Source organism: Gossypium hirsutum, chromosome D08 (genome assembly GCF_007990345.1).
Source record: "Gossypium hirsutum isolate 1008001.06 chromosome D08, Gossypium_hirsutum_v2.1, whole genome shotgun sequence".
Lineage (NCBI taxonomy): Eukaryota > Viridiplantae > Streptophyta > Magnoliopsida > Malvales > Malvaceae > Gossypium > Gossypium hirsutum.
Window position 1 is genome coordinate 44,371,557 of NC_053444.1, and position 72,089 is coordinate 44,443,645.

At 33.6% G+C, this 72,089-nt stretch overlaps 4 protein-coding genes across 18 annotated transcripts; 3 read left to right on the forward strand and 1 right to left on the reverse strand.

The window, feature by feature from the left end:
- The first annotated feature begins 11,854 nt into the window (after positions 1–11,854).
- LOC107891976 (conserved oligomeric Golgi complex subunit 3) lies at positions 11,855–17,719 on the forward strand. 14 transcript variants are annotated; one of them, XR_005917265.1, is made up of 11 exons: positions 12,437–12,555; positions 12,831–13,054; positions 13,288–13,371; positions 13,475–13,517; positions 13,622–13,656; positions 13,833–13,894; positions 13,975–14,018; positions 14,259–14,318; positions 14,435–14,554; positions 14,940–15,173; positions 17,480–17,719. XR_005917265.1 is itself a non-coding variant. In XM_041099265.1 (8 exons), exons 3-7 carry the CDS (start codon positions 12,905–12,907, stop codon positions 14,011–14,013), a joined length of 378 nt encoding a protein of 125 aa, XP_040955199.1. In that variant the 5' UTR covers positions 11,855–12,346; positions 12,437–12,555; positions 12,831–12,904; the 3' UTR covers positions 14,014–14,018; positions 14,259–14,319. The 14 variants fall into 14 exon arrangements, 1 of the variants encoding a protein (XP_040955199.1); XR_005917263.1 differs by having other exon boundaries at positions 13,288–13,517; positions 13,622–13,712; XR_005917264.1 differs by having other exon boundaries at positions 13,288–13,517.
- Positions 17,720–23,749: 6,030 nt separating this feature from the next.
- On the forward strand, positions 23,750–27,014 carry LOC107947688 (uncharacterized). Of its 2 annotated transcripts, XM_016882266.2 has the most exons (5): positions 23,750–24,164; positions 24,607–24,759; positions 25,339–25,410; positions 25,887–26,384; positions 26,683–27,014. In XM_016882266.2, the coding sequence occupies exons 1-5, from the start codon at positions 24,033–24,035 to the stop codon at positions 26,692–26,694; spliced, it is 867 nt and encodes a 288-aa protein (XP_016737755.2). In that variant the 5' UTR covers positions 23,750–24,032; the 3' UTR covers positions 26,695–27,014. The 2 variants fall into 2 exon arrangements, with proteins under 2 accessions (XP_016737755.2, XP_016737753.2); XM_016882264.2 differs by having other exon boundaries at positions 23,828–24,164; positions 25,887–27,014.
- Positions 27,015–28,072: 1,058 nt separating this feature from the next.
- Positions 28,073–30,314, reverse strand: LOC107947675 (reticulon-like protein B3). The gene is made up of 5 exons (XM_016882256.2): positions 29,864–30,314; positions 29,164–29,344; positions 28,932–29,073; positions 28,657–28,726; positions 28,073–28,568 (listed from the first exon to the last, which is right to left on the reverse strand). The coding sequence occupies exons 1-5, from the start codon at positions 30,054–30,056 to the stop codon at positions 28,387–28,389; spliced, it is 768 nt and encodes a 255-aa protein (XP_016737745.2). The 5' UTR covers positions 30,057–30,314; the 3' UTR covers positions 28,073–28,386.
- An 8,985-nt stretch (positions 30,315–39,299) lies between these two features.
- Positions 39,300–40,472, forward strand: LOC121220338 (uncharacterized). Its single transcript, XM_041100026.1, has 2 exons — positions 39,300–39,407; positions 39,462–40,472. The coding sequence occupies exons 1-2, from the start codon at positions 39,300–39,302 to the stop codon at positions 40,470–40,472; spliced, it is 1,119 nt and encodes a 372-aa protein (XP_040955960.1).
- The last annotated feature ends 31,617 nt before the right edge of the window (positions 40,473–72,089 follow it).

Sequence of the window (72,089 nt, forward strand, 5' to 3'; positions counted from 1 at the left end):
ATTGATCAAGAGGAATTCATTTAGCATCATATCATTAAATATATTAAAATTATTTAAAACCAACCCATCTTATGAATTTTGTCCTTAAATCGAGCCTTCGATGCCCCAAAAATAGTTTAGAAGCAATTCAGGACTAATTTGAAACAAATCAAAAAAATTTAGGAAAGCGTGACAATTTACAAAAACAAAGGACACACAGCCATGTGGAATGTCCCAGGCCGTGTAACTTTCAAAATAAGGACACATGTTTGTGTCTCAGCACGTGTAACTCACTGAGTTGGGTCACATGGCTATGTCCCAAGTCGTGTGCCAGACCGTATAACACTCTGACTTGTGACACACGGCCGTGTCGCATGCCGTGTGCTAGGCCGTGTAACATACTGATTTGAAATACACGACCGTGTCTCTGACCGTGCGTGGCATACGGCTAAGTGACACGAGCATGTCTCAAGTCGTGTGCACCTAAATGAACCTTAAATGACAAGTTTACTATTCCAAACTTTCTTAGACACTAAGTAAACCATTTACCAACCAATAGACCTATCCAAATGACATTAAGCAAGCTCAAATCATAATATTTTCTATCATCTTAAGTGCCTAACCAATGTATCCTCATTGGTAACACAAATATACACCTAATCAACAATATAAACCATCATCTAAAACATGCAAATTCACACAACTTAACTTCTAACCAATATGCCTATCATAGGCACCTCAAATCTTAACAAGTCAATTAAACCTCTTAGTCATACATATTCCACAAGTTTATTCAAAAACATATTCCATCATTCAAATTCCATAGCAAGGCATTAACTAAACTTTTGTCAAGCAACATCAAAATCATGTATAGGTGTTCATGATACCGATTTGCAATTAGGTTCACTATTTACATTACACATACCCAAAACAAAAGGAAGATCACAACAAGCCTATTACATGCCATATAATCCAAAATAAACATTCCAAAAACTACCGAAAATAGGTGGATAATGAGTGATGATCCGTCCGTCCAACCTTCAAAGGTATCTACAAGAATAGAAATTAACACAAGTAAGCTCATTGAAGCTTAGTAAGTTCGATATACAGAAACAATAAATTTTATCGAAGTAAAAACAACATTTCAACCAAAAATAACTTAACTACAATTTTTTCCTGTCATCCAAAATATCAACCCGGTGAATTGCATAATTCAATTCAAATCTCAATCAAAGTTCTCCGAGAATAATATACATATCCACAATATAATCAATTCTAGATATCAATTACATATCATGCCATTCAAAGTCATTATTTAACTATAATACAATAATTTACGATCTGATGAACGATTTACAAATACAAGCACAGTAATCCATCCGAAAATACGCCAAATGCTCATAAGAGTTAATCCAACCAATACACACCAATTGCTTTGAAGAGCTAATCCAACCAAAAACACACCAATTGCTCTAAAGAGCTAGTCCAACCGAAAACACACCAAAACAGGGAGTATAACACGAGAGTTCACAACAAATGCTGAACCTCGTCCTACTCGAGAAAAATGCATGTATAACACCACACCAACCTCCACTCCAATCGCCATATACACATCGTCATTCAATTGTACTCTATCACGCATTCATCTGATCCAATATTGAAATTCAATGACATTTTTCAAACAATTTTAATTTAACAATAAAACAATTAATATCCATTATATCATATTATATCATCAAACAATTCATATATATATATTAAATTATAAACTATACGAACTTACCTAGACTAAGTTGTAAAAGTTACAGAAGTTTAGGGACTATTCCTCTAATTTACCTTTTCCACGTAAATCAACAGGGTCTTGATCTTAATGCAAAATTCCTAATTATTAGCTTACATTTCATATTCCAATTTAAGTTACATTTTATACCCATATTTTTTTTTGAAATCACACAATTACCTCTAACTTTTAAAATTTTTCAATTTAGTCCCTTAACCCCAAAAAAATTAATTATTTTCCTCAAAATTAGAATATATTAAAATATTCTAGGCCCTAAAATAGTCCACAAAACACCTCCTATTCACCAATAAACCATGTGATTTTAATATTTTAACAATTTAATCCTTTAATAAAAAACTAACTAAAATCATTTTACAAAACAACCAAAAATTATATTCAAAGCTTCAAACACATTATTATCATCACAAACAACCAATATTCATCAATGGTAACTTCCAAAATTTTTAACAGATTCAAAAATAAAGGAACGGGTTAGCTAGACCTAGTTGCAACGATCTCAAAAACATAAAAATTACAAGAAACGGGTATCAATTTCACTTACATGCATCCACCTAAAGCCACAAAAACTTTAAGCTTTTGAAAATGGAGGTTTCAACCATCCAAGAAGAAAAATGTTGGTCAATTTCATTATGTTTTAAGTAAAATTTTAACTTGTTTACAAATTTGCTATTAAACATATTTTATTTTATCATTTTCATTCAAGTTGTCGTCCAACCATATTAATTAGGGATAAACTACCATATAGGTTCTTCCTCATTTAGTTATTAAGCTATCTAATCATCTAAATGAAATAATTACTAAGTTTTGCACATTTTACAATTTAGTCCTTTTTTTTAATTAGCTATCTAAACGTTAAAATTTCTTAACCAAATTTTAATACGACCTGAATGACTCCATAAATATTCTATAAATAATATTTTTAGGTCAACACGATGGAAATTTGTGGCCCCAAAACCACTGTTCCGTCACCATTGAAGAACAGGTTGTTATAATGCTTTTTCATGTGTTTGTCCATATGATCAATCGATTGCCTACTCCAGATTTCCAAGATCGGTCCTCATATTTGGTTCTTCATGGCATTCCTCCAGATTATGATCGTCTTCGTGTTTTTGGGTGTTGTTATTCGTATCTTCATTCATTCAATCGACATAAGTTGGAGTTTTGGTCTCAACCTTACACTTTTCTTAGTTATAGCCTACAACACAGGGGTTATCAATGTCTTGCTCCAAATGGTCAGGTGTTTGTTTCCCGTCACGTAGTGTTTGATGAGGACTAATTCTTGTTTGAAACGTCATCAAGTGCTCACTATGTGTCCCTGCACTTAGACCGTACCAACATATTCGTTCCTGCCCTTCGTTCCTGTTCAACGCACAAATTATCTAATGTCATAGTTGTTTCTCCCTCGATATCTAAGAGGTTCACTTTTTTTGCCTACAAGTGTTCTGATCTCTTTTATTTCTCATCGTGCTCCTTCTTCGGGGTGTTTGCTTACATCTAAATTTCATGACCTAAATCCGGTTGAAAGTAGTGGTAGTGTTTGTTTTTATAGTGGCTCTACTGCTCCATTTCCTACACTAAAAGTTCTGGTTCTTCTTGATGATGTTCTTCCACCGGTTAGTCCTCATTCTACCAATACTTATTTTATGGTTAACTGGTCGAAAGTTGGTATTTTTAAACCAAAAGTCCTGACGATTGAACTTGTCGAATGAGAACCCTGCAACATTGAAGAAGCTTTTGCTAGTGTTAAGTAGAAGACGACTGCTTAAGAGGAGTATGATGTTTTACTTCGTAACAACACATGGTATTTGGTTCTCTTACCTCCAGGTCAGAAAATGATTGGTTACAAGTGGATTTTCAAGATAAAACGGAATCCTGATGGTACAATGGCTTGTTGAAAAGGGAAATTGGTTGGAAAAGGATGTTCTCAGGTTCCTAGGTGTGATTTTCGTGAAACGTTCAGTCTGGTGGTCAAACCTTCTACAATTCGTACAATTCTTCTTGTTATTATCACTAAATGTTTCCAATTGTGACAGGTACATGTCAATAATGCATTCTTTAATAATGATTTAACTAAGGAAGTGTACATACAATAGTCTCTTGGTTATGTCCAAACAGATTAAAATTGGCAACCACTTGTATGTCGATTAAATAAAGCCTTGTATGGTTTACGACAAGCTCCAAGAGCCTCGTTTGATAAGTTGAAGGCATTTATCGTTTCCATTGGTTTTGAGCTTTCCAAATCCAATGCCTCCTTATTTGTTCCCATTACCAATATGTTTTGTATGTGTTGGTTTACGTGGGGTGACATAATTATTACCAGTGACTCAAGTACAAAGATTGAAACATTTGTCAACCAATTGTACACTGAGTTTTCACTCAAGGATATGGGGTTCCTTCACTATTTCGTAGCCATTAAGGTAAATTCACTCAAGTATGGTGGTCTCCATATTTTTCAATAGAAATATGTTCTTAATTTATTGGAACGATGTCTATGTACAAAGCTAAAAGAGTACCTACACCCATGATTAATTCTTGTCAATTGTCAAAGCTTATGAGTGAACCACTTTTCGATCCACATGAGTATCATAGCATTGTTTGAGCATTAAAATATGTGGTTCTTACTTCACCTGACATTGCTTATGTAATTAATATTATATGTCAGTTTATGCACGCCTTGACTAATGTTCACTTTGTTGTAGTCAAGCGGGTTTTGCGTTATCTATATGACACTATTAACTATGGGTTACAGATTCAATCATCTGAACGACCATCTCTAGTTGGGTATGTTGGAGCAAATTAGGGTCTTAATTTTAACGACCGTCACTCAGCCACTGGGTATTGTATGTATTTTGGTGGGAATCCGGTCTCTTGATATTCCAAGAAACAATAAGTTGTCTCTTGTTCAACAACTGAAGTAGAATATCGAAGTATAACAGCTATTGCAGTGAGTCCTTGTTGGTTGAAATTCATGTAGCCCTAAATGACAAAACCACTATTTGTGTGATAATTCTAGTGTGATTATCGTTGCTGCCAACCTGGTTCTCCACTCAAAGTTCAAACATGTTGAACTTGACTTTTTCTTTGTTTGTAAGAAAATTGCGGATAGAAAGTTGATTGTGGGTGAAACTCCAACATATGATCAAGTGGCCAACGTTCTTACCAAACCTTTATCATTGTTCCATTTTTTTCAGTTAAGGGACAAACTCTGGGTCACAAAAGTTGTAGATGATGAGTGAATATTAAAGTTAGTTGAACATAATTAGTTAGATTGTTGAGGATTTTGTTATGTTGTTAGCAGCAGTTTATCAATTGTTTAGTTGTGTATAAATTCATTCATTTGTATCAAAAGTAACCAAACTATTTATGGTAAACATGGTTTGCAGCACTAGAATCGAGATACCAAGTAGTAGTCTCAATAGAAGCAAATGAGACTAAAATTGTTAGGCCAGAGGAAGTAAGGGACAACCTAAGAAGGGGAACTAAAAATGAGCCATAGGAGCTAAGCAGGGGCAGGCCTACACAACGTGCTCCATCAAGAGGACCAGAGAATACAGGTCCGTATGATACTGGCCCATATGCTGGTTAGAAGGAGACTTAATTTGCTTGGACCAGGGGTTTGGACTAAAACATCGGGCCAGTTAGAAAAACTGGTGGGCCAGAGAAACCCAATCGTGGTTGTGACCCAACATAAAAAGAGAAAAATTTTGAAATAGGGTTATAGCCTCCCATCGAAACCCTATCTGCCACCAAAAAACCTTTAAACGACCTATCAAATCGATAGTAGCATCGTTGGGCAACATGCCCTATCCAGCCACACAATTGACACTGCGGATGGCCACAACTACTCCAACCGCGACTATAGTAAGAACCAAGACCACCACGATGTGAAAAACTAGTCGTACGAGAATCAGCCACGGCGACATTTTGTTTAGTAGAAGACAACGTGAACTGAGCAGGAGGTTGTTGAACCAAATTCATCTGAATAGAAACCTCGGAGGTGAACTATTTCTGTCTAGTTTCACACTCAAAAAGCATGTTGACAAGTCAATCCAAACGAAATAGCTCAGACGCAAATGAGACACAGTTAGAACAGACTCAAATTCCACCGAAAGGCCAGCAAGAATGATATCTATCTGTTTATCATCGGAGACAGTATGGACAGAGGCATTGAGCAAATCACAAATACCTTTGATTTTAGTTAGATATTCCTTCACCTAAAGATGACCTTTTTTTAGAGAATGCAAGGTATGCTTGAGCCAGGAAACCTTGGCACTAGAAGTAGTGACAAACAGGAAGCATGCCTTACTCCAAACGGCGTGAGTGGTGTTCGCACCTGTAAAACATAACAACACATCGCTACTGATAGTTGATAAGAGCCAAGAAGCCAAGAGTTTGTCTTGTTGACAATAAGAGGTGAAATCAGGTTAAGAAATTAACTTCCCTTCTTGATCCAGCACAAACTGAGGAGAAACAGTGAAGGTTCCAGTGACATAGTCAGTGAGCTCATATCCATCGATGATGTGCATAACTTGCTACTGCCATTGGACAAATGTGTCCTATTAAAGCTTGATCGTGTCATGCCAGGGAAAGAATGCACAACTCGGTAAGTACCATCTCCATCAGAAAAACATGGCGACGATGATCTGTTGACACGAGCTGAATTCTAGTGAGATACACCTTCATTCGTGGAGGTTTCGAGATGAACTATAGTCATTGAGCACAACAGAAAATAACCCAAAAAATAGCTCTGATACCATGAAAGAATCTTACAAACAAACACAATAAAATAATATACTCTGATTTCTTAATAACAAACTAAGAAAATAGCTTGAGATTTCTTTTGAATGAGATAAAACCAAGAAAATCGAGTATGAACATCCACAAACAAAACATAATACTACCAATTGGACTCAAAATTAATATGGTAATATTATTTAAATTTTGATTATTACATTATTATATCTTATTCTTTTATTTTAGAATTTTTTTATTATGGTATTTTTTACTCAAAAGGTAATTTCGAAAGGTATATAGTATATTTCAATAATATTCTAGGATTATTTTTTTATAATTCTATTTGAATACTTTTTAAAACATAAATTAATTATTATTTGCATATTATTTTTGAAAATTACACTGTCATACATTATACTTAATTTTAAATTATATGAAAATATTAATATATCTATTATAATGGATTAATTTTTTTAAAAACTAAATGAAGCTTTATTGCATTTTGGATATTAATTAAGTTTAAAATATTTTCCTTGCTAAATTTAATATTGATACTCATTTAAGATATTTTTATATAAAGAAATATGAAAATTTGAAAATTTTATATTAAAGTAGATTTATTTAACTATGACAACAAAGATTATTTGTCAATTATGTCTTTATATTACTTTAATATATATATTAGATATACTAGTTTTTTTACCTATGCAATGCACAAGTTAGTTTGATTTATTAACCTTATAAATGTTGGAAAAAGTGTAAATTTTTGAAAACTTTGAAGCATATTTTTTATTAGTAAAAGTAGAGAGTTGAATCATAAAATTATAGTTTTATATTCTATTCCATGAGACCTTTACAACGGTATATCATATGCTCAAAACAGTTGAGTGATGAATGAGAAATTGATGCTCAAAGTAAGCTACTTATGAAAATTTGTTGAGGAAAAGAAAAGCTTAGATCCCACATTGGTTAATACCAAGTGTGAGATATGTATATATATGGGATCCACTTGAAAGATTATTGAATGACTAAGTTTGAAACCCTGCCTCGCGCGCAAGGGGTGCAAATCCAAACCCATCGAGGTTGGGATGCATTCGCACGATGTGGGTGACTCAAAATGTTCGGACTGGTTGGGCTTAAGAAGGGCCTACAGATATTTTAAGCCCAAGAATAAATTTATTTTTCTCAACAAATATTATACAGAATCTGTTTTAAAAGGACATATATCTTGATTTGATTTGATTTGGTTCCAATCAATTTGATTTTATTTTATTCAAATTGATTTAAAGGCTCATTTAATATAGATTTTCATCTTTATTCATGGAAATTTCCAAAATTCCACCATATTGAATGCCTATAAAAGCCTAAAAAATTCTATAGAATTTGTAGACACACACATTGAATTTATTTTGCTCTCGAAAATTCTTCTCTTTTTCTCTCTATATTTTCATACGTTTCTATGATAGAAGAAGGCAAGGTTTGTTTGTTGATCACTACAGAGGTGTTACTGCTTCAATCATCTTGTTGTTGTATCCTGGGAGACAGTCGACCAACGTTTCTCCAAGTACCATAGGAGCGGCCGAATCTGACTTAAGGAAACTGTAAAACAGGCCCCAACATCTAGTAAAACTTGATTCTCTTATTCGATTTTTTATTTTCATAATCTTATTTATTTAATTGGTTTTTCTATATGATATTTTAAATATAAATATTTATTTAATTTGTTTTATTTAAATCTGGTTTTTTTACATAAATATAAATATTTATTTATATTTATATTTGTTCACTAATGTGTTTTGTCAAATAATAAGTAATTTAAAACATTTTCATAATCATTTTAAAAATTCAAAAACAATTTAAATGTATTTACAATTTATTTTTCATGTAAATATGAGTTGAATGTCTTTAACACAATGGATTCAAAAAAATTTATTTTCACCAAAGTTTTTTTAATTCTTTTTTAATTGCGAATTTTTGTAAAAGTTAAAGTTTTACTTAAAATTTTAAAAAGAAAATAAGAAATAAGTTGTTTTTAGTTAATACTTATTTTAGTAAGTAAAATTTTAAAAACTTCAACAATATATTTGTGTTAAAGAGTAAATATGGTATTATAATTGTGAAAGAAGTGTATATATTGAAAAAAAATCCTTTAAAATTTAAAGGGGGTTAATATTATTATTTTACATTTAAATAATAATAATTTAATATTACTTTTTAAAAATTTATGATGGTATTATTAACTATAATGTTGGAGTGCTATTAGGAAAATATAATATCACTACACCAAAACAGGCTTTTAGCGGCGTTTGGATAAAAAACGCCGCTAATGATCGATCATTAGCGGCGCATTACGGAAAACGCCACTAAAAGTAAGCATTAGCGGCGTTTTTGAGAAAGCGCCGCAAAAAACCTAAGCCCAACGACGTCGTTTCTCGAGCTTTCGAGGATTTAGAGGAGTTTATAAGAAAGCGTCGCTAATGCTCAGGGCTTTAGCGGCGTTTTTAGGAAGCGCCGCAAAAAAACCTAAGCCCAACGACGCCATTTTCTGAGCTTTCGGGGATTTAGCGGCGTTTTTAAGAAAGTGCCGCTAATGCTCAGGGTTTTAGCGGCATTTTTGGGAAAGCGCCGCAAAAAAACCTAAGCCCAACGACGCCCTTTTTTAAGCTTTCGGGGATTTAGCGGCGTTTTTGATAAAGCGCCGCAAAAAAACCTAAGCCCAACGACGCCGTTTTCTGAGCTTTCAGGGATTTAGCGGCGTTTTTGGTAAAGCGCCGCTAATGCCCAGGGCTTTAGCGGAGTTTTTGGAAAAGCGCCGCAAAAAAAAACCTAAGCCCAACGACACCGTTTTCTGAGCTTTCAGGGATTTAGCGGCGTTTTTGGTAAAGCGCTGCTAATGCCCAGGGCTTTAGCGGCGTTTTTTGAAAAGCGCCGCTAAAAATATTTTATCTTAATTGGTTTATTCATATTAAATAAAATTCAATTTATTTCTAATTGAATATTTAAAATCTTCAGAAAAAAATTATAACACGTAGAAATAATTTGAAATAAAACACATGGAAAATTTAAAATATTATTATTTAAAATAATTGTAAAAGAGATAATAATAAAATTGTTTAGGGTTTTTGGTTTAGGGTATATGATTTATTTAAGATTTAAGGCCGGTTTAGGAGTTCATATTTTAAGGTTTAGGGAGTATGGGTTTAGGGATTATGGATTAGGGGTTGGGATTTAAGGTTTAGGGGTTAGAGGGTTAGGGGTTTATGGATTAAAAGTTAGGGATTCAGGGGTCGAGTTAGAGTTTTGGGTTTAGATTAATTATTTTTTAATTTATATTTTAAATATGTTCTTATATAATTGTAAAAGAGATAATAATAAATTCGTTAGGGTTTTTAGTTTAGGGTATATGATTAATTTAAGATTTAAAGCCGATTTAGGAGTTCATATTTTAAGGTTTAAGGAGTATGGATTTAGGGGTTATAATTAGGGATTATGTTTTAAGGGTTGAGATTTAAGATTTAGGGGTTAGGGGTTTAGGGGTTAGATGTTAGGGGTTAAGAGTTAGGGATTTAAGGTTTAGGGATTCAGGGGTCGAGTTAAGGTTTTGAGTTCAGATTAATTATTTTTTAATTTATATTTTAAATATGTTCTTATATAATTGTAAAATAGATAATAATAATAATAATAATAATAATAAATCAAATATATTGAAATTATGAGTATAGTTTAAATTATTTAAGAGATATATAATAGATAGATTTTATATGTATTGAATGGTTAATTTAGAGGGTTTAAGGTTAAGGTTTACTTGAGATTTGTTAAATGATAAAATTTTGATACAATTAATTAATGCTTTTATATTTAAAAAAATGTAATCTAAACCATTTGATATATTTAAATTAGTTTAAATAGAATTAATAAATAAGTTAAAAAAGTATTAGATTGATATGGATATTTATGTATAATTATTTATTTTGGAGAGGACCAAATTATAAGAAAAAATACAAAAATAAAAATGAAATAAAAATGATATGGATATATAGGTAATTATTTAATTTAGATCATTCTAACTTAATAATTAATTACAACCATTTTATCATTTGTTTTCTTATTAAAATATACAATATTTATTTTGAGAGTACTTTTTATTTTATTTTATAAAAATCAATTTATAAAAAATAAAATAAAAAATTTTTAGCATAGCAAAACGGTGTCATTTTGTTCAAAATGAAAAAATTTTGCGGCGGTTTATAAGAAGCGCCGCTAAAGGTAACCAATAGCGGCGTTTTCTATAAAAACGCCGCAAAAAATAAATCAATTTATAAAAAAATAAAAAATTTTAGAATAGCAAAACGGCGTCGTTTGGTTCAAAATGAAAAAATTTTGCGGCGCTTTACAAGAAGCGCCGCTAAAGGTAACCAATAACGGCGTTTTCTATAAAAACGCCGCAAAAAATAAATCAATTTATAAAAAAATTAAAAAAAATTTAGAATAGCAAAACGGCGTCGTTTTGTTCAAAATGAAAAAATTTTGCGGCGCTTTATAAGAAGCGCCGCTAAAGGTAAGCAATAGCGGCGTTTTCTATAAAAACGCCGCAAAAAATAAATCAATTTATAAAAAAAATAAAAAATTTCTAGAATAGCAAAATGGCGTCGTTTTGTTCAAAATGAAAAAATTTTGCGGCGCTTTATAAGAAGCGCCGCTAAAGGTAAGCAATAGCGGCGTTTTCTATAAAAACGCCGCAAAAAATAAATCAATTTATAAAAAAATAAAAAAAAATTAGAATAGCAAAACGGCGTCGTTTTGTTCAAAATGAAAAAATTTTGCGGCACTTTATAAGAAGCACCGCTAAAGGTAAGCAATAGCGTCGTTTTCTATAAAAACGCCACAAAAAATAAATCAATTTATAAAAAATAAAAAAATTTTAGAATAGCAAAACGGCATCATTTTGTTCAAAATGAAAAAATTTTGCGGCGCTTTATAAGAAGCGCCGCTAAAGGTAACCAATAGCGGCGTTTTTATAGAAAAACGCCGCAAAAAATAAATCAATTTATAAAAAAATAAAAAATTTTAGAATAGCAAAACAGCGTCGTTTGGTTCAAAATGAAAAAATTTTGCGGCGCTTTACAAGAAGCGCCGCTAAAGGTAACCAATAACGGCGTTTTTATAAAAAAATAAAAAAAATTTAGAATAGCAAAACGGCGTCGTTTTGTTCAAAATGAAAAAAATTTGCGGCACTTTATAACAAGCGCCGCTAAAGGTAACCAATAGCGACTTTCCGCAAAAAAATAAATCAATTTATAAAAAATTTCCCAAAATTTTTACGCATTTTTATCCCAAAATTTCCCCCTGAAACCCCTAAAATTTCCCCCCTAAAATTGGTATCCTCAAAACACCTGAGTGTTTCTCTCTTCCACCACCGTCTTCATCACCATCTTCCCCTCTCTCCCTCTTTTTGCATACATCTCAGAAGAGCTCATAGTTTAACTGTTTCTCATATTTTTTTATCCCAATATTTCAAATGAAATATTCTTTTTCCCCCCTTCTTTTTTTGATTCCCCCCATCCCCAGAAATCTCCCTAAATCGATTCCCCAGAAATCGATTCCCCAGTAATACTTAGCCTTTTTATTTTGTTCCCTTGGTGATGGAGTTTGCATTTTATTGTTTATTAACCTGATAGGATTTGCTTTTTCTGCAATTGCTACTGGATTTTCCAGGCATATGTGCAGATATAGCAGTGTCAAAGCATGAATACTGGTCGGCATTGGCTCCTCTTCCATTTGAAGTTGTTGTCTCAGCTGGACAAAAGGCTAAAGAGGAGGCCTGGGATAAAGGCTAGTTCATTTTCTGACTACATCCCGTTTAATCCCTCTTTCTTTTTAATATATATTATTTTGACCTATTAAATTTTAGAACTGTTACAGGTGGTGGACATTTAGACCGGAGTAAAATTGTCCGGGATCTTAATGATCTGACTGGAGAAGGAAATATTGAGAGTATGCTTTCAGTTGAAATGGGCCTTAGGGAATTAGCATCTTTGAAGGTTGATTTTTTTAAGCAAAATTAAATATTAATTTGGTATACTTTTCCTGGATGTTCTACATCCCTTTTTATAAATTTGTGTGCCACCTCTATGATGGTTTATGCCTTGCGCATTAACTTCTAAAAATTTTAGTAGCAGTAATACTTCTTTCCCTCCATTCTGTATTTATATGAATTTCTATTTTATTATTACTTATGTGTTTCATCTGCACTTTTTGGAGTACCACTTCGTTTTTCTTTTTTCTTTTTTAATTTCACGCTCAATACTGCTTTCAGGTTGAGGATGCTGTTGTACAGGCATAGGCGACTTGGTTAACGTTGTATAAGCAAATGTTGATTTTCTTTGTGAAATGGTTGATATCCTCAAAGTTGAAGTCTTGGGAGAACAGCTCAGTAGAAAGAGTGAGTCATTGGCAGGGTTACGCCCATCATTAGAAAGAATTTTGGCAGACATTCATGAACGCTTGACTTTTCGTGCTCGAACATATATCCGTGATGAGGTTTGTTATTGCTTATGTGTGCTTTCATGTATATGTTTGTGACTTTATTCTCTGTTTTTGAAAGAACAAATTATTTTAGTTGTCAATCTTTTGAGATTTAAAAATAAAATTGCATACAGTTGCACTTCATGTTTACCATGTTGGGAGAAACTGTATTGTGCTTTCTGAATGTGCCTGTCTGAGTTAATACCACACATCCCAACACTGAACATATTGTCTTCTTGAATACTCAGATTGCAAATTATATCCCGATTAACGAAGACTTGAATTATCCTGCAAAACTGGAGCATTCTGCAGACGTGGTGTCAGAAACAGCTGTAAGTGTTCTTAACAATTCTTGTTCTTAACAATTCTTTGCTTCTCTTATAGATTGGATTATCCTACAAAACTGGAGCATTCTGCATTTGTCATTGGTTGCAGACAATGGAAAGCTACTTTCCTGCAAGTCAATTCAGACCCTCATGTAAATGCTCTTTATTACCATTATTTATAGAACCTAACTTGATTTCTACAATTTGTATTGAGTTATTCTCCTCCTCTTGTGCTTATAAATTGTAACTGTTATAGGCTTGGTTAACGTATTTCTGGAGAAGAGCCAAAGTGTATGGCGTGGAAGATGATATGGCGTTTTCTTTTTGTTTTGTTCTACAATTTTCAAGTTATTCTTGGGTCTCATAGTTTTCTACTTTTACTCTTTTACTAAGATTAAATGCCATCAGGATTATTGTTTCCTCTAATAGATCTAGCATATCGATTTGATTAAGCTTCTTTGTTTCAGCGCTTGAGAAGCTGTTAAAAGATCATGCTGGAAAATATGCGACTGGAGATGAAGTTTCTATGGTTGGTTTCATTCTCTCCTGTTTATACACGCCTTTGAATTAATGTGGTTTGATTTTATTTTATTTTTATTTTTTTTGAAGGGGTGCTTCCTGCAGCAATATGTGATTAAGAAAATGTAAATCAGGTATCATCTAGATGCCATTCTGCCCCTGAACTATATATGCCTTTGGATTTTAGATGAATTAATGAGTTAGCCATAGATCTAAGTTCTGTTTGACTTAGCTAATATCATCTACTGTTGCTTGTTATCAAACCCTTTTAGAAGTTCACTCCTAATGTACTATAGAATAAGAAATATCTGAAACTATTTATTTTGAAATGTTCTGAATAATACATAAATATGGTCTGTTGACTTTGTTTGCAGGCAGATCTGTTTCTAGCACCACAAATTCTGGCTGGGATTGAACGATTCAATGTTGACATGGTAATCTGCTTATTCCATTAACTACTAGTTTCTGCATCCAATTGATATTTGTTCACTTTTAACTCATTTATGTCTGCTGGCATGAAAATGGGAATTTTCCTTGTCTTAAATGGAAGGAAACAAGAAGAGCCTGGTTGATGCTATTGAAAAAGGGATTGATCTATGCAAACAAATACTAGAACTGTATAATGATTATTACCATGGCAGACTGATGAAGTTAGTGGTAATTGGTGGTGGTAAGTTACTTTGTTGTGATTCTCTAGATTTGTGGCCATTGTTTACTCTCTCTTTCTAGTCTCTGAGGGCAACAGTGCTTTTAACTTGGATGGCATTTATTTTCACTGCCTCTTTTTTCCTCCATTTCTGTCCAAAATTTTGTTTTATTTTTCATATCCATTTTACCTTGTTTAGACAGCTGATTTTTTAACTAATTTTTTTAAGTTTATAACTTTTCCATGAAAAGCTTAAACATACTTAAGCATTTTATTCTAATTTTTTGAAGGAATTTCAGTGCTTATTGTACATATGTCAGTTGGAAGAAAATTATGGTGTAATTGTTATCTAAATTATTTGTTTACATCTTTAATAGCATAATCATGATAATACTTCTTGATGGTGCAGAGTCTTTGGATGTACTTTAGCACTGGGTTGTTGAATTATTTTCTAACGTCAGACAAGGTTCTCAAGGAAAGCCAGAGTTTAAGGTGGAAGGTCCTGTCTGGAGAGCTGGTAAACTTTACAGGTTAGAGGCAGTTAAGGATGTCCATATCCTTGAATTAAGGTGGGCACTGCCTTGTCTTTTGCAAGCGTATCTGCAGAAACCAGAAGATTATCTGGCTCATCTTCTTGGCCATGGTATGTAATTCTGTGTTATCCTAATGCTTAAGTAGTACGTTGCTCATGGAAATAATAATAACAAAGAAAAGGATGCATGTGCAAATATGAAGAAAATGTGAACTGTCCAGTTTTGATGCCTTAAAAGTAATAAGTTATTCTTGATTTGCCTGTAAATGTGGATGTTATTTTTCATTTGCTTCAATTTCTATGCTTGCTTATATGCATATATGCATGTCCATCGTCAGTCTGTGTTCCTTTTAATCATTGATGGATTCAGGGTCGATGTTTCTTATTTTGGCTTTTTCAAGTTTTCATCCATTGATTGATGTTTGTAAGCAAGTATTTCTTGGTTTTAGTTGTTGCACTTAATTTCTTATTTCATATCTTAAGTTACTGGCTTTATTCACAAATATTTGTTTGGCAAGTGGTGAAGTTTTATGACTTTGTTTCTTGTTTTTTAAATAAATATACTTATGGGACACCCATGTCACACATACTTTTTGTTCAACTTAATAATCATGTATGAAAGCTTATCTTTTGATGTTTAATTCATCTTTTTGTGTGCAATGTTGCATGTCATGACATTGAAGTCGATGTTGGAGTGTTCAAGAGTAGCAAGTTATGTTACTACATCTTATAGAATTGTTTGGTTTTTTTTCTTTTTCTTTTGAAATTAGAGTTTCTGCAGTAATTTATTCTTTTATAATAAATATTCTCTAAAAAGGTAAATGGATAGTCATAAAAACTGTTTTATTCTTATTAGCAAGAAGTGAACTCCCGACCTAATGATTAAGATATTGTTTGGTTTTTTATCATAAAAATTTTGCTCTCAATTCAATAGATGGAATACATGTGGACATCGGACGGTTTGGATTAAGTTGCTTCAATTTTTTGTATTATTTTAAATATATTAAGTGAGTTATATTTAAGTATTTTAATACATGTAAATGAGTTATATTTAAGTATTTTAATACATGGTTTGGGAAATTATGAATATGATTGAGCTACTTTTTGTTTATATTTATAATTTTATTATTTAAAAAATTTAAATTTAAATTAAAATTAAGTATTAAAAAGTCGAATTTGAGATTGGGAATTGAACTTCAGCTAATTACAATTAGCTATGAGTTTAATGAAGTAAACTTGAGAAATTTTAACTTTTATTTTGATTTAAAATTAGAATTTAAAAATAAAATTCAAAATTACAATTTTGCATTGAGCTTGAGTCATGTAATGTCAGCCTTTCATTTCCCGCCTTAGTTACGACCCAGCAACAAAGTTTTTTTTAGAAAATAAGGCAATGTTTTGATAAATTGGAAAAATGAAGTTTTGGTATGCTATGGTCTGCATTAGTTTCCTTTTGCTTATTTGGACTTTGAATGTACATTTCTGGTAACTTTTGTTTATGATTTATCAGGATAAGAAAAGAATATTTTGTTTCTTCCTTTTACTGTTTTATGTTTATGGTAGATGTAATGGGACTTGCGAGTGCATGATGTTAAAATTTAGTCACAGATTGACAATTATACTAACATCAATTGAATTAAAATTTAGTCGGCATATATGAATAAAAAAGTTTGACTTGCGAGTGCATGATGTTAAAATTTTTTGATAAATGATCATTTATTTTGCCAAGAAAATTGGTCAGAAGTGAGCGTTTTGATTTTTAAATCTTTTTTAGCGTTTTGAATTTTAGGAATTATATATATATAAACAGATAATATTACAGTTGCCCAATGACTCAGAAGTGAGCGATGAACTATGGGATGAGGTGATAGAGTTAATGAAATTTCGGGTGGTGGACAAGGTTCCGTTAATTCGTATGCTTGCAGTCCGGGCACTTTCACGATTTGTAAATGATTCTGAAAATAGCGACATTCTTGATTTATTTCTCGAAGTCCTTCCATTGGAACAGAACTCGGTCAGTGTGTAAACTTATATATTGCTTCTGTTGTCTCGATGAGTTGCGTGATTTGTTATTGTTCCTATTCTCTTGGCTCCAATTTTTTTGGTTGAAAACTTGATGTCTAAGTGTATGCTTGAGTTGGCAATCAATTCTGTGAAATAGTTTCTAGTTAAGGTGGCATAGAAGCATATAGTCCAAGCATAATCTGTTCTTACAATTTATGATTGTTTTTTGGTTTCTCCTCTCCACAAATTGTCTAATGTATTTGGCAGAATGAGATACATGCATTTCTCTATGTGGATTGGTAACCTATATCTTTGATTTGAGGCATAGTTTGATGACAGCATAACTTATTGCTGAAGTTATACAGCCATGTTGTTTGCATGCTGATGACCAGTTTTGACGTTTAATATTTCAGAATTGAGATGGATTTCCAGCTTGGAGGATGTATAGAGCCTGGAGAAGTTTATGATAAATAATGTGCTTGTTGTTGCACTTATATTAAATATTGTACCCTTTTTTGCGAAATTGTTGTATTTTGAAATATCTTTAAGATTAAGGAACTATACTAAATGCGGTCACAAAACTTATGTAATTCTAATATAGAATGTAAACAATTTTCTTATGTAATTCTAATATAGAATGTATCTTGTTTTAATTTTCTTAATTTAAATTCATTAATTTTTATATTTAGCTTTAAGTTAAAATTTTAATAGAAATTTCAAAAATAAAATTTATTTAATTAAATTTTTTTAAAGTCATGTTTTTAGCGGCATTTGTGAAAAAGCGTCGCCAAAGGTCATTAGTGGCATTTTTGGTAGAAGCGCCGCAAAAGGTCATGATCTTTTAGCGGCGTTTGTAATAAATGCGTCGCTAAAGGTCTTGACCTATAGCGGCTTTTGTAAGAAAAGCGCCACTAAAGGTCTTGGCCTTTTGCGGCGTTTGTGGGAAATGCGCCGCTAAAGGTCATGGTCTTTAACGGCCTTTTCTAAAAGCGCCGCTAAAAGTCATGACCTTTAGCGACGTTTGTTTCTAAAAACGCCGCAAAAGTTAGCGACGTTGTCAACAGCGGCGTTTTCTGTGGCGCTTGCAAAAAAAACGCCGCTAAAAACCTATTTTGGTGTAGTGTATTATAAAGGTAATTATTCTGTACATCTTAAATGGAGTAAAAGAAATTTCACAAGCAAGTTTAAGATGATGTCAAGTGTCATTTTTCATTATTTAACTATTATCTTATTATACTCTAAAAACAAATGACATCAACCCGTTATCCATATTATAATTAGAGACTATTGTTATACAATAATATGATTTTCACATTGTAATGGTTACACAAAAAAATAATACAAATAATTAAGATACACAGAGGAAAAAGAAGAAGTTACATTAATAGTTGATATTTTAAATATGACTTATTTAACTTATTATTTATAATTTTCTTAACCAAATTAATGTATAATTAATTTGTGACATCAATTCAATTACACAGTTACATAATATTTTGAATTATTATTACTCCAATGCCCTAAATCTTTAAATCGAAAAATGTGTATCCTCTATAATATTAATAGGCGCTCCCCTTATTATTTTTGACATCATAGAATTTAAATTAGCAAATCACAAGAGAATAGTGTAAAAAATGTCTTCTCTGTGAAAACGCTGGTATTGTGGATTCTTCTGTGAAAGGATTAATCCTTAAAAAGGTTTGATTCAGAGATAAAGATGATAATACGGATAGTAATATGTTGATCGACATGTCTACAACAAACAATCTCTTAGAGAGACGAGCTTGTAGGTCACTCATCCAAGATTGTTAGCAATGGCTTAGAGGAAAAAGAAGATTTTAATATTCTAGAAGGGGACATACAGAAGTCCTTTGTAAATGGAGTTCCATCTATTAATTTTTCAGATAAGGTCCACCAAATTCTCATCCTAGGTATGGATAATACAGTGATTTTAAAACTTTTAGGTCATAATATTGGTTTTTCAATTTTGCAGAATAAAGTTCATAGCCTGTTGAAACCCTCGTCACCATTTCACATGATGGATATTGAAAATGGCTATTTTCTGGTTAAATTTCAAAACAAGCTAGGCTACGAGAACGTTCTTTTTGAAGGCTCTTAGATCATTTTTAGCCAATACTTAACAGTGCAACCATGGACGATGGCCTTTAACCCATCACAGGCATATCCGAATATGGTAATGGCATGGATCAGACTCCCTCGTTTACCAGGGTATTTGTATAAAGCATAAAATTCTGGTCGAGATAGGGGGAATGGTTGGAAAGGTAGCCAACTTAGATATGAACACAGACAGTAAGGCAATAGGTCGTTTTGCCTAGATGGTTGTTTATGTTAATTTAGAGAGGCCATTGGTGTCCCAAATCTTAATCAATGGCAAAACACAAAGAGTGGAATACGAATTATTACTGATGGTTTGCTTCCACTATGGAAGGTATGGCCATGTGAAGGAGAGTTGTACCTTTAGAAATTCTGAACTGAACGCGAAAAAGAAACCAGCACCGCCTGAATTGCTACCGAAAAATCACAGTATGGTCGTGGATAGACCGGAAGAGAAGGGCAAGAATTATGGGCCTTGGATGCATGTAGAAAGGAAACCAAGGTGGAAGTTTAGGGATATTGCGCAGAAGAATGTTGAAATTCAGGAAAAGCATATGGAAGGTTCCCGTTTTAGGTCCCTGACTGATCGGGATTTGAATCCATAATTAATTTCTGGAGATGTGAATGGGTTGACAGATATTCGGCGTAATAAAGGGAAGGGAACCCCTAGTGGGAATCAACAAAAAAGGGCGGCTTCTCACCAGACCAATGGTTGGTTGGATAATGGGTCAAGGAATAAAAGCCAATTTAATGAGTTGGGCTTTAGAAATATTGCAGGCCAGATAAATATTTCTAAATGTGATATTGGACCAACTGTTGGGTCTAACTTGTCAAACAAAAAGGCCACAACGATTTCTCATTTGGACGGGGGATTCTTTAATAATCTAAGGGGAGAAAAACCAGTTTGGGCCTCGGTGGACCAATGGAAAATAAGGCTCGCTCCTTTTGAGACCAGCCAAAGAAGGGCTTGGTGAACCAATAAGAACCTGCTGCTGATAGTAGTAATGGGAGTCGGGCAAAGGAAGGGCTCCTTTCAACCCGTAAATGACATCTCATGAGGTCGCTTTATAACATCCAAAAGGCTTTAGATCATTATGATTCCAATCATTTAGTTCAACAAGAATTGAAGATTCGTGATGAGTTGGAAAATGTGTTTAACCATGAAGAGTTGCTTTGGAGACAAAAGGCACAGTACAACTGGCTTCAACTAAGGGATCAAAATACTAAATTCCTCCATAGTTGTACAATTCAGAGAAGGAAGTTTAACCGTATCATGGCCTTACGTCTCGATAATGGAGAGTGGTGCTTTGATTAGAAAATTCTACAAACAGAGGCAGTGGGTTTCTTTGAGAAATTATATGGAGAAGTTTCGCAGGTCATGTGAGACCTTCCAAACAATATATTTCCACGTCTTAATCCTTCGGATATTGCTTTCTTGGAAAAGTTAGTCACAAATGAAGAGATCAATAGGGCATTATTTGACATGACTCCGCTAAAAGCTCCAGAAAGTGATGGCTACCATGTACATTTTTTTCAAAGTCAATGGGATACCCTTGGTAATGATGTTTGCAAGTGGGTGAAGGGGTTTTTTTCTGGGAATCCTATTGAATCGGAGTTGAATAATACTCTGATTGTTTTAATCCCCAAAAAGGATTACCCTAAGAAGTTTAGTCAGTTTCGTCCTATTAGTCTGTGTTCTGTCCTGTATAAATTGGTAACGAAAGTGATTGCAAATCGGTTTAAATTGGTTTTCCCTAAATTTATTTATTAAGAGCAAGCTAGATTCATAACTGGTCGAAATATCTCTGATAACATTATTTTAGCGCAGGAAGTCATATATTCTATACGACGCAAATAGAATGGGAAAAATTAGATGGCAATTAAATTGGATTTGGAAAAGGCTTATGATAGAGTTAGTTGGGAATTTATTGGCGCTTCTTTGAAAGCTACTAGGATACCTAAATTTCTTCGAAAAGTGATCATGTCGGCAATATCTTCTTCTTCTATCCAGATTCTTTGGAATAGAGTTCCTACCCAGAAGTTTAAGTCGATAAGAGGGATCCGACAGGGATGTCTACTATCGCCATACCTCTTTGTGTTATGCATGGAATGGCTTGGTCATAATATTCGTTCAGAAATTGATATCAGCAAATAGAGACCAATTCATCTTTCAAAAGTGGGCTATGCAATTTCTCATTTGTTTTTTACAAATGACTTGGTTATCTTTTGTAAAGTAGAGCTTAATCAAGTTTATTTATTGTAGAACATTTTGAACCACTTTTGCGAGTTTTGGGGGCACAAAATCAATACTCGAAAAAGTAATATTTACTTTTATAAAGGAATTGAAGATGATACTCATAATCGAATTACCCAAATGTTAAGCTTTCAGGAAGTTCAGAACCTTGGTACCTATTTAGGTGTCCCTCTCCTTCATGATAGGGTAACTAACAGTACTATAAGCTTTTTTGTTGAAAAGGTGAGGCGTAAATTGAAAAATTGGGATGCGAGGAAGTTATCCATAGCGGAAAGAATAACTTTGGCCCAATCAGTTCTTTTATCCATTTCGAATTACTTTATGCAATTTATGCTGATACCAAAAGGAGTTTACGCAAAAATCGAGAGATTGGTTATGTAGTTTATTTGGGGCTGCGTTGATGGTCATCCAAAAATGTCATTAGTAGGTTGGGATTCAATATGTTAGCCACGGTCTCAAGGTAGGCTAGGTTTTTGTCACTTGAATGATCAAAATATGTCATTTCTCATAAAGATCGATTTCAAATTAGTCTACAAGAATAATGTTGTATGGGTTTGTGTCATCTATTTGAAATATGGTTGGAAAGAGCAACTTCCATAGTTTATTACTAGGAGCCAATGTTCGCGCTTATGGCGGTCACTCTCTAATATATGGTCTTTGCTTCGTGAGAACTTACCTTGATCCATTGGTGACGGCACAAGCATCCATTGTTGAAATGATTATTGGATCCCAGGTATTGGTCTTTTACTTTCACAAATTCCATCTTTTGCTAACCTTGGTTTGGATTGCTTTGTAAGGGATTTGGTCAACTCTGATGGAAGCTGGAACTTGTATCTATTTTTCATATAGTTACCTGAAGAAGTGATTAACAGGATTTTTAGTATCCCTCCTCCTCATCCTGATTCGGGCTCGGACAGGGTGACATGGACTTGTTTAGCATAAGACGCCTTTTCAGTATGTAGCGTTTTCTGGTCTTTAAAAGAAGGAACTTGGAACTCTAGAGAGGATTTTTGAAAGATTATTTGGAAATATGAGGGATATCTTTGTCCTTTGGTTAGCTTTTAAACAAAGACTCATTACTAATTTGGAGCGCAAAAGATAGAGGATTGGCCATAGTAGCTCTTGTACTGTGTGCGGGCATGATTTCGAGGATATGGTGCATGTACTCTTAGATTATCGGCAGTGAAGGATGTGTGGATGCATGTGCTTCCAAATCAACTCCAACAAAGGTTCTTTTCTAACACTTTTCAGGTTTTGCTTTCTTCTAACCTTTGTTGTCATTTGAGATTGTAGAATAGTAGGGTCACATGGTCGTGTTTCTTTGGATTAATTGCTTGGTGCATCTGGAAGAATAGGAATCATCTTTCAGAATGTTTCTTGGTCGGTAATTGAAGTGGTAAAAGTCTCTATTAGCTAGGCTCGTCAATTCGAACTACATCTTAGTAGGTGCAAAAACAATACCCCCAGCTCAGGTTACATTACTAATACCAATTGTACGTGGGTCCATTTACTCACTGATGGTGTTGTAGTTGGAGATACGGGCAATGCTGCTACAGGAGGCGTGGTACGATATCAGTTTAAAAATTGGATTCTAGGATTCAATTGTTACTTGGGTAATTTTTCTCCGTTTGAGGCTGAAGTATGGGGTACCCTAGATGGGATCCTTATTTTACTAAATAAAGGGTACAGACAGACCATAATTTAGATTGATAATCTTGAGGTAATTCAAGCCTTGACTAATTTTGGATTGGAGGATTTAGGTATTACTGTGCTTAGAAGGGCCCAGCGTGTTATAAGAGTTGAAGGGCAATGGAGGATCAAACACGTGCCAATAGAACAAAACTTGGTTGCGGATCGACTAGGTAAACTTAGTTTGATGTGGAAATTAAGTCTACAGGTTTTTGATGAGGTCTCTAGGAAAAAATTAGAATTTTTACAAAAGGATAAAGAGAGTAGTGCTTTTATGCAATTAATTTGATATAACTTATCTTTTCTTTAAAAAAAAAAAATTGCAAATCACCAACCTAAGACTAAGAGTAGGAATTAATAATAGTTTCAAAAAGTAGCATCGTATTGGTTCACTATTAATTTTTAAAGATCTAAGTCTACTTGCGATTTTCTTTTGAACACCAATCTCTTCTCTCTTCTCTCTTCTCATTAGACATACTGTATTTTCCTTTTTTTATTGACAACAAACTGTATATTCTAATCCTAAATTGAAATAGCATCTCTCAATCAATCGGGGGAATTGGACAAAATTGCAATTGCATCGAGATTTTAAACCTAATGAAATTTTTTAACTTATTTTGGGGGAAAATCAAAAGGTAACATGAAAGGGACCACCAAATGAAAATTTATTAATTTTAGGAAAAAGAAGAATCCCATTTCCCGGAACTATTATTATTCACAGAAATATGAATTCCTCCATTGGAAACAACCCCGTAAAATCCTGTCCACCACCCAAAAAAAATCACCAAGGAAACTGGAAACTAGCTTCCGCCACCCTTAACACAGAGACCCAAATTCACAAAAAAAGCTGTCATTTGCAGTTATGCCTTTTAATGCAAGCTGACAGAAGTTGTTGAAATTAGGGCCTCATGTTGAGCTCCCACTCTCTCTCTCACCGCCCTATTCTTGCACCTTCTCTCTCCAAATTTCGGGTTCCCAACCGCCCCCCTACCTTTTCTTTATCCCGGATCTTTGAACACAATCCCAGGCTCACCAAGAGCGTAAGTACAAATGCTCATGCATTTTTGCTGTTTTCATTTTTATGTTAAACTTTACCTCTGACAATCTGAAGCTGAAAAGTGAGCTGCCGAGAAAATGGAGGAAATTTTAATTAAAACAAAATTGGAAATTTTAATCTCTCTACGCCTGTGTTGGTTAGTTAAACTTTTACCTACATGGATATTTTTTTAATATTGGTTTTTGACCCTGAGCTGAATTGTAGTTAGTTTGGTTCTGCTTGGTTGCCGAGAAAATGGAGGAAGAAAGAGTAAACTATGTATCTGGAAACTTGATCAGGCCATTTAAACCAGAAAGTAGCTTTTGTTAACATGTTGGGTTTTCCTTTTTTGGTCGTTCAATTGAATATCTCCTTATTGCAGTTATGTTAACTATAATATTGGTTCATAGTCATTTATGGTTAATGGTTTTGTTTTTAAATTGCAGAAATGGAAAATTTCATGCTTTAGGCATGAGGGGTTTTCCCCAGAGAATCCAAAACCTGAATACATTGAACATTTTCTGCCTGAAGAATTAGTGCAAACTGAGTTATATAAGTCAAGTGCTCACAGAAGAGATTGGAAATCTACTCTTAAAGAGGTGATGTGTTCCTTTAATGTGGTTAAATTCAATGCAATGGCCTACCTTCAGTTTAATCTGTATGCCCACTACTACTCTTTGGTTGATCACTGACTCTATAGCAACGAGCCTGCTGAGACTGGACGATGGATTTATTAACCAAACTTCAGTCTGAGATAGAATTTATGGGAGAATCAAGGTGTTGCTCGTTTGTCATAGGTGAACTTACTGGCAATTGTTGAGAAAATGTTATATGGCATATTTTACTAAATACCATCTGACTCTTAGCACAATACAGACTAGGTGGTTCTAGATCAAAGGGGTAGAAATAGATTCAAGGGATAAAAAGTTTGAGCACTTCAATTGTTGAGAAAATGTTATATGGCTTATTTTACTAAATACCATCTGACTCTTAGCACAATACAGACTAGGTGGTTCTAGATCAAAGGGGTAGAAATAGATTCAAGGGATAAAAAGTTTGAGCTTTGAAGTGCAGAGTTTGTCAAATGTGTAAACATGTTTGCTAATTTCTTTACATTTTTGTTCTCTCTTTTTCAACAATATAGGGAAAAATGATGAAATTATCTGGTTATAGTGCAGGCTGCTGATGCTGTCTCGAGGGCTGTTGGTAGCGGGTGGACTGTACCATGGACAGCAGAGACTATTCTGCAGGTTAGTTTGTTTTACTTGGTACTCTGTAGAAATACATTTGGCATCTGCAACTGCCTTCTTAGCTTTTGTAGATGTTAAGCATGATTTGTCTGTTAATTAGACAGAAAGAAGCAGCTAAGAAAGTTGAGACTGTCTTACATTCTTCCTAATTTGTCACTGGTTGTAGTTTCAATATTTTCTGCTAGATAGCATGAACAAATCTTTGTTTATTGTTTCATAGCTGGCACTTGACAGTTTTTTTTTTCTGTCCATGAGATAAGTATTGAAAATGAATTTCAGTAAATAAGTGGAACAATTTTTTATAATAGATTAAAATCATCATATCTGAAGCTAGATGTTAATTAATAAGACTAGGAACTGTAATAAATGAGGGGACTGAAGGAATGAAAGGTTGTTGTATGCCAGTCTAATTGAAACTTGGATGAAGTATAAATGTGTCAATCAGTTGCATGATAATATTTTTTGTGGTTACGCAGGTTATGCTTCTTTGGGTAGCTGCATTTTGGTTCATTGGGTCTTGGATGATTCCTTTTGCAGCTCACATGGCAGGCTTCAGCAAGGAATCTCTAACATTCAAAGGACAAGCCTTGTTCAGCCTTGTGACTGATGTAACTGAAGGCCTTGCTGGGATTGCAATACTACATCGGTGTCTGTCTCACTTTCATCCCCTTCCATCAGATTGGTTTAAATTTAGCTTGAGAGGGAAGTGGCTCTTTGATGTTGCTCTAGGATGCCTCATGTTCCCTTTCGTCAACCAATTATCTCAGTTCAATCTGACCTTGTTGCCCCTTATGCCTTCTACACCTGTAACCCTTTCAAGTGTTGAACAGTCAATTTTAGCAAGAGATCCAGTAGCCATGGCACTATATGCGATAGTTGTTTCGATTTGTGCTCCTGTGTGGGAGGAGATAGTTTTTCGAGGTTTCCTTCTCCCTTCCTTGACCAGATACATGCCTGTATGGAGTGCAATACTGGTAAGTTCAGTTGCCTTTGCTCTGGCACATTTTAATGTACAGAGAATGTTGCCGCTTATTTTCCTAGGAATGGTGATGGGTGTTGTTTTTGCACGGTCGAGGAATCTATTGCCATCTATGCTTCTGCACAGCCTCTGGAATGGCTTTGTGTTCTTGGATTTAATGAGATAATCAATCTTGTCTTCTCATGTTAGCTTTGGCTGATCCAGTGCTAGTGAAGCATATGCGTCAGGCCAATTTTCTGGGGTATGCTTGTTACAGTATATTCTTGATTGAATGAATGCCTAGGAATTTACAGGTCTCCAACTGAATGGTACAAGCAACACGAATGCGATTCAGTTGATCCAACATGGCTCCACAGAACTGCTCCACTGTTTCTGTTTGTCCACTATACCAGGGACATTAAAAGCAACCGAACGGAATGAAGATTGCATGTCCATTTTGGCCAAAGGCAGCCTTCAATCTTGGAACTGTAAAACTGCAAATTTGAATTGTTAGATGAGGACTCTTTCTTTATGGTAGATAATAATTCTTGCTTTTCCATTTGTTGCTAGGGTGTTTGGAAATTCATTCTATTTTTGTGTAGGCCAAGGCTACTAAACCATCAATCAGATGATATTTTAACAAAAAGGTCTTAAATCTTTAATTATGTCCAATAAAAACAAAAAGGGTCTCCTCTTTAAGTAAAAGATTAAATTAAAAAAAAAAAGCACTTTAGGTACAGGGAATGCATGTATTTTCGCCTTGGAAATAATAGAGAAGTAGATACATGCGCGTGTACCTTCCATTTATCAATATCTGGACGGTGATTCCAGTTTCAGGCCCCAACATTGTCTCTCTTTTTTTTTAATTAATTATAAAATGCTTTTGATAAGGTTTTAATTTTTCGGTTTGCATTTCATTCAAAATTTGATCCTTCCCATTGTCAGTAATCATCAGCCGCACAAAAAGCCATAAAGACCAATTACAGAGGATGCATGCAGTGCATCAAATGAGTCCTAGATTCAGGAGAAGTTCCTCTCAAATATATTCAATATTAATGGAACAACTGGAGTGACATTGATCCATTTCTTAAGTGCACGGTAGGGCAGTTGACAAAATCACAGAGGTTGCACCAAACAAGCATGTTATATTTAGTGACACGAGAGCAAAGGAGCTAGTGATGCTTCTTCTCGTAAGGCCCGAAGAACTTGCAGGTGGAACTGTAAAGCCTTGCAGAGAAATAAATGTTATTTGAAGGAAGATATGCTAGTCAATGTCAATCGCCTAAGATGCTGGACCAAGCTTCGCTGATATGCCTACCTCTCAAGACTTGTAAAAATGGCTGGAAGAATATGTGAATCCTTCCAACTATTATCCATCTTTGTTGAAATGGTCAGAGTAGAATAGGAGTACGATGCCAAGCGAGCAGTACTTCTGCTCTTGTGATAATTTTTTATTACTCAACTCTCTTACATCTTGCCAGTAGCACGGTTTTGTACTTGGAGCTGCACCAACCATTTTGTAGTTTCACGCAGGATTTCCTACCATAAGCTAGTTACAATTCTAACGCAAACCAAGATTTTACTCGTATTTCGAAGAAAATACCTAAGATATCAAATACTATAGGATGCACATCAGATATCTAGCCATAGACTGCAGTTATCTGTCAACAGTTAACATATGCAACAAACATACGGCAAAGTGAATCATTCAGAAAGGTATGCAGAATAATTTGAGAGAACCTTCAACCCAATGTACAACACACTAATTCACAACATGCAATATGATAACATATTGCTACATTAACATATGTACCCATAAAAGGCCACCATGTATGTAGTAAAAACAAGATCTAAAAAGAGATCACATATTTCATCAAATTGTGAACAGTGACTATGAAAATAAAGGTATGAAAGCAGGCCTCTAGCTAATACTGGATACAATATTTTATACTACCTTCACAAACACAGCTAGCAGATGTATGTCAGGACCTAGCAACACCAACATCTTCACCGGTAATCTAATCTTTCTTCTTCTCCTTCTCCTTCTCCTTCAATGGTCTCTTGGGAATCTTACTCAGTACTTTTGCATCAAACATTGCATACTGCTTCTTGATCTCATGCCATGCTTTCTCGGTCAATGGGTCCACCTTGTCTTCATACTTCTCATACAGAACAGGCAGGGTGTGTAGTAGTACGAATACTATTTTGCAAAACCATTAAAATAAAATCAGGAAACCAAAATGTATTTAAGGGAAAGGAAGCAAAGCGTTAGGAGGTAAGTCATATACCTATGTAGAACAGTGTCAAGAAGTTGCACCAACTTCCCACAATAGACAAGACCCACAAGCCAGCGATCACCTGACCAATCATAGTGCCGAATCCAATATGATGGTCAAATGCATAGTAAAATGCTAGACATCTTTAAATAGATAAAAAGCTCAGGGAAAATTAAACTATGTAACTATTGCATCAGTATCTCAATCATAAGTCGAAGGAATAACTGCAAATAATCAACAAGAAAGCTATTCATAACAATAAAACAAGTAAAGAAAAAGAAACATACAGAGAGGAACTTCTTAAGATCTCTTCCTGATGCAATATCCCGCAGGACGGCGAAACCCCGGTTAATCTCAAACCTAAGCGCTTGGGCAAACTCTAAAACTGGGTCCTTGGGGATTTGAACTTCAGGGATGCGAGGTGGAGACCTATTCAAAACAATTTAACATTATCTCAAGCAATGAGAAACCAGAATACAAATACAGTCACTAAATTAAAGATCAAATTCAAGAGCTTACTTGTGGATGAAGGTAGCAGCATTTGACCACAAGAAGAGTAATGCAAGAGCAAGTATCAACAAGTGACAGACTAGTGTGAGAAGATGGTACTCGAGCAATTCAAACAAAACCCAAATCACAGTTGCAACACCTAGTGCTCCTGCCGAAATCTTTTTGTTCCTCCACAGGAAAATATCAGCCTCTATTACACATACACCCAATTATAAGTATGCATTATAAACAATTATTGCCAGCCAGAAGGTAGTAGTTACTGATGACAATCAATTAAAATTTATCAAATTGTTATCAGGGAATATTATTGATAATAAAATAACATGCTACAAAATTATTGATGAAATAAGATAATCTCAGACTGTGTTCCTTCTCATAAAGCAAAAAAAGTAAACTTCAGTACAACAATTCACATCAAATCGATTAAAGATCCAAAATTTTACTTTCTTCCATAGTCAAACAAATACCAACAGATCAAAAACCTTAATTCAACTCGACCAACATCAGTTAATCAAAACCTCCATCTAAATCACTGAGCAAGATATAACTCTTTACGATCACCAACAATTTTTTTTTTTGAAAAGGGAATTTCACGGATGCAAAACGAAAACCGAAACTTCAAAAAGAAAAAAAAAACCCAGACTTAAAAGAAGCTAAAAAACGAAGTGAACAAATTTAAGAAATGAAGAAAAGGGTTTTTGTAACATACGTTTGCCTCCACCGAAAACGTCGTGGACGGGCCTTTCTCTTCCAAACAGACGGAAGACTTTGGCCTTCATGGAGGATTCTGATGGCTTGTCATCATCGGAATCCGAGGAGGAGGAAGATAAATCATGGCCTTTGACCTTCTCTGATATCTTCTCCAACAACGATTCCTCGTGCTTGTCTTCGTGATCAGACATTATTTTCCCACAGGATTTCTATAAGCCCAACTACGAGTTTGAAGATCGAAAAGGAAACTCGAGAAACGGAAATTACAGTGTTCTACTTCTACTTGTGCTATTCTGTTCTACTTTTTTAAACTCGAATTCCTTTTGAGGCTAAATAGATGGTCTACACATTAGATTTAATCTGGACCGCTTAATGCTGCGGTTTTGATCTGGACTGTTCATAGGTTTGGATTTCCGAAGCTGTAGGTTTGGAGTGGAGCAGGCGTATGTAAAATGATCATAGAGTAGGTTTTACAGATTCGAGGTTAACGGGCGTTAGATTTTGATGGGGACATTCGTTGACTAAAACGTGGAATTTTATAAACCGTCAGATTTGTTTATTTCTTGATGTTGGAGGCAATGGCGTAAGTCCTTAATTATTATATTAAATTAGTTTTATTATTTTAATTGGGAAATCCCAATTAGAAGAATGAAATTAATTAAAAGATTAAAAGACATGATGAATTTGTAGACAAAAATAAAATATTTGAATTTTTTGTAGACTTAATTGAAGGGACCCGCTTATAATTAATTAAATGATTGATTTGTGGTCAAAACTAAAGGGCTCTTAAATTGAAAATTGTGAGTCCCTTTTCAATGTGTGATGTGTCTCTTCTAGATTTAACAAAGAAAAATAAAATAAATAGACATAATCTAGAAACATGTTTCTAGGAAAAGGTTCATCAACATACAAATACATCTAATACCGCCTTCTCGAGTATAAAAATAAGAAGATATTGAATATATATTTACATGTTTTAAAGTAAGGTGCAGGACATGTGTCTTATTCCTTATCATTTATTACTACTCACACTTGTAATCTGATAATGCATGCATCTGACAAAATGTGGGTGAAATTTGAAGCTCGATTTGCAAATAGAGGAAGTTAGGCTGTGGAAGCATGCGTTGTAAATTTTTGGGACTTGTTAGTGGTTAAGACAATTATCTGACAGCCACAATGCGAGTTTCCTCGTAGGGCCACAAGAGGAACAAATAAGAATATCCCAACAAATACGTGAAAGATGTAGCCATAAAAAGCATCACAAATTCAAAAGAAACAGCAAATTCTGTCATATAACCCTTTTGAAGCTTATGTTGACAGATGTTGATGACCCTACATCCAGTTCCGTTCCTATGTGACCAATTCATTCAGTCACGGTTAAGAACCGGCTTTCAACAAATCTAAGATTTGAACCCCACAGATCCAGAAGCTAACCAGTAAACATGTATGTCTCATTGACTAGCATAGTCATAAATCAGCTCATTGAGGGAACTGTTTTGTCATGAATTAACCATAATGACCATCCTTTCGTCATAGAGGGCAACCTTTCAAGGCTCGTTAGGAATATAAAGGGCTTCGCTAATGCTGTCCCTCACCCTCAGCTTCCAAAATGGCAAAACCCCAATCAAACCAAGACATGTTCCCTTTTCTTCACAAGTTCAAATGATCAACATCTCTTCACAAGTTGTGTTGCGGTAGGCAGTTAAACATATAAAGGCTACCCTTTTCTTCACCCATAGACTTCCTGTTCTTCCATCTTTAGGTTTTATAATACAGAGAAAAAGAAGTATAAAGTATTGGATGACCCTACAATACGAATAAAGAAAAAAAACACCAATTGCTGGACAAAAGTAGAGTAGGGGTAGGATTACGTACCTCATTTGTTGCTGTAAAGATTAGAAAAAAACAATCCAGAAAGAAAATATATAGCCTCCTCTAAGTGGCTTCATGATATCAGCTTGTATGCTTTCAATCAACAAAATACGGACTTGATCTTCAAATGCTATGGTCTGCAGTCTACAATCGAAATAAGGTCACACTGCTATCATAGAAGCCAATGGCATATTGCTTTGGTTGTAAAAAGAGAACATTCCAAACTTCAACGAATATGCCTTATCTGCTTACACTTGGAAAAAGAAAAAATTAAATTCTGCAGCGCGCGTCTAGTAGCTGTGAGAAATGCCAATGTGACCCAGTTATTGGCAAATAAAGCAGCAAGCAGGGCCAAGAATATTTTTATACGTAAAAGAAATAAGGAGAATTTTAGAACTTAAAACAACCCAGATTGCTAGGGCCTGGGGCAAGGTACTAACATTTGGATTGGGCTTAGGGAGAAACTGGTTTAAAAACCCAATAAACTTGAAAAGGAGAAGCAATAAAAAAGATTAAAAAAGAGAGTAAAGGAGCTAGAAATGGGATATGCCCAAGAAAAGGAACAATTGTTGTTTTCCCCAAGAAAATGGATAAGTGATGGGCTATCCTTCATCTTCAAAAGGAGGGGAAATGGAACAAAAATATGTATATGGCCAAGACTGATTACCCTCATAATTTCAGAGGCATTGATGTTTCTCTTTTATAGACTAGTTAACTTGTTTATGCATATCTAGTTTTCATCTTTTTTGTATCTTGGATGAAGTTGATTAGCTGCAAAGTTCAACATTTCAATGCTTTTGTGTTTTATATGTTGTGCATGCATACCAAACGTTTACCGCTTTAATAAAGTCAAGGTTTTAAAATTTTGGTGATTAATTTTCCTTGTAGTAGAAAAATTAAGAGAACAATAATAATAAGTAAAAGGGAGATGAAAAATTCAGGAAAATTTTCATATATTAAACTTTCACTTACAATGCGCTTTATTTATAAGCTCCTTTGCATTTAATTAAATAAATGTAAATTAAGTCTTCTTACTTGAAACATCTCATGGTCATAAATGAACCAGAGAGTTTTATCTCATCACTTTAATAAGGGTTTAAAGGGGTTATAGATATTCATTAATAATGTATTTACAACACTCCCCTTTGGATGTCTTTTAAATAAAAATATGCCTCATTAAAACCTTTATTAGGAAAAACCCTATGGGATAAAAATCTAATGAAGGAAAAAGAATACACAATGTCCTATTACAAGTTGTCTCGTTAAAAACCTTTATCAAGAAAACCCAATAGGACAAAACTTTGGTTAAAGAAAAAGAATACAACATGTTTTAGACTCCCTCTAATGGCAACATCACATTACATCTTTGAGTAGATGCTTTCAATTTTGTATACTAGTCCTTCAAACTAGAACGAATTTGTTGAACTTTTATATTACCTTTCTTCTCAAGATCATGAGTGAAGAATAATTCTAGTGAAATATGTTTCGTTCTGTCACATTTGAATGTAATCACCCTTCAATTGAGCTATACATGATGCATTATCTTCGTATAAGATAGTTGACATATTTTCCTGTAAAAGCAAATTACATATCTTTTAAATATGTTAGGTTAATAATCTTAGCCAAACACACTCTCGGCTTGCCTTATGCACTTATTTCTGCATGATTTTAAGAGGCTGCATCTAATATCTGCTTTGTTGAACGCCATGATATGACAATACCTCTACATGTAAATAAATATCTTATTTGAGATCGGTTTTTATGCGGATTCGATAAATATCCAGCATTAGCATAGCCGACTAATAGGGATTTTGAATAAATTGAATAAAATAATCCTATATCAATGGTCCCTTTGAGATATCTAAATACATGTTTAATTCTATTACAATGTCTACGTGTTGGAGAAAAGCTAAATCTTGCTAACAAGTTTATAGCGAAAGCTATATTATGTCTTATGTTGTTTGCAAAACACATCAATGCCCCTATGACATTTAGATACTGTACTTCAGAACCAAAAAATCTCTTCAACATTCTATCAAGGACGAAATTGATCTTTATTCACATCTAACGATCATACAACCATCGGGGTACTCAATGAATGTGCTTTATCCATGTAAAATTTCTTTAAAATCTTTTCCATATAAGTTGACTGATAGACATGAATTCCATCTTTTAAATGCTCAATCTGCAGACCAAGACAAAACTTTGTTTTTCCAAAATCTTTCGTATTAAATTCTTTATTTAAATAATTTACTGCATTTTGAAGTTCTTTAGAACTTCTAATAATATTTAGATCATTAACATAAACAACAATTATGACAAGATTTAGTTTAGACCTTTTTTTTTTATAAAAACAAATAGACAAATTGGATCATTTTTATAAATTTCTTTCAACAAATATTCACTAAGATGATTGTACCACATATGTCCAAATTGTTTTAATCCATATAAACTTTTCTTTAATTTGATTGAGCAATTTTCCTGATAAACTTTAGATCCTTCTAGCATATTAAATCCTTCTGGGATTTTCATAAAAATTTCACTATCAAATGTACCATAAAAATAGGCTATAACAACATCCATTAGTCGCATGTCAAGTTTTTCACGTACAACCAGACTAATAAGGTATCTAAATGTGATTGTATCCAGCACAAGAGAATATGTCTCTTCGTAATCAATGATGGGTCTTTTCAAAAATCATTGTATTACAAGTCGTGCTTTATATTTCCTAAATTTATTTTTAAATCTCTAAATTTCCTTCTCGCTAGCGGTGGCCGACTCCAATTGAATCAAGGAATTAATTCAGCCTTGAACAGTTTAATTGAAAATAAAACTCCAGTAGGCTGGAGCTAATTTTATGCGGCGGGTTCAGCTAGGAAAAGGGGGATAAGATCAAATTTAAATTTAAATTGTTGGAGGTTATTATCCCATAAATAGAGATGACCAGCAGTTGAAAAAGGGTGTGCGGAAAACAGAGAAAAAAAGCAGAGAGAACAGAGCAGAAAGGTGTGACTCAAGCAAGCAGAATTTCAAAAATTGGACCAGCAAAAAACCCGATCAAGTAGCTGGAGTAGCAGCTAATAATTTTAGCTAATTAAGAGAAGGGAAACCCGACGACTTCCTTTCCCAAGATTCAGTTTGTAATTCATGTTGTTTAAATTGATTCTTGTTTTGCTTTACTTGCTATGAGCGGCTAATTTGCTTAAGCTTAGTTAGACACTTATGAAACCTAGCACAAGTGATTTGAAAATTTATTTTGTTCTAAAATCGAATTCGGCATTCTTGAGTTGTTTGTTTTTATCTCCCAAGGAATTTTTTCTAAGTCAATTGGATTGATCACCTATTTAATTTAGGAATTTTTCTTATAATCATTTAAGTGCAAATTGAGAAATCGAATTTCTTAATTAAGCTTAGAATTAGTGATGATTAATTGGCCGCAGCTAATTAAGACAACTTCGGATTTAATTTTAGAAGCCGCTGGTGGATTTTCTTTGGTTAATGCCAGGCGAAGTCTCTAAAACTCTAAAAAAAACCTTTGATAAGTCGACACAGAGATAATTAAAGGTAGGTTTCAATTATGAACGTTCTCTAATTGAACAATTTACTAGGGATAAGAAGTCGCTTCGTAAGTGATTTGTTTTTAGCCTTGCTGCTGATTTGGCTTATTAGAATAATTTAACAAGTCACGAGATGAGAGAGTGAGTTTATTCGCTAGGTTTTGAGATATCAAATTTGCTCTTTGTACAAAACAAACCTTTGTAATTATTAGGTTTAGGGAAAACTTTGTTTTGACTAACCCTCATACACATTTGCCTAGTTGTTTTGTTGATCTTTTGCAGGATTTTGAGGATGTATTTCCTTCTAAAATGGCTAAGGGATTACCTCCTTTACGAGGGATTGAACATCAAATTGACTTTGTTCCTGGTTCGAGTATTCTGAATAGACCAGTCTATCGAAGCAATCCTGAAGAAACTAAGGAGTTGCAAAGGCAAGTTGAAGATCTCTTGGAGAAAGGGTTGATTCGTGAGAGTCTAAGCCCTTGTGCGGTCCCTGTACTTCTCGTCCCAAAAAAAGATGGTTCTTGGAGAATGTGTGTTGATTGTCGTGCTGCCAACAAGATTACGATAAAGTATCGATATCCAATTCCTCGATTAGATGATATGTTGGATGAGCTTAATGGTGCATGCATTTTCTCTAAAATTGACTTAAAAAGTGGTTACCATCAAATAAGAATGAAACAAGGTGATGAATGGAAAACTGTTTTTAAGACTAAGTATGGACTGTATGAGTGGTTAGTCATGCCATTTGGCTTAACTAATGCTCCTAGCACATTCATGAGATTAATGAACCACATACTTAGACCTTTTTTTAGGAAGATTTGTCGTTATGTATTTTGATGACATACTGATTTATAGCAAAACTTTGAATGATCATGTTGGGCATGTTAAATTAGTATTGGATGTGTTAAGGCATGAACGACTCTTTGCTAATCTTGGAAAATGCACCTTTTATATGGATAAGCTTATTTTTTTGGGTTTTGTGATAAGTTCTACAAGAATCCATGTGGATGAGGAGAAGGTAAAGGCAATTAAAGAATGGCCTATCCCTAAAACTGTTTCTGAGGTAAGGTCTTTCCTTGGGTTAACCGGTTTCTACTGCAGGTTTGTTCGTAACTTTTCCATAATTGCTTCGCCTTTGACTGCACTTATTAAAAAGGATGTATCTTTTCATTGGACAGATAAGCAAGAATTAGCATTTAATGAACTTAAAGATAAATTGTGTAATGCTCCTATTCTTGTTTTACCTAATTTTGAAAAGACCTTTGAGATTGAATGTGATGCTTCTGGTGTAGGTATAGATGCCGTCCTCATGCAAGATAGTAAACCACTAGCCTACTTTAGTGAGAAACTTGGTGGAGCATATTTGAACTATTCGACCTATGATAAAGAGTTGTATGCCTTGATAAGGGCATTAGAAGTTTGGCAACATTACCTTTTACCAAAGGAGTTTGTGATTCACACTGACCATGAATCACTTAAGCACTTAAAGGGACAAGGTAAGTTGAACAAGCGACATGCGAGGTGGGCTGAATTTATTGAATCTTTTCATTATGTTATAAGGTATAAGAAAGGTAAAGATAATATTGTGGCTGATGCTCTATCAAGGAGGTACACTTTACTTAGTACTTTGCATACTAAGTTATTAGGTTTTGAGTATCTCAAAGATTTATATGCCACTGATTCTGATTTTGCAAGCATTTATGACGCATGTGAACATGGTGCATTTCACAAATTTTATAAGCATGATGGCTATCTTTTTCGAAATAATAGACTATGTTTACCAAAGTGTTCAATGCGAGGATTGTTGGTTCGAGAGGCTCATAGTGGTGGTTTTATGGGTCATTTTGAAGTCACTAAGACTTATGATGTTTTACATGAGCATTTTTATTGGTCTAACATGAGAAAACTTGTTGAGAAAATTTGCTCTACTTGCATTACTTGTAAACAAGCTAAATCCACTGTGATGCCTCATGGTCTATATACTCCTCTTCCTGTTCCTAGTTCACCTTGGACTGACATTTCAATGGACTTTGTAATAGGTTTACCAAGGACAAAGCGTGGACGAGATAGCATCTTTGTGGTTGTGGATCGATTTTCTAAAATGGCTCATTTCATTCCATGCCATAATACTGATGATGCAACCCATGTTGCCGATCTATTTTTCCGTGAAGTTGTGAGATTACATGGAATCCCAAGGACTATCGTTTCCGATAGAGATGCAAAATTTCTTAATCACTTTTGGAAGGTGTTATGGGGTAAGTTAGGTACTAAACTACTTTACTCTACTACATGCCACCCTCAAACTGATGGTCAAACCGAGGTGGTAAATCGAGTTTTGGGATCTTAGCTTAGAGCCATAATAGGTAAGAATGTTAAATCTTGGGAAGAATGCATACCCTATGTTGAGTTTGCTTATAATCGCTCTGTTCATTCTTCCACAGGTTTTACTCCTTTTGAGATAGCATATGGCTTTAATCCACTTACTGTTTTAGATTTGCTTCCTTTACCTTTGAATGAGATTACTATTTTAGATGGTGAAAGTAAAGCTGATTTAGTGAAAGAGATCCATGAGAAGGCTCGTAAAGCCATTGAGAAAAAGAATGAGTCCAATGCACATCGAGCTAATAAAGGGCGAAAGCAAGTCTTGTTTGAACCTAGAGATTGGGTATGGGTGCATATGAGGAAGGAATGATTTCCTTCTAAGAGAAAGAATAAACTTGATGCACGAAGAGATGGACCATTCCAAGTACTCGAGAAAATAAATGACAATGCTTATCGCATTGATCTTCCTCGTGAGTATAGTGTTAGTGCTACTTTCAATGTTTCTGATCTTTCTCCTTTTGAATTTGATGTAGGTTCAGATTCCAGGACGAATCTTCTTGAAGAGGGGGAGAATGATACGAGCCAAGGAGGTGACACTCAAGGGGTTGTTTTTCCTAGTGGTCCAATCACTGGAAGCAAGGTACGACAATTAAAATCAAAGATGAATGCTTTTGTCCAAGACTTTGTTGCTACAAATTTAATTCATCATGTTCGTGACGTTGACAAATACGGGAATGCAATTCACTGGACCAATCTTGGAATAGTGCAAGCCCATAAATTGGTGGATTAATCTTTTATGTATCTTATTATTATTATTATTTACTTAATTCTCATTGGTTGGGACACATCACTTATGAGTTAAGTAATTTTATTGGTTAGGTTATTATTTATTTATTTTCTTAGATAATTTTAAAGATTTTTATTAGGGTTCAATTACTCTTGTATTTTGCCTATAAATAGGCTTGCTTTCTACACATTGGGGGGAGGTCGAATAAAAAGAGAGTATTTGTTTTCTTCAAATTTGTGTGAGGCAAATTTTTGAGAGTAGAGTGATTCTTCTCTTGCTATTTAGTTTGGATTTTGTTACTTTCGAGGGTATTTCGGAGTTACAAATATTCAAATTTCTTTCCCGTTCATCGGTGTTTCTAGAGGTTTTTCTTCTAGGGGTTTCGTAGGGAGCCACTCAATCATTGGCGTTTTTGGTTACAAGTTAACCAAGGGTTCCATAGGGCAAATCTATTTTTTTATTTTTTTTATTATTATTTAACTAATTTTATTTATTCTCGTTTTATTTCTAATTTGTGTTTCTCTTGTGTCTAGATCCGGGTTTCCGCATCACAGAGAAGGTATGATCCATACTCAGCTACTTATAATGAGGGGTGGAGAGATCACCCTAATCTTAGATATCAAAACCGAGCTATGCCTCCAAGATTTGAGCAGCAAAATTCCCGACCATATAATATGTCACAACCAACCCATCAAAACCTGAGTGCCGAAGCCAAGACCTATACCATGCTTGAACAAATGATGAAGATAATGGCTGACCAGAAGAAGGAAACCGATGGAAGGTTTCAGTCTTTGGAATTGGCAGTGAAGCAGTTGCAAACCAGAGCCTCGTCGACCGACGTAAATCTTGGGAACTTGCAAGCATAGGTAAATAATCGGTTACCATCACAGCCCATGGCAAATCCGAGGGATAATGTCAGTGCTATAACCTTACGAAGTGGGAAGGAGTTGAGATCGATACTAAAGAAGGTCCAAAACAGCGACGAGGAAGACGACACTGAGGTACAAAAGGTCTGATTTAGTGATATTGAAGAGGAAAATTTAGCCTTGCCAAAGGCTGATTTACAACCGTCGCAAGCAGCACCAAAGGAAGCAGGGAAATCACGTTTTCAACAGCCCACTGCTTCGTACGATGGAGCAAATTTTGAACAGGAAATGAGGGTTCCCGAGCCTCGAGCACAAGCAAGTCAGAACGCTAATAATCAACCTTGGTCTTATGTGCCGAAGGCGCCATTTCCACAGCGTTTGAGGAAGGAAAAGTCAGACGACGTCAATGCCGAAATTCTAGAGACTTTCCGCAAGGTACAAGTTAATATTCCATTGATTGATGCAATAAAACAAGTGCCTAGATATGCTAAGTTTTTGAAAGAATTATGCACATCTAAAAGGAAATTAATTGGAAATGAAAAAATTAGCTTAGGCGAAAATGTCTCTGTAGTATTTCAAAAGAAACTCCCAACTAAATGCAAAGATCCGAGAATGTTTTCGATACCTTGTAAGATAGAAGACCTTAAACTTGATAGAGCTATGCTCGATTTGGGAGCTTCTATAAATGTAATGCCTAGGAGTATCTACGATAGGGTTCAATTAGGTGCATTAAAAGACACAGGACTGATAATTCAACTTGTAGATAGGAGTAATGCCTACCCTTATGGTGTTTTAAAAGATGTTCTAGTGCAAGTGAATGACTTAGTCTTTGCAGCTGATTTTTATGTTTTAGACATGAGACCTAATGATAATTCAATTGATGTGCCTTTACTCTTAGGAAGACCTTTTCTTAAGACAGCTAGAACGAAAATTGATGTGCGTAAAGGGAATTTAACTATGGAATTTGATAGTGAGATAATTAAATTTAATATATTTGATGCTATGAGATATCCCACTGATATTAATTCCTTATTTACTCTTGATGTAATTGACAATTTTGTTCAAGATGTCTATGAATTAGGGGATGAGGACGAGTTGAAAAGCGTTCTGGCTAAGAGCATTTTTGATATTGATGAGCAAGAATTTATCATTTATGATTCTTTAATTGACTCAGTTTGTGCATTAGACCACCCAAATTGACACGATTCAAGCCGATCCTCCCTGACCTTACGGCGACTGGTAAGTAAATTCCTTCATTGATTTCACCACCTAAATTAGAGTTAAAAGAGCTGCCCGAAAATTTAAAGTACATTTATTTGGGGGAAAATCAAACTTTACCATTGATAGTGTCGAATGCTTTAACCGAGATGTAAGAATCTAAGCTGCTTAGAGTTCTTAGGGAGCATAAAGAAGCCTTCGGTTGGACACTAGCCGATATTCGGGCCTCAGTACGACTTTATGTACTCACAAGATAGCCTTAGAACCAGATTCAGTCCCCAAAAGAGACCCCCAACGCCGATTGAATCCACCAATGATGGAGGTAGTTAAGACTGAAATTTTAAAATGGTTGGAAGCTGATGTCATTTATCCTATAGCCGATTCAAAATGGGTAAGTCCAATTCATGTTGTACCTAAGAAGGGAGGAATCACAATAGTTACCAACAAAGAAGGGTTGGAAATTCCTACAAGGGTGCAGAATGGTTGGCGGGTTTGTATAGATTATAGGAAGCTGAATAAAGCCACTAAAAAAGACCACTACCCCCTCCCATTCATGGATAAAATGTTAGAAAGGTTAGCTGGTCGCTCACATTTTTGTTTTTTAGATGGCTATTCAGGTTATTTACAGGTACCCATCGCACCTAAGGATCAAGAGAAGACCACCTTCACTTGCCCGTTTGGAACTTATGCCTTCAAGAGAATGCCTTTCGGATTGTGCAACGCACCAACCACTTTTCAAAGAGGTATAACGAGCATATTTTTGGATTTTATTTCACATTTAATGGAGGTGTTCATGGATGACTTTACTGTTTATGGTGATTCATTTGATCAATGTTTGCATCATCTTGTGTTAGTTCTTAGACGTTGCATTGAGACTAATCTGATATTGAATTTTGAGAAATGTCATCTCATGGTTGAGAAAGGTGTAGTGTTGGGGCATGTCGTCTCAGCTAAAGGATTAGAAGTCGACCAAGCCAAAGTCGAGGTAATTAAAAATCTACCTTATCCAGTTACTGTGAAAGGAATTCGATCTTTCTTGGGACATGTAGGTTTTTACCGTTGGTTCATCAAGAATTTTTCACAAATATCGTTATCTTTGTGTGCATTGCTAGGTAAGGATGTCACATTTGAATTTAATGAGAATTGCAAAAAATCTTTTGATGAATTGAAATTGAAATTAATCACGGCTCCTATCATTTAAGGACCGAATTATGCATTACCCTTCGAGATTTTATGTGATGCTAGTGATAGGGCTGTTGGTGCGGCACTTGGGCAAAGAAATGGTAGGGAGTCTTATATTATTAGGTATGCTAGCGAGCTATTAAACCCAGCTCAATACAATTACACCACGACCGAGAAAGAGCTCTATGCCATAATTTTTGCCTTAGAAAAATTTAGAGCATATTTGTTAGGAGTCAAAGTTGTTGTATTTTCTGACCATAGTGCTCTTAAATATTTGTTGCATAAAAGAGAAGCCAAGCCTAGATTGATTAGATGGATTTTGCTGTTGCAGGAATTTGACCTAGAAATTAAAGATAAGAAAGGTAAAGAGAACCTTGTGGCCGATCATTTGAGTAGGATAGAAACTAGAATTTTGAGGGATGAGCCGAGTGATTTATTTCCCGATGAGAGGCTTTATAGTGTGTCTAGTGTTTTGCCATGGTATGCCGACATAGTGAACTACTTAGTGACTAAAGAGTTCCCTATGAATGCACCTAGACATTTAAGAGAAAAAATTAGAAGTCAAGCTCGATTTTACTTATGGGAAGAGCCATACCTTTGGCGATTTTGTAGTGACCAAATAATTAGGCGTTGCGTCGATGATAGTGAGATAGATTCGGTGCTTAATTTTTGTCTTTCTCGAGAGGGTGGAGGACGTTTTGGGCCTAAGAGAACAGCTCATAAAATACTTGAGTGTGGGTTATTTTGGCCGACTATTCATAAAGATTCATATGCATTTTGCGCATCATGTCAAAAAATCGGCAATTTAAGTAGCAGAAATCAAATGCCATTACATAATTTTTATGTTTGTGATATATTTGATGTATGGGGTATTGATTTTATGGGCCCTTTTCCTTCTTCTTTCGGTTATCTATACATTCTTGTGTGTTGATTACTTGTTGAAATGGGTAGAAGCATTTCCAACTAGGGCCGATGATGCTAGAATTGTGGTGAAACTTCTTAAGACCAACATTTAAAATAGATATGGGGTACCAACGGCTATAATCAGTGACAAGGGAACACATTTCTGTAATAGAACCTTGAAAGCTTTATTTGCACAATTTGGTGTCACCCACAAAGTGTCGACAGCTTATCACCCTCAAACCAATGGGCAAGCCGAGAATAGTAACAAGGAAATTAAGGGAATTTTGGAGAAAATTGTGAAGCCTAATAGAAAAGATTAGAGCCAACGGTTAGATGAAGCATTGTGGGCTGTTCGAACAGCTTACAAAACGCCAATAGGGATGTCGCCTTATAGGGTTGTTTTTGGGAAGGCGTGTCATCTTCCCGTAGAGCTTGAACATAGGTCATTTTGGGCTGTTAAGCAATGCAATCTGGATTATAGTTTGCCAGGTGAAGAGCGCAAGTTGAAGCTGCAAGAATTGGAGGAGTTGCGCTTGGAGGCCTATGACAATTCAGTCATCTACAAAGGTAAATCGAAGGCATTTCGTGACTCCAAGCTGATGCGCAAGGAATTTAAGGTAGGGGAGAAGGTACTACTATTTAATTCTAAGTTTAAACTGTTTCCCGGTAAGTTGAAATCAAGATGGCCTCGACCATTTATAATAACTGAGGTGCATCATCATGGGGTAGTCGAAATTCGGAGCCTCGATACTAATAAAATTTTCAAAGTAAATGGTCACAGGTTGAAACATTTTTATGAAGGGGAGCGAGCAGCTTGGATGGAGGAGATCAATCTTGAGGATCCATGAGGAATTGCAATGTCGAGCCAACGACTTAAAAACAAAGGCGCTTGTGGGAGGCAACCCACATATTCAGGGAAGTTTTCTTTTATCTTTTCCATTATTATTGTTTCTTTCCATTAAGTAAATTTTTAATTTTAATTCTCTTTTGCATTAGGGGCAATGAAAACATTAAGTATGGGGGAGAATCAACTCATTGATTTTCTAACATATTTGATGCTTGTTTTGTTTTTAGCAACTTTCATGAATAAGACTTGTTAAATTTTCTTTAGGGAAATATTAAAATAAAAGAATGAAGATCTATTTCATGAATTCAAGTTGATTGGGGTGGTTGTATGTCGATTGGTTGGGTTAAATTTTGTTTTCAATTGATTGATTTTGGTTAATAAAAAAATAAAAATAAAAACATTTTATCTGCTTACTTGATCAATTATGTGCTCCTTGTGAGGAATTTGAGCCTAGAGCGTAAGTTGGGACATCCATGCCAACTTGAGAGGTTATTATTCATTCATGTGTGATTATTGTTATCGACTATCAATTACTCTAGAACTTTCTTTAGATCTTATTAAGGCTAGTAATACATTTGATTTCCATTAATATGATTTCAAGGGCAATAGGAATTGTTGACACCATTTTTTGATCGAAAACGGGGTCGACTTGGGTTTTGAAAAATGAAACGGGAGTCGCCACCAATCCTTTTTTATGAGGTGTGATTGGATCACCTCGAAAAAGTGGTTGTTTTTAATAAACGGTTTGATTTTATTAAAACAACAAGTTTGGTCCACGAAATTAAAAAAAACGGGTTCGGGAGTCGGTTACGCACGAGGAAGGATTAGCACCCTCGAACGCCCAAAATTGGTACCTAGTTGATTACTTAATGTCTTAATGTCGAAAATTGAGAACTTTGGAGAATTTTAAAAATACGATCATTTTATTAAAACGTTGAAAATTTTCAAGTAAAAGGGAATATTTCACGTTATTCGAGAAAGAGAATCATATCCAGTAAGTTAGGACACAATGTCTCGAATTCCCGATACGCGAATAAAAAATGCTTATTTAAAAGATATTTAATTATCTTGGATTTAAAAAGGGATCACGACCAGTAAGTTAGGACACGATCCTTTTTTAATTCCCGATATTGTTTAAAACTTGAGTTTGAAAAAAAATTCGTGTAATAAAGTTTAAAAGAATATTCAATTGTTTAAATCAAATGAAGAAATCGCAACCCAATACGTTAGGGCACAATTTATCAAAATATTAAACACTGAATATTACATTTATTTCGAAAAATCCTCGTTTCGAGAAAACAACATGTCACATCCAATGCGTTAGGACACAACGTATTGATTTCTTGATAACGAGCTTGTTATCATTTTTAAAGAATAATCTCGATTATTTAAGTTCAACGAAGAAAGTCGGAACCCAATACGTTAGGGCTTGATTCTCTCGAAGATCCAAAATACCGAATATTACTTATTTTTTTTTAAAATTTCTTTTTTGAAATCTAAATAGAAATGGGCGTAATGGAATGATGATGGTGTAAGCAAAATAATCACGAGGAAAACAATATATAAGTAAATAAGAAGTCATATATATATAAATAAAATCAATCGCGTATGTACAATAATAAACCAATATAAAGCATAACAAATAATAATAATGGACATGTAAATAAATAAATAAATGAAGAAAATAAATAAAAGATATACACATATGAATTATAAAATATAAAAATATAAGTATTTACATATATATATAAATAGGTTATAAAATACAAAAATATATAAAATATAAGTATGTACATTATAAAAAGTGTGTATGTACGAGCAGGTATGCATTTTAAAATATAGGTGTATATATACATGTTTTGGAAATTATAAATATAAACGATACTTGTGTGTATGTATATGTATATAGGAAAATAATAAAAGGTATATAGATATATATAGACATGTATTAAAAATAAAAATGTGTTTGTATGTAAAATATATGTACAAGCATAATGCATATATATATATATATAGAATAAAAATAAACCTAAAAAACAAAACTATTCAATATATTAACGAATAAATAAAAGGGCAAATAAAACTAATAATGATAATAATAACATTTAAAACAGCAATGATATATCATAATGATAATAATAAATATTAAAACAACCAATTTAATAATAAATGACTAAAATCCCACATAGAGGATTAAATTGAAACTTAAACAAAATGCCAAGGCCGAAACCAAAATAAAGAAAATAAAAGAAATACAGACAAAGGGGTAAATCAAAACGCGCATGAAAAAATAGGGGCTAAACTGGAAATTATCCCCTGTCGATTAAACAACGACGTTCTAGCGAAGTCCAAGCACAGGGTTCACGGACCAAATCGAAAGAAAATAGAAATATGGGGCAAAATTAAAACAAATAATAAAAGTGGATAGGACCCAATTGTAAACAGCCTCAAAAGTAGAAGGACTGAGGGCGCAATTAACCCCTTTGTCCAAAAACACGCGGATCCTAGGCGATTCGGGTCGGGTCGATCCGGGCCGAGTCAAAACGACGTCGTTTTGGGGCTTAAGGACGCCGGCCAAAACGGCGTCGTTTTAAGGGCCTATAAAAGGCAAATTTCTTTCAAAAAAAATCATTCCTTCCTTCTCACACACAAAAAAAACCGATATGCTTTCCCTCTCCCCTTCTCCGTTCCTCTCTTCGGCCAAGGGTCCGGCCAAACGCCGCCGCGCCGGTTATCGACCGCCGGCATCGGCGCCGCCGTAAACGGCGGTGGGGGTCCAAAATTTCCCCCTCTTTACCCCGCTTTTAGATCTCGACTTCCTAAACAAGGATCCGGTCTCAAAACAACCAAAAATGAAGGAAAAGACCCTCAACGCTCCCCTACAGCCGACTCTGTCACCGGAGAAAGAGCCTCCGACGATGAGAATACGGATCGGCCCGGTGAGTTCCCTTTCTCTTTTCTTCTTTTTTATTTAATATGTATCAGAAATGAAAAAAATGAATAAAAACTAAAACAAAAATCAAAGCCAAAGTCGAAATCAACCTTTTGATAATCTGTTTTTTTTATTTGATGTTTTCCTCCTCTTTTACATTTCGATTTGAATGGCTTATATAGCCATTTACAACTTTCTCTTTTTTTAATCCATTATGCTATCATTTCTCTTCTTTTTCTTTGCTGTTGTTGCTGCTTTCTTTGCTTGTTTGCAGGTGAGCAGTTGGGCGATGGGACGTGCACGGCGCAAGTGGCAGAGCAGGTGGACGAAGGCCCTAGGTGCGGCGCACCTAGGGTTGCTGCTGTTTCTCTTGTTTTTCTTTTTTGCAAATGGGCTAGGGTTAGGTAAATTGGTGTTGGGCCTGCTGGTTGTAAGTGGGTATTGGGTCTTTTATTTGTAATGGGCCCAGGGTCAAAATGGGTAAATTTGGGCTGTACAGGAATTAAGCCACGATTACTGATAAAAGCCGACCTTGACATTATTCCAATTAGTTATCTAACTTGAAGCCTTAATTTCCCAATTTTTCATGTACCTGTAGAAATTAAACCAAAGCCTGAATAGACTCACCTTCTTAGGCTAGTTAATTCGGTTTGGAAGTTTATCATAATTTCGACATATGTTGGCCAATATATGGTGGTTTTTTAGCTAGAAATAAAGGGCTGATTTTCTTGAAAGGAAAAAAAAAGAAAAAATTAATATGAATAAGTTGCAGCCTTGCTATGAACGAAGCATGAAATGGATCGGTTGAATCAAGTGGTATGGAGATGAAAACGATTAAAGGCTGATTAGTCATCTGCTTTTAAAAAAAAAGAGAAAATAAAAAAAAAGGGAAAATAGAGAAGAGAAATAAGGGAATTGATGACTTCCGAATGATTTTACTAGCCTAAGAGAACTAGCTCCACCATCCAAATAAATTCCTCCCGTCCACTGCACATTACCTCGGCCTCATTACAACCTTTATTTTGTCTCGATTATATTTATGGAATTTTATGTGTTATGTTATAGGTAAGATGGACAAGCAAGCCTATGGTGGTTAATTACGGTCGATTTCAATTTGAGAGCATTATACTAGCCTAAACACAATGAGTGAGGAGTGTTAATAATTCTTTCCGGTGAGAATTTATCGAAGAAGCATGATTAATTTCCTCTTCCTCTCTTGAATAAACCAAAATCTAAATTGATTGATTTCAAAATTCATCCCAAGCATAGGCGATGCAACAACTCTTGATTAGACTTGATATTTTTGAAATTCTTCTTGATTTTCTTTGACTTGATTGCTCAGGGACGATCAATAGTTTAAGCATGGGGGAGTTTGTTAAGTTCAATTTTTAGCTTAATTTACTCGACTAAATTATCTAAATTGTTGATTAATCTTTGATTAATTAAATTTTAAATCAACCTAAATTACATTAAGTACGTTCCATACCGTGATAATTTATTTTCATTCCAATTTGGCAAATTAACGTCAATCTTATGTCATGTGCAGGTGAGGGACATTTGGACAACCACATGGGCTCAATTTAGAATTAAAATCGCATAAATTAAGCTGCTGGAAGAGGATGGTCAGATGCTGGTTTTAAAGAAATTAAATTGACAATGAGACAAAGAAGAAAATTCGGTCCAATTGGATGTACAGCAGGCCGAATATGCGACAAAATCAGCAGGAGAATTATTTTTAAATCTCCAAATTTCCTTCTCGCTAGCGGTGGCCGACTCCAATTGAATCAAGGAATTAATTCAGCCTTGAAGAGTTTAATTGAAAATAAAACTCCAGTAGGCTGGAGCTAATTTTATGTGGCGGGTTCAGCTAGGAAAAGGGGGAAAAGATCAAATTTAAATTTAAATTGTTGGAGGTTATTATCCCATAAATAGAGATGACCAGCAGCTGAAAAAGGGTGTGTGGAAAATAGAGAAAAAAAGCAGAGAGAACAGAGCAGAAAGGCGTGACTCAAGCAAGCAGAATTTCAAAAATTGGACCAGCAAAAAACCCGATCAAGTAGCTGGAGTAGCAGCTAATAATTTCAGCTAATTAAGAGAAGGGAAACCCGACGACTTCCTTTCCTAAGATTCAGTTTGTAATTCATGTTGTTTAAATTGGTTCTTGTTTTACTTTACTTGCTATGAGAGGCTAATTTGCTTAAGCTTAGTTAGACACTTATGAAACCGAGCACAAGTGATTTGAAAATTTATTTTGTTCTAAAATCGAATTCGGCATTCTTGAGTTGTTTGTTTTTATCTCCCAAGGAATTTTTTTTAAGTCAATTGGATTGGTCACCTATTTAATTTGGGAATTTTTCTTATAATCATTTAAGTGCAAATTGAGAAATCGAATTTCTTAATTAAGCTTAGAATTAGTGATGATTAATTGGCCGCAGCTAATTAAGACAACTTCGGATTTAATTTCAGAAGCCGCTGGTGGATTTTCTTTGGTTAATGCCAGGTGAAGTCTCTAAAACTCTAAAAAAAACCTTTGATAAGTCGACAGAGAGATAATTAAAGGTAGGTTTCAATTATGAACGTTCTCTAATTGAACAATTTACTAGGGGTAAAAAGTCGCTTCGTAAGTGATTTGTTTTTAGCCTTGCTGCTGTTTTGGCTTATTAGAATAATTTAAGGCTGCAAAGGCTTTGTGCTGGGTGGATTAAGGCGTCAATAACTAGGCATTTATTTTCCTTGATAATTTTTCAGCATTCTCAATTCAAGCTAAAGCGTATTTGCTACTTTAGATTATTTTTAGCAATCGTAAAACATAAATCCCCCCCCCCCATTTTCTCCTTCTTCGCATGCATTTTACATTACTTTAATTTTAAATCACTTCAAATAGATTTATTGCAAGCTTCTTCGTGGGACGATTCCCTATTTACCCTATATTACCAGTTAATGTTGGTTAAGTAAGCGGATTTAATTTGGCAGTCGTAAAGGACGGCTACCATTTTCTCATTTCATCTTCACGCAAATATCCGTTTATATCCTACCGACTTTACATATTTAGGTGTTTGAACTATAGGTCCAAAAACCTAACATTTAGAAATTGAATTCAATTATCTTGAATTACGTCTTTCCATTTTGGCCAAATTTTTTTTTTCTATTTCTACTTTTCTCAATAGATTTAGGCTTAGGATCCTCATTTTCTTTTGCTATTTCAATAGCAACATTATAAGCAAAATTATTGTTGATAACTATATTTTTTTTCCATTTTTTCTAAAGTAACATAACTTATTGATATCTATTTGTTATCACTATTTTCAGGTACTTGAACCTCGTCTGGATGTAATATCTCGTTTTCTAGTGGTGTTTAAAACATTGGTTTTGGGACCACAATTTTGATATGTGAGGTTGTGTTTTATTATTTAATTAATGTTTGTAGAGTTACATTAGGGTTGTATTAAATTTTGGTGAAGAAATTTTAATCTTTACCTAGTTAATTTAAGAAAAAAAAGACTAAATTGTAAAAAGGTAGAAACTCGTGCCATAGTTGAATTGTATGGATTAAGTGGTTTAATTATTAAAGGAATGAGGACTTATATGGTAATTAAACCATTTCATCAGTTAATGTACGATAATTAAATAGAAATAGATTAAAAATATGTGATAATGGCATAATTGTAATTAATTTAAAAACAAAAGAAAAGAAAATGAAAGAAAGTATTATCATCTTTGTTTTATTTTTTGCTCGAGAATCGAACACTATTGTTGGGAGAAGAAGGAAGCTTCGACTAGATAGTTTTCTATGCATGTAAGTGTAATTACATTTTTGATATCGTTGCAACTAGGTTTAGCTAACCCGTATCTTCGTTTTTGAAACTATTAAAAATTTTAGATGTTACCATCAATGAATCTTTGTTATTTTGGGTGTTAAATGATGAAATGGAAGTTTTAGTTGTAGATTATGATTAATTTATAAAGCGATTTTTGTTAGTTTTTGATTAAAGGATTGAATTGATTAAATGTTAGAATTGATAGGGAATTTTGATAATTTAGAATAAATTTGGGCCATAAATGGAAGGGTAAAATTTTGGTTGGCATGATAAGTTATAAAATTTTGTCAAATGTGGAACTTTGAGTTTAGGGACTAAATTGAGAGAAATGTAAAAGTTTAGGGAAAATGTGTGAATGGTGAAAAGTTAAGGGTCATATGCATTGAATTGAATGTGAAATGTATGTGAATTTAATAGATTGTATTTAATTACTATATAGATCAATAACCAAGTCAAAAAGACAATAATCGAGTAAAGTGGAAAATTACGGAGTAAATTGTAGGTAAGTTCATAGTGTTTTAATACATAAATGTAAATTTATTGTTATTATGTTATTATTTTCTAGTTAATTAAATATATATATGAGAAATTTCATCGGTTATTTATATAATAGTTATTATTGTAACTGAGTACATATGAAAAGGAATATTTGATTGTTGCAATTCTTGAGATTGCATATTATTGACATTAATATATTGAACTATAGTATGTGTACTGAATTGTGGAAGTTCCCTTGAATGGTGATTATGTTTAAAGGTAACGAATTTACGTATAGTGCCCGGTTGAATGTAGTAATCGTTAGGATATGATTAGCATGCCAATAGGGTTAGTATGCGCGCTTATATGGGATTGCATTTCGGTGCCTCTGTTTGCACTTTGGTGCCTCTGTTACACTTCGGTTCCCTGTTTGCACTTTGGTGCCTCTATTACGCATCTATGATGCTTCTGGTGTAGTGTAGTTACCTAAGTATCCGAGTCAAGTTACTAGTTTGTCGAGCTATGAAATAATTGAATTACAATTTATCTATATGTTAAAATGTTATTGTATAATCATAGTACTATTAAGTGAGAAATATTACAATGAATTTCTTGATTTCATGTATGGATTGCTTCATTAAGGAAATGTGAATTATGGTATGAATAAGTCCTTTGAGAAGGAAGTTATTATGATATATTTGAATATGTGAACAATTACTAATGTGATTTGTGAACTTGTATTTGATTATCATGATTTATAAATTATCTTTTTGAATATTTATTTTGAATGAGGCAAGTTAATTTTGATGTTATACAATGAGCTTACTAAGCTTCTATAGCTTTCTTGTTTAATTTGTGTTCTTTTGTAGTGGTCAAGTTTGCGGACTGACTGGACGGATCGACTGAAGGCTCACATTATCCAGCCATTTTGGTAGCTTTTGTATCTTGTTTTGGGATGTGGCATGTATATAGGTGTTTTGTTGTAAAAAATGAAAATGCTATGCTATAATGGTGTTTCTAGTGAAATGCTTGGTTTAAATATGTATGTTTGAAATGTTTTTGTTTGGGTTGATTCTTAATAGTCAAGAGCTAGATGTTAACACTTTGGAATGGTAATTTTTTAGTATATTTATGCTTTGGCCATTTTGGTTGATGGTTTGATCATGAATAGGTGGTTAATGTTATGTGTTCTTCTTAGCTTGGTTGTTTGAATGAATAATCTTTGATCATGGTGCCTTTGAAGGACATATTGGTTAAATATAGGATAAAGGAAATTTAGGCATGTAATTGATGATTCGAATGTGTTTTTGATCCTAGGAAATGATCTAGATATGACATGTCTTGTAGTGCAAGGAATGGTGCATGAAATTGCTTGTTTTAAGGGTCAAAAATGGTGCACACGGTCTGAGACACAGGCTGTCACACAGCCGTGTGTATTTATTGTTTTTAGGTGTAGTATTTACATGGCCTAGCACATAGCCGTGGGATCCAAAACAGTTTGTCACATGGCCTGCAACACGATCGTGTGACCCTATTTTGAATACTCATACAGGTGGATACACGGGCTGGGGCACAACCGTGTGTCCTGACTTTGAATGCTCACACGATCTAGGTTATGTCACACGGCTTGGCCATACTGCTGTGTGACCCCTGTTTCAATTTTCAAGTTTTTTTAAAATTTTCTGATTTGTTTTTATTTGATCCCAGATTGTTCTCAAACTGTTTTTAGGGCCCCATAAGCTCGATTTAATACCCATAAGTGTAATTATATCATAAATTGATTAGTAAGTTATATGTTTGTAATTTATTTGTTTAACTGTTTTGTAAAGAAGTCAAATTGTTCCATTTTGCTCGGTGACACTTCGTAATCCCTATTTCGGCAACGGAGACGAGATAGGGGTATTACACTGGGGTTTTTTTTATTAGTTATATTTTTGGCTTCTTCTTGGACACTTGCCTCTATAATATGACCAGCTTGAATATTTGCTCACTTCCTTTTACGAGGCTTTTTATTTTTGAAACTGACTGGCCTTCTACACTTCAGGTGTGGATTATTTTCTTTTGCACTAACAGTTCGCCCTATTGGGACATCAATTCGTATTGGAGCATTTTTTCAACTGATATGTGAGATTTTGTAATTCTCTTTAGGTTAATAAATAAATCTCACAGTTGATTTGTAAAATGAATTATCTATTGAACTTCTAGTTCACATAGCTTTGTATGAGGATCTTAGACAACGATAATTCATTCCAAGTACTTTATTCGTCCAACCTTTTATTCTCTGCCCCTAATGTTAGGAAAATTATCTCATCATGATTGGCAACTCATGTCATAACTAAATATCGAATTAATAGCTCAAAAATATTTAATAATATAAGGAGACTCATATCAATATACATTTCCAACCTCCTATAATGGTCCATCTTTGTGTGTTGTGATGGAGCAATTGACATGTATACAGCATATCCAAAAATTCTAATATGGAAAATATTTGGCTCTTGATCAAAAGTCAATTGTAATAGGGAGTATATATTATAACTTATTGGCTTGATACTCACAAGTGCTTTTGCATGCAAAATAGCATATCCCTAAGTTGTAACAGAGAGCTTTGTTCTCATAAGTAATGGTCTAGCTATTAGTTGGAGGAGTTTAATAAATGATTCAACTAAATTGTTTTATGTGTGAACATGAGCTATAGGATGTTCAACTTTTATCCCAATTGATATACAATAATTATTGAAAGCTTGGGACATAAATTCACTAGCATTAGCAAGATGAATTGTTTTAATTGCATAATCTGAAATTAATCATTTAAACAAGCAATATTGCAAACGACATGCTGCGAGTTGATAACACATGTGATTATTTTGTAGATGCATCTACCAAAACCATATAATATCAAAACCATCAGCATGGTGGCTGCATGGGCTCATATTTATTTCAGAAATCTAAAACATTAAATCTCAACTTTAGCTAGTGAGTTTTTAATAATCAATATCATTGAGAACAATCAACACATGAGAATTCTTTAAATTAAATAAACTTCTGGTTCTTTAATGAATGTCCATATGAATTATCAATTAATTTTCGCATCATATATGATCCAAGATGGTCTAACTGGTCATGCCAAGTAGTAAATGTATTTGTATCAGTAAATTTCTAATTTACTTTAACATATTTTTCAATTGTACAAATAATGTCAATATAAGTTTTGGCAATTGATAATTTTATTATCATTCCTTTTACTTTGTATCCACATATAATAAGTATTATGACATTTACTTCTGGAAATATCTAAATCAATGTGAAGTCCTTAATGTCATTAACTTAATAAAAGAAATATAATTTGCTAACTATTATATGCAATATTCACTTCAGGGAATATGCCAAAATCTTCAAATGACCAAATTGACTTTAATGATCAAAAGTGATTATAAAATATTTATTGCATACATTCACTTCAAGGAATTTGCAAAAAATAATTTAGACAATAATGTAAGCATATATCATATTTCTTACCAATAAGATCATATAGGTATCACCCACTTCAAGGAATGATTAATTAATATAAATCATTGATCATTCTATTATAAGAATGAACATTTAGCAACATTTCAAATCATCCATCTTCTTATTTATTTCCCAATAATGACAATAGGTTCCATTTTCATATTTATTATGTATTGCTACATTCACTTTGGGGAATGGAGCAGAATCAGTGGAACAAATAACTCGTTATTTTGTTTAGACCAAATAATGCATGGGATCAATTCATAATACTTTTAAAATTCTTTTCACAAGAGTTTTGCATAATCAATTAGCTATTAAGAAATAGTCAGGTCATGCATGGAGTTTATTGTAAACCAAATGTATGGATAAAACTAACATCTAAAATATCAAACCTGATATAATGTTAGTGCTAGAAAAAAATTCATAAGTCATTGTAGAGATGCATGAAATTTACTTCAAAACAATATGTTTCATGTTCACTAAAACCTTTCCATTTATAATTTGATCATATCATTTCTCTAAATAATTAACAAATGGAATAACATAAAGCGTATGAACCACCTTTAACAACTTTACAAAAGTAACAAGTTTCTTAGGGCTATATAGTAGGAAAAATATAAGTCATTTTCAAAATTAAACCACGTGAGTTTTTCTTTTATGCTTCTTATCAAACAATAATCGGTTAATACATGCGAGGTCCATAGAAATGTCAATGGTCAAATTAGTATAATGATTTTCATTTTTAAATTTATGAAAATGTTTCCAACCAAAATAATTTAAGAATTAAAAATGACGATTAAACTTGAAATTTTATATTAGAATAAACCCAAAAATCAATTTAAACATTCCTTAAAATTACCTTTAGAACTACGCATGTACTAGTATTAAAAATTTTAAATTGTATAACCAAATTAAGAAGAGACAGTAGAGGAGCGTTATCTATATTTGAACTAAATCAAATATGAATAATAAAAAAATTCATTTGTTTATCAATACAAATTTACCTACTAAATATGTTTTAACCAAATATATTATTTAATTATAGAACCTATTATAGCGACATAAGTAAGTCCATCAATATTCATTTTCATAAATAAATAATATGCTTAAAATAATAAGTAGTCAATGGAATCAAAACTTAAAAAGAAATACCATCTCAAATATTTAAATCATATATCAAATCAATTTAATATTTAAAGATGCTATTGTTGAGGAAAAAACACGTAAAGATAGAGATCTAATAAGTTGATATATCTTTGTTGTTTGACATTGAGTCTTGATGATTTTATCATGAAGTAAGCAAATAAAGCTCTAGTAGTATACTTTAAATCCAATCAAAATTCATCAATAGCAAAATTTCAAAATAACTTATATGATACTGATACACCCCAATGTTAAGAACATTGAATTAAAATTATACAAATATCAAAATCCAAAAACATATGTTGTCTATAAATTAGAATATGTATATTCAAATTGAAACCATCAAATAAACACATAAAACAATTAGTTTAATGATGACTAAGAATCAATGCAAAGTCACATATTCTGATGAACCTTAGGCCTTGATTAATAAAAATGATTGATAAAATTATGGAATGTTATTTACAAATCTATCAATTTATAACATTAAAATTAATCTATCATCATTCAAACATAATCACCAAGCAATTATCAAATAACATATATCAAGAAAAAAAATATGAACAAAAATCTAGGTACATATAAGAATGTGATGTGATAAGTAAATTTACTTGAATTTCTTATCTTCTACTAAAGCTTTAGTAGTATGGCAAGCAATCCATAAAATTTGACATAAAATTACTTTTGATCAAAATCTATATTGAGATAAAATATTTTACCATCCTTAAAATTTAGAAATAAAATAAAATAAACAAAATCATCATAATTATTCAAGACTTAAAAAAAATCAAATATGAAACATTAAATAAAAACTCCCTGCAAAATTTTTTGCATCTTGTGTCTAAAGCTTCGAATGAACAATTATGGAGGGTAAGTCTGATCTTTAATAGATAATGATTTTACTTCTAAGCAAGATCGTGCTGATAATGTTTTATAGAAAAATTAAGAGAATAATAAGTAAAAGGTAGATGAAAAATACAAATAATTTTCATATATTAAACTTTCACTTACAAGGTGGTTTATTTATAAGCTCATTTGCATTCAATTAAATAAATGTAAATTAAGGATTCTTAATTAATTCATTGAAACATCTTATGGTCATAAATGAATCAGAGAGTTTTATCTCATCACTTCAATAAGGGTTTAAAGGGGTTATAGACATCCATTATTAATGTATTTATAACATCCTTCCTATTTTTTTCTTAATAGTGATTAATTTTTTAGTAATAACATTAACAATGAAAAAGACCAAATTCAAACCAGCGAACAATGTTTTTATTTAAATTAGATTACATATCTACATAACAAGAATTGCATATGTAGTTTATACTCAATAATATTATTTGTCACAAGTATTACAACCAATTAAACAATCAAATTCTAATTGACAAGACAAATATTCTAAGTTGTCAAATAAAAATGCTATATTTATAAAACCTAAATATTTGTAATTAAAACAGAAGATATGCAAATACCAAAAACGTAAAGAACAAATTAAATCTCATAAACTTTTAGAATCAAAACATTGAAATCCCTTTGACAAGAAAAGAAGTGTCATGGAGAAAAGAACACATAAAAATCAAATAATATTGAATGCGACTAGGTCTAATTCCAAATCTAAAACTATGTATTTATAGAACAAAATTTGCATAAGAAGGAAAAGACAAAAGTGTCTGTAATAAATTAAAAGAGTTTTTCTAGGTTTTTGGCAAATTCGGGTCTTAAATTTTTTAACCATTTTTAGACACTTTCATAACGATTTTTTGGGTCCAAGTCGTGAAATAAATTTGGCTAGATCTTTTGATTATCTTCAAAATAGTATATTATGAGCATAAATAAGAGTTTTGCAACTCATAATATGGCCAAAATATTGAAGTAGAGTAAGTTGAAAGTCTAATCTACAAAAATTTACTAAAAATAATCTTTATGTTCACTTTTCTCCAATTATTTCATCTAATACATAAAAATTGAAACATGAGACAATAAAATAATTAAAGTATTCAATAACACAATTCAAATAAAAAATTATCACAAATAAATAAAAATTTATGCTCTATTATATCTAATGTGGATTTACAAGGGATGCTTAGATGACATGGATATGAAAGTCAAATTATTAATCTTTGACCAATTAAAGGAGGGTAGTTGAATGTTTTTTTTATTGAAATACTTAAGAAAAAGGTAAATTTAGTGAAAAATGTCACTTTTTAAAAAAAAATTGACAATTTAAATTTTTTTTCACATTATTTAGGAAAATAGAGATTGTTTTTTAGGTTAAAAGCTGACGTGATAGAAAACGCGTCTTGTAAAAGGTACTTTTAGAAAGCGGTGTTTACCAAACCGCTTTTAGAAAACACTTTATACCAAACACACTTCCTTTTAATAACTTAGTTTTTTTGTTTGGTAGGTTAAATATTTGCATTTTCTAGTTATAGGTTCTAAGTTTGAATCTCCTACTATGTTTATTTGATTGTTTTTTTCTAATGAATGTTTTTGAATTTTTTTAATTTAATTAATATTTTTAATTAATAAGCATGTTATTTTCAAGTTTTTAATTAACAAACATGTTTTAAAGTTTTTAATTTATTTCTAATTAATAACTTCTTTATCTATGTAGACAACATAATAATTATGTAATTATATAATGAAAAGAAATATTTTATATTTTGAATATATTTAATTTTGTAAAAACATCAACTAAATTTTTGACATATTTTTCTTTATATATAATTTTTATGTCAAATATTTATGGTAAATTTTAATATTATAAAAATAATTATTTTAAAAATTATCATTTTTCCACCTACATTGTGGATATAATAATGAAAATATATTTATATATATCATTATGTTGAATATATTTTATTTTTTAAAAACATCAACTAATTTTTATATATTTTTTAATATATTTTTATGTTAAATATTTATTTTTCATTATATATAAGGAATAACATATCAAAAATTTTAATTATATATACAAAATTATCAAAAATAAATATATTCAATATAATGATATATAAATATATTGTCATTATATCTACAATGTAGGTGAAAAAATAATGATACTTGAAATAATTACTTTTATAATATTAAAATTTATCAAAAAAATATTCGACACTGATCCATTAATAAAGATTGCCTTTCTTTACACCCTCTGACAAAGAAATAAATGACCTCTCATCCTAATTGGCCCATAAGATCGATTCACCCTAATTAAGAAAGGCTGTTTAAAACAGTAAAACAAAAAGAAAGAAAAAAACCTAAAGCAAACATAAAACATAAGTCTTCATTAGAGGGTAACTAAACAGTTCCCATTTCTTCCCATAATCGATTCAATCAGTGGTTATTTCGACAACCCAAATCTTGAAACCTTCCATTCCAATGATCATCTTATAGTCCTGATTGCTTTCCTATTGTCGATCTGACACTCTACGGGGTTTGTAACTTCTTTTATTATCCCGACTTTCCTTTATGACTCCATTTCCTTCCCTCTGCATTCGCCTTCTGTCCTCTGTCACCAGCTCTTCCACTCTCTTCAAGGCCTCTTCTATCCAATACCTAACCTTTTTGTTGAAATAATCGAAAATTCATTGATTCAATGCCTTCAGTCTGTTATACATTTATAGACTTAGTTATCAAACTAACTAACTCACACATAACTAATACTAACTACTCTGCTAACTGCTCTGCTAACTGCTAACTAATTTACTTCTCAACACTCCCCTTCAAGTTGAGGGTTGATACATATCTTTAACCCCTAACTTGGATACTAAGTATTCATGTTGCTTGATGCTTAAAGCCTTTGTTATCAAATCCGTAAGCTGCTCAGTTGTCCTAATATGCTGCATCTAAATCATTCCACCCTTGATTTTATCACGTACAAAATGACAGTCAATCTCTATATGCTTCGTCCGTTCATGAAAAACAGGGTTAGCTGCAATTTGCAGTGCTGCCTTACTCTCTGAAAAAACCAAAGATTTATCAAATTGACTAGGACTGACTTCTCTCAACAGACCACTCAACCATACAACTTCTGCTACAACCACTGCCATACTCCTATATTCAGCTTCTGCTGATGATCGAGAGACTGTGGTTTGTTTTTTTGACTTCCATGAAACAAGGGAGTCTCCAATTTTAACACAAAAACCAGTCACTGACCTCCTTGACATAGGACATGAAGCCCAATCAGAGTCACAAAAAGCAATCAGTTGCGGTTTGCTTGCTGCAGATAGTAAAATACCTTGACCAGGACTTCTTCTTATGTACCGTACCACCCGAAAAGCAGCCTCCAAATGTGATTTTTTTGGTTTGTGCATGAACTGGCTTAGATGTTGAACTGCAAACATTATGTCTGGTCGTGTATTTGTCAGATATAGTAACCTTCCCAACAATCTTTGATACATCGAAACATCTGCAATTAAATCATATCCTTCAATCTTTGTTTGTACAAACTCATAATATTCAACTGAGGTGAGTTTCTGATTCTACTCAAGTGGTGTGCATACTGACTTTGCTTCCCCTAATTCTAGATCAACTATCAACTCTAAAGCATACTTCCTTTGATTCAATATAATCCCCTTGTTTGATCTCATCACTTCTATTCCAAGAAAATACTTCAACACACCTAAATCTTTCATCTTAAAATTTTGATGTAGAATTTGTTTAAATTCATTTATCTTATCAACACTACTACCTGTAATTAACAGATCATCTACATAGATGAGTAAGATGACGATGTTACCTCTACTCCTTCTTGTGAACAAGGAATAATCATATTTGCTTTGCTCATATCCTCCTCGTATTAAGGCCTCTGTGAGCTTTAAATTCTACTGTCGAGAAGTTTGTTTTAGACCATACAATGACTTACGCAGACGACATACACGAGACTCCCCCAGGCTACGAAAACCGTCCGAAAGTTCCATATAAACTTCTTCATACAGGTCCCCTTGAAGAAAAGCATTGTAAACATCCATCTGAAAAATAGGCCAATCATGAATGGCTGTCATACTAATCACAGCCCGAACTGTTACATGTTTAACAACAGGAGAAAAAGTCTCATGAAAATCAATTACAGCCTTTTGATTATAACCTTTCCCAACAAGACGAGCTTTAAAACGCTTCACGGAACCATCAGCAGTATATTTAATTTTATACACCCATTTGCAACCAATGGGGACAACACCAGCAGGTAAAGGAACAACCTCCCATGTACCATTAGCCTCCAAAGCTTGAATATCTTGTTGCATAGCATCAACCCACCGTGGATCCGAGATGGCCTCATTATAAGTGTGGGGTTCAACCAAGGAAGAAATACGAGTAGCAAACAAGCGAGTATGAATAGGCAAATGAGAAGAAGAATAAACAGTAGCAATAGGAAACAAACCTGTGGCACAAGATGTGAACGATTGACTAGAGTAGACATAATCTTGCATCCAAGTAGGCAGCTTGACAGACCTTGTAGTATGGCGTAATGAAATACTAGTAGGTGCTGAGGATAAAGAAGATGAAGATGTTGGTATGCAAGGTGAAGAGGAAGTAACAGGTATAGCAGATGAAGGAGACATAGAGGTAACAAGCATAGAGGGTGAAGCTAAAGGCTCAAGTTGAAGAAAAACAGAAGGATCAGTATCAGGAAAAGATAAAAAACACCTTGTAGGAAAAGTAAATGGGAACACCGTTTCATGAAAAACAACATCACGATTGACAAAGAAGGTTTTGGTTTAAAGATTAAACAATAAGTATCCCTTTTGTACAAGTGAATAACCCATAAACACGGAAGGAATAGCTTTAGGAGAAAACTTATCACGATAATTAGGAGTAGTGGCATAGGCAAGACAACCGAAAACTTTTAAGCGAGAAAGATCAGGAGGCTTATTATACAAAAGTTCAAACGGACATTTCCAGTTCAAAATAGGAGTAGGAAGACGGTTAATAAAAAAAAGCAATTAAAACACATTCGCCCCAAAATTTAGTTGGCAAGTGAGACTGATATTTTAACGACCTAGCCACTTCAAGTAAATGTCTATGTTTGCGTTTAGCAACTCCATTTTGCTGAGGACTGTGAACACATGAACTTTGATGAATAACTCCAAACATAGTAAAAAACTCAGCACACTCATTTTTGAAGAACTCATACCCATTATCACTGCGAACAATTTTTATAACAGTGGAGAATTGATTTTTTATCAAAACAAAAAACTGTTTGAGATATATGAGTGCACCACTTTTAGATCGTAACAAATAAACTCAAGTCATTCGTGTGTAATCATCAACAATTGTTAAAAAAACCTATGACCACTATGAGTAGACACTCGATAGGGTCCCCACAAATCTATGTGAATAAGAGAAAAACAACATTAACACGAGATTTATGAACGGGAAATGGAAGCCTCGTTTGTTTAGCTAATGGACAAACAAAACATTTATGAATATTATCCACATCTGACATTGTACAAGAAAAATTAAGGACCTTATTGAGTCTTGAAACCGACGCATGACCAAGTTTAGTGTGCCAAAGAAAAGAAGAGTCAACTGTAGCAACAGTAATAACAGAGGAAGGTGAAACCACAGAAGTCTAGCGAGACGAATCCAGGATGTAAAGACCATCTCGTGCTTTACCAATCCCCCTCATCTTGCCACTGGAGAGATCCTGTATGAGACAAAAATGGGGATAAAAAGAAACCATACAATTGAGATCAGTAGTGAGTCTTGAAACATAAAGTAAATTATAATGAAAGTTCGGAACACAAAGAACTCTTTTCAACGGAAGATTAGGCAAAATTGTACACGTTCCAACATGAGTAACCGAAACAGAGGAACCATTCGAAAGTCAAACACTTGGTGACCCAAATGCACATGCAACAGGAGATTCCAAGAAACGAAGATCTGATAATATATGGTTAGTAGCTCCAGTATCTATAATCCATCTATTGCCAATATCAAGCATACCTGTTAAGCTGCCAGCAGCTTCAACCACAATAGGTTCCTTGTTTAACAGATGCAAAATCTGATTATATTGCTCCTGCGTAAATACTGGCGCTTGCAAACGAGGCCTAAGGGAACCCACCACTTCGCTACTACAAGCAGAGTTAGGAGCAGAGACATTATTTACTGCAGAGTTATTATGCACCTTCCTTTTTGTAAATTTGAAATCGGTAGGATAGCCAATCAACTTGTAATATGTCTCTCTCTTATGTCCTTTAACCTTGCAATGATCACAAATACCATTGAACCTCTTCTTTTGTACCATCTGGACTGAAGAGAAAGGAACCAAATCATCTCCAATAGTACTAGAACTATGCTTTCTTTGCGATTCTTCTTGCATAAGCATCGAATACGCATGATTAACACTTGGTAATGGACTCATCAACAAAATTTGGCTACGCACCGCACTATACGAATCATTCAAACCCATAAGAAACTGAAACAAATGCTGTTGTTCAACATGCGTAGCATTCTGCCTAGATTGAGGACATCCACAAGCAAATGGAGGTACGAGAGCATCATACTCATCCCAGAGTAATCTTAACTTGGTAAAATAGGTAGAGATAGAAATAGTACCTTGAGAAGACAAGGTAATCTCACGATGCAAGAAATAAATTCTTAAACCATCGATTTGTGAAACCTCTCACTAAGATCACTCCACACCGCTGCTGCACTAGACGCAAATACAATCCCTGTAGAGAGTTCTTTACTGACCGTATTCAGAATCCAGGATAGCACAATTGCATTGCACCGCTTCCATTGATAACCCATTTCTTCCGTCCATGTATCTTTGGAGCAAGTACCGTCTACAAATCCCAATTTGTTTTTAGCTAGAAACGCGATTTTCATAGTTCTACTCTAGACATTGTAGTTCTCAACACCAAGCAACTGATGGGCTACCAACAAAGTGCCCGGAGTGTCAGAAGGATGCAAGTAAAGCTGATGATTGAAATCGATGATTGAGTCAGAGATACTCATTGCCTTTGTTACCGCGAACCAAAAAAAATAAGGGAACACAGACTAAAAATGCCCTAGATTAACAGTCTAATTTCGTTGAATCAAGCAGACTTGGGCTACTAACACAAGCCCAGCAAATTACCTTATGAAGTACAACGAACCAGCATGCCAAAGAAAAAAATCATCTGACCACACCAGCAAACGCAAAGAAATCAAAGCAACAAGAAATGAACACAGCAACCAGAACAACCACAGTCACTGATTAACAACTCATCAGAAAATTTGACACTTTTCGTAGCTCTGATACCATGTTGAAATAATCAAAAATTTATTGATTCAATGCCTTCAGTCTGTTATACATTTATAGACTTAGTTATCAAACTAACTAACTCACACATGACTAATACTAACTACTCTGCTAACTGCTCTGCTAACTGCTAACTAATTTACTTCTTAACACGTTTCAAACCTCTTGCCTTCTTGAGCCAGTCCATGCGCTGCGGCATTTGCTCCTCTAGGTATGAATCTAAACTTTATCTTTTCAATAATTTGGGCGTTTGTTTTAATCATTTTAATCATTGTGCTCAATATTGATTTGTCTTCGTCTTTTGATATTACTTTTCTAATTACTTTCAACGCATTTCATTCCACCGTGATTCGACGAAAACCTATCTCTTCTGCAAACTGCACTGCTTGCTAACATGCACGCGCTTCCGCCATTGCTGGGTCCAAGACACTTTTAATCGGGTAAGTTCATGTCCCCATTATTAATCCTTCATGATCTCGAATAATGATTCCTAATATTGTTGAATTTGTAATTTGTTGAAACGAAGCATCAAAGTTGATTTTTACTATCGATTCCTCTAGTAGGTGCCATGATTTGTCTTCATCTCTTTTTTTGTCCGATATAACACTTATGATATCCTTGACTTCTTTGATATATGCCTTAATGTAGGATATAACACCAAAACTGTTCTAACTTGCATTTTCATGATATCTCTTATTTCAGTTAAACCATATAGCCCAGAAAGCCACTACTATTGTCTTGCATTCATCTATACTTGCTTTTATAAACTCAACTGCTAACCACATTCTGCATTCTTGGTTGTTGTTGTCTGTTGTGAAGGATACTCCCAGGTCCTGAAGGACCTGCCTTGTGAACGAGCAATCTCGAAACACATGCTCAATAGTTTTCTCTCCAACTCCACAAACAGGACATTGATTTGTCACTGCAAATTTCCTATTTTGTAACACTTGTAATGTAGGCATATAGTTATTAGTTATTCTCCATAGCGTAATCTTTATTTTAGCAACAATCTATAAATTCCAAAGCTTTGTATAATAGGTTTTCAGTGTTGTAATTTGTAATTTTATTTCTCTATCTGATGTATCTGTTGCCTCTGTCATTAACCACTTGTATCCATTCTTTGTAGTGTATACTACTGTTGTCACATCTCCAAACCCGCCTGTCATCTTGCACACAATTGCTCAGCGGAATTGTCAAAATTCTTCTTGCATCATCTTCCTCAAACAACTCACAAATCACATCCTCTTTCCAGGTATTTTCTTCTTCATTAATTAAATTAGAAATTGTAGTATATTCCATACTAATTCTTTGCACTTAAACTCTCCCTTGACCAGACCCTGGCAACCAGGCATCGTTCCATATATTGACTCCAGTTCCTCCCCCGATTCACCACCCACAACCTTGCTCTAGTAACTTCCTAGCACTCCTAATACTTCTCCAAGTAAAATATGGGTAAAAGCCCAAATTAGTCGTCATAAAATCACCATTTAGAAAGTATGTTGCTTTTATAACTTTTGCCAACAAACTATTTAAATTCATTAATATTCTCTAGCCTTGCTTTGCCAACAACGCAATGTCAAATTTAGCAAAGTTCCTAAACCCCAATCCCCCTTATGCTTTTGACTAGGAAATTGCTTTCCATTGACACCAATGAATTCCTTTATTTGTTTTTATATTGCACCACCAGAATCTAGAAATTAAATTCTCTAATTCACAACATATATCTCATGGCAGTAAAAAACATTGCATCGCATATACCGATATAGCCTGTAGTATAGATTTAATAAATACCTCCTTACCCCCTACTAAAAGTTGTCGTATGCTCCAAAGTTCCATTCTTCTGACCATTTTCTCCTTCAAGCTTACGAATGCGTCTCTCTTTTTCCAGCCATCATTGTTGGTAGTCCAAGGTTTTTCTGGGATTGTTAGATATCCTTAACCCAAGCACTCAACCAATTTGATTCTTTACCACACTTGGCACATTTCTGCTAAAGTAGATTAAAGATTTATAAAAATTAACTAACTGACCTAATACCCCCTTCATACTCCTCTATAATCTTTTAATGGCAATCACGCTTTCTTCACTTGCTTTTGCAAATAAAATGCTAATTTCTACAAAGAATAAGTGTGCTACCTCAAGTATATTACGTTCCACCTTAACCCCTTTAATCAACCCATCATTCCTTGCTAGACTAATAAGACGCGAAAAACCCTCTGCACAAATTAATAAAAGATAAGGGCTTAATGGATCACCTTGCCTCAATCCCCTAGAAGGCATAAATACCTCTATTTGTTCTCCATTAAGCACTACTGAATATGACATGGTTTTAACACATCTCATTACCAAATTAATCCACTTTTTACAGAACCCCGTACATGCCATCATCTTCTCAATAAAACCCCATTCCACGCGATCATATGCTTTACTCATATCTAGCTTTAATGCAAATTTTCCCTTAGTTCCCACATTTCTTCTTTTTAGAGAATGCAAAAATTCATATGAAATTAAGATATTATCTGTAATATGCCTTTCTGGAGTAAAAGCACCTTGTACCTCTTCAATGCAGTTATCTAGCACTCGTCTAAATCTATTAATGACTACTTTAGAGACTATTTTGTAGATTGCATTGCATAGACTAATAGGCCTGAACTGAGTTATGTTGTTAGGCATATTTATCTTTGGAATAAGGACAATATTAGCTTGACTAATCTGGGTCATATCCTCTCTGTTCATTAACATATTTAAGCAAAATTTTGAAACATCCCTTCAACCGATGTGCCAGTATTTTTGATAAAAGATGGCTGGAAATGTATAACACCCCAAACCCGGTCTAAACGTTATGATCGAATCTGGCGATGTCACATTGTAACACCCCTTACCCGTATTCGACGCCGGAATAGGGTACGAGGCATTACTAGAAGACATACATTTGCATACGTATTAAACCGAGTTACAAAATTTCATCCGAATTAGAACTTTCAAATTTTTAATGTGCTTTTATAATTCTTTACAACATATCCTCGAAATATTATATTCATAACAAATAGGGCCTACGAGACCCGATATTTACTCATGTAATTCAAAGCTTTATTTCCATTTCATTCAATTCACAATTTCTCATGTTCACAATTCAAATCAATTTCTCAATTCAATATATATATTTCAATCATCTAAGAATATAATTCAAGTTACACGAACTTACCAAGCTAAATTGCAGAAATACCAAAATTTAGGGACATTTTGGTAATTTTTATTTTCCTCGAATTTCCACCCAATCTTGATATAAATTAATATTTCATTCAATTTATTAATTTAAATAATAAAACAATTCATTTCATGCAATTTGGTCACTTTTTGACATTTTTACAAAATTACCCTTAAAATTTTACTTTTATTCAATTTAGTCCCTGAACCTAAAACATGTAAATTAGCTATTTTAAAATAAACTCATATTAGCTTAATATTCACAAATATTTTTCCTCCACTCCATTCCACATCTTTGATATATACATAATACCCCTATTAACTTGTTTACTCATAACAAGTTGTTCACTTGAGTCATAGTCACATATATTTTGAGTCATAGTCATAGTCACTATTGGTCCTTCAACTTTTTTTATTTACACTTTAATCCCTCAAATTTTGAGTATTTACTCTTGGGCAACAAAACTATTCTCACTTTTACGATTTAATCCTTTCTTGAATTAGTATGTCATAATATAATTCCCAATGTTGCCATAACTCAAAATTTCCCTTTTTTTCACTTTATTTCCTTATTTTACTATCAAGGATACCTACTTTCTTACTGTAGTAATTTTTGGGGGTATTACAAAATGCATCCATACCTGAGGCTTTCAATAGAGCTATACTTTTAACCGTCTTCAAAACATCTTCTGCTGTGAATTCTGCATTAAGCTCTTCATTCATGTCCTCTCTTACACATTGTTGCACTCCTGATAACACATGATCACAATATTGCACTTCACTAGTTGAAAATAACTTCTCAAAATAAGATGTCGCCACTCTCATCATTCCTTTATCATCATGAACCCATTCTCCATTTGTCTTCCACAATCCTTTAATTTGATTTCTCTTTTTCTTGTTTCGATCCCTAAAACGAAGCCAATTAGCTTTAGCTATCTACCCCCAGAGTGGAAAATAAATTTAGGGAAAAACCAGAGTTTTAAAAATTTTTCCAAACCAAGATATTGGTTGTGATATCTAAAGTAATAAACACTTAATCAAAATTGTACATTTTTTATTTGTCTAGGATGAACGCTTCGACCGAGTAGTCTTCTCCACTATCCTCAACCTCACGTTTAATGAGTGTGGGATCGTTTCGTATCAGAAAATTTTTCACAAAAAATTACCAGTAAGGTAATTTTACAATTTCTCTAACCTTTTGGGTCAAGTCGTAAATTAGAAAAATATTTCTAGAAATTTTCTGAAATAATCTCTTTAGGAAATTTTCTCTCTACAACTTTCTCTTGAATTTAACTGTCTGTAAATAATGACCCAAGACTCTCTTTATATAGAGAGAGTTTAGAAAGTTCAACAGTAAACTTAATCACTTTAATATTAAATTAATATAATATTTATAAAGATAAATATTAGATTAAATTTAATATTAAATCTTATTAAAAAAATAGAATGTTTATCTACAAGATAAACATTTAATTTAATTTAATATTAAGATAATCACTTCAATATTAAATTAATAACATACTATTAAGATAAATATTAAATTAAATTTAATATTAAACTATTAAAATAATATTATATTTGGAATACTTAATCTGAAATCGAATTCCCTAGTAGAGTTCAAGTAGGAGTGTAACTTTTCCATTGCTCAACCACTAATGACCAACCGCTGCTGGCCACCGGGACGCCGCTATCGCAGCCACCAGCATCTCTGTGTCCGGTGATGCAAGTGCGACACTTTTACGACACCCCGAGCCGGTTCGGTCTGGGTCAATGATACCTAATCGGTTCAGTCTAGCCACCAATTGGACCATCGGCCCAGTTTCACATACCGGGATCGATTCAACCAGTTTTTGAGTCTTAGTCTTGGTTTTAGGCTCTCAGGCCCAATTTACGATCTCACGTCCAATTTTCAAGTCTAATTACCCATTAGGCCAATTATCTAACTTGAAAATTAACTTCCAAAAATATCATACTAATTTTAATTGATTTGATTAATTTAATTTACTTGATCATAATTAAATTTTCTAAAAATCACTTAGATTTTCTAAATTAATTTTTCAAGAAAATTCTTTAATCAAATTCTCTAGTTGAACAATTCTCACGACCACCTAATTTAATTCCACATTGAATAAATTGACTCAATTAAATTATTCTCAAAGTTGTAGAATTTTCTTCTGATTCAAAAGCAGTCCGATCGAACTTTTGTTGAGCTAGCGAAGGGACCAATCAGACATATATAATTATGCTTTAGTGATTGCAATTACTTAATCATGGAGTCAGCCCACAAGAAGTACCATGATTGAAAACTTCTTATTGTATACCCTTTACGAAAGCAATTCATCAAATTGCTTTGTCCAATGACCTTTTCATGTGTGTGTTACCCTCATATCATATCATTGATTCCTTTGAGTTAAATCTGTTAAACTAAATACAATCCTATTTTACCTCATTGTCACAATTGTGTCTTCTTAATGATTAATAAGACCACTGTCAACAAATGACTGTGATAAATTGCTCGTTCGAGAACAAGCAACCCATGGCCACGTTCCATATTTATCAATCCACACAATGCCAATGAGAGGATCTCATTAACTCTTTAATTGAGCTATGGATTCCACTGTTGCTAGTAAAGCCATGCGATACACAAGTCATGTACCCAACATACCAACTATGGGCTCGATCATCTTTAGAGCATAAGCCTCTACTTATATCAAAGCACATGAGTTGCATACGCATGGTCAGTGACTACCTCAGGATTTAGGTAAATCACACCATGAGTGTCACAAGTGAATTAATTCACAAACGGATTCAGAATTATTTCATCTTGGATCCAGTCCAATGTATCATTCTACCAGTGAATACATCTATGTCTCTACTCGTGGAGTCAACTGTTTCGATAGCTAAGACTAGCCATCTTCCCAATTGGAATTGTAGACGACATAATAATCCTTTTCAATATTTGAATCAAATGCTCACTTTGATTCTTTTACGGGATTACGGACTCATTTAGATTATCTACTGAAGTAAGTTGTCTTTCTCACAATGTAAACGTCCTTTACAATGCCAATTATTTTCAGTTTGAACTTTAGACAATCAATGAGCTAATATTTACTTGTCACAATTTCGCTATACATCCAAAATATAAAAGATATAAATACAAAAGACATAATAGTGAAATGTGAAATTAAATTTATTTATTTATTTATCATTCAAATAAATAGAAAATAATTACATGTTTACTACAATATGGGCACATTTCCCAACAAGAACTTCCTTCTTATCTTCCTCCCAATTGATGCGAGTTTAATTTCGATTAACTCTTCCAATATTTCATCATCAGGTTTGCCTTTATTAAGTTCACTTAACCTATCATTTAGCATAGTCGTCTCGCGTTTTCTATTTTTTTGAGTTACTGCCGCCCACCTCGCTATCGCGTGCCCAATATTATATAACTTCTCTGGTACCTTCCCACTACCTTCTTCCTACATCCTTTGTAACACCCATTACCCGTATTCGACACCAGAATAGGGTGCGAGGCATTACCAGAACACATACACTTGTAAACGTATTTAACCGAGTTATAAACCTTCATCTAAATTAAAACTTTCAAATTATTAACATGATTTTATAATTCTTCATAATATATCCTCAAAATATTATATTCATAATAAATAGGACCTACGAGATCCGATACATATTCATGCAATTCACAAGTCTTAATAATTCAATGCTTCATTTCCATTTCATTCAATTCACAAATTTCTCATGTTCACAATTAAAATCATTAAGTTCAATACTAATACGTATTTATCATTTAACTCAACGTTTATTGATTATACAATTCATTAACACATTTATGAAATTCTCAAGTTTGCAATGAAAATATCACTTTAGCTTAAATAACAACATCAACTCAACTCATCATCCTGGTATAAATTCACTACCACTTATCCATTTACTATAATTCTTTTAGGCCCATTTGTCTCTTACCATCATTAATCAAATTAGGGAACGGTTATGGAAAATTGAGTACTTCCCTTCCACTTTGCCATAGTATAACTATGGTCTTGCGTATGATCACTTAGCACTTTCCGAAGCCATAGCCTGCCATGGTCTTACACGGATCACATTTATCACTTGTCACTTGTCCCTGATCAGATAAGTGTAGCTAAAGCTACCACTCATCACTTGTCACTTGTCACTGATCAGATAAGTGTAGCTAAAGCTACCACTCATCACTTGTCACTTGTCACCGATCAGATAAGCGTAGCTAAAGCTGTCACTTATCACTTGTCACTTGTCACTAATTAGATAAGTGTAGCTAAAGCTACCACTTATCTCTTGTCACTGATCAGAAGTGCTCAAATCCGACGTTCCGCTCAATTTGATAATTTATTCAGTTTTTGCATTGTTATTTTATTCTCAAATCATCAACAAATATCTCTCATCATACATTATATAATTCATGAAATTAACATTTAATCATTAAATTTCAGTCATATGAACTTACTATTTCATTATCTTTCCAGACTCGTTTCCTATGCACATCACACAAGATATAAACATATCATTCAACCATAGTCGCAAGCTAGTGTATTTAAACATAACTCTTTTTGGAACTAACCACATGATAAACCATTTCACTAGAGATTACATAATTTAAACCTTACCACCCTTTTCATGATCACAAGCATATTTCCAATTAGGCACTTACCATTTCAATACATAACTTATAAATTTAACGTGACATAATTCAACCACTACTTGGCCAAAGCCTAAGCATGTACACTAAATACGTTAGCCAAATACACATATAGCATAAGCATTATAAGCATGGATGAGCACAACATTTATTCATGTATCACGCTTACCAACATGTGTTAATTCATAAACCATTCATGACATTATTTCATGCCAAATCATATACCGAATATACCATACACACATACTATGAAACTTTATTTTCACACATGAGCTTAAACCATGACCAATAATGCACAAATATAAGCATCATTTCTATTTCATCGTTTATCAAATATAATCAAGCATATGACCAATTATACACAAATAATTCATATATTTCCCAATTTTCCTCCTCCTCCTCCTCTCCATTCCACATCCTTAATGTGTATAACACATTTAAACAACATTATCCATACTATCACTATTTTCCTGTATGTAAATTCAAACTGTCTGTCTAAGTCAGAGTCACTAATTTACTTATATATAGAGCTACAGAGATCCAAATTAAGATCCGTTAATTTTCCCTAAAACTACACTCACATATATTATTACCATAAAATTTTCATAATTTTTTGTTCATCCAATAATTAC

Coding starts and splice junctions, on each gene's coding strand:
- LOC107891976 (XM_041099265.1), top strand. CDS start 12,905: ATGGTTGATATCCTCAAAGTTGAAGTCTTGGGAGAACAGCTCAGTAGA. Junction 13,518..13,832: donor AAGTCAATTCAGACCCTCAT/GTAAATGCTCTT, acceptor TCTTTGTTTCAG/CGCTTGAGAAGCTGTTAAAA. Junction 13,895..13,974: donor CTGGAGATGAAGTTTCTATG/GTTGGTTTCATT, acceptor TTTTTTTTGAAG/GGGTGCTTCCTGCAGCAATA.
- LOC107947688 (XM_016882264.2), top strand. CDS start 24,033: ATGTTGAGCTCCCACTCTCTCTCTCACCGCCCTATTCTTGCACCTTCT. Junction 24,760..25,338: donor GGAAATCTACTCTTAAAGAG/GTGATGTGTTCC, acceptor GTTATAGTGCAG/GCTGCTGATGCTGTCTCGAG. Junction 25,411..25,886: donor CAGCAGAGACTATTCTGCAG/GTTAGTTTGTTT, acceptor GTGGTTACGCAG/GTTATGCTTCTTTGGGTAGC.
- LOC107947675 (XM_016882256.2), bottom strand. CDS start 30,056: ATGTCTGATCACGAAGACAAGCACGAGGAATCGTTGTTGGAGAAGATA. Junction 29,074..29,163: donor GCTGCTACCTTCATCCACAA/GTAAGCTCTTGA, acceptor TGTTTTGAATAG/GTCTCCACCTCGCATCCCTG. Junction 28,727..28,931: donor ATCTTAAGAAGTTCCTCTCT/GTATGTTTCTTT, acceptor ATGATTGGTCAG/GTGATCGCTGGCTTGTGGGT.
- LOC121220338 (XM_041100026.1), top strand. CDS start 39,300: ATGGCAAATCCGAGGGATAATGTCAGTGCTATAACCTTACGAAGTGGG. Junction 39,408..39,461: donor ACGAGGAAGACGACACTGAG/GTACAAAAGGTC, acceptor GCCTTGCCAAAG/GCTGATTTACAACCGTCGCA.